This window comes from Strix uralensis, chromosome 2 (assembly GCF_047716275.1).
Source record: "Strix uralensis isolate ZFMK-TIS-50842 chromosome 2, bStrUra1, whole genome shotgun sequence".
NCBI classification, from domain to species: Eukaryota; Metazoa; Chordata; class Aves; order Strigiformes; family Strigidae; genus Strix; species Strix uralensis.
The window spans coordinates 108,072,366-108,140,946 of NC_133973.1; the positions used below are offsets into that span (position 1 = coordinate 108,072,366).

Sequence of the window (68,581 nt, forward strand, 5' to 3'; positions counted from 1 at the left end):
GCTTTTGCCTCTTCTTCTGTTTTAGCACATGTATGATCTGATGCAGTTTATCTTTCAGCTTTCCACTTTGCCCTCCTTCAGCTTGAGGCTATCGCTCACCCATACCATGTTCTCAGATACTAAGGCCGTTACGTGAGGGATAAGGAGGAGGTTCTGCTGCCTGCATTTTCTTCTGCAAGGACAGAGGTTACAGCAGCTGGATATGAGCTAAAATAGTTAATCTTGTACAGTCTGGACATATAGCACTAGGCACAGTTTCCTTTGGAAAGTAGACATCTCCTAATCAGTCACCATGTAGGACTTACCATGCTAACAGATTTGAACACAGTCATAAAAATTTGCTTTACATCCTCTTTCAAGTACCTTAAGTCCTATTTTAGATCTGGCCCTAGGCAACTAGAAGGAAGAGAACTTTCTGCAGAACTAGCATTCATTTCATGTCCTCAGTGTTTGGTTTTGACAACAGAGTGCTTTACTTTTCTTATCTTTGACGATGTCTCCTGATACTTTTGTGTCTGAGTTTTTCTGACCACTGCTATTAAATGCTATGTAATGAAAGGCTTGAAATTGGAGGAAATTTAACCTAGGAATATTTTCACTGTTATCCTTATTTTTAAACCAATATCACAGCCTCATAGTATAAGAAAGTAATTAAAACTTAACTTCTTTTTTCAATGAACCCTACAGAGGAGCTAATGTGAAGCACAGATAACAGAAAATCTAAGTAAAGGCCAGGACTTAACACCTCATTCATTAAAATCTCTGAAATGCTTGAAATTTAATGCAGAGGAGTCTCCTTTTCACCATAATTATGTGAAAGAACAGAACAAAACAGAGTTAAATGAGGCAAATATATAAATAAGAGAGCCTAGAGTTTGTGGTAGCTTTACTTTCTATCTTAATTATATATTTCCTTCGAATGTTTCTTTTTTCCCTCCCTGGGACAGATGGAATAAATTAATCTTAAATGCAGCATAAAATCTATTCCAGTCCCTCTCATATGCCAGTGTTTAAATATAACTAACTAGAATAATAAAAGTCAGAGATGGAAAAGATCTATTAGCTGGCCACCTAAAATTTTACATATAGAAATGTATCAATTTAACTAAACCTATTTCTAAATATTTAAGGAGGTTTCGTTACATCTTAAATCCACTCAACAGTGGTTAGAGTCAATTTATTTCATTTCGAAATCGCACTTAAAAGCAAATGGAAGTGACCTGCTTTTAAGCACAGTTGCACTAACTAAATAAATGCACGTGTGTAGACTAAGAATCAGAGAGACAGCAAGGTATGTCCAGTCCTAGTAACACAGACTACCGATACCTCCTTTGTGGGGGCTCAGGGTCCTCCATGACCATTGCAGTTGATGGAGAATAAATATTTACCCAAAACAGAGGCCCAAGCTGGGAATCAAGATATACTGAATAGTTGTCTCAGTTTTGCCTCTCTCTAGTCTTGGACGAATCTCTTAATGACACACTGTCTGAAAACACGTTAATGCCTCTTACCTGAATATGATGATTCAGATATTAGCAAGCTGAGAACCAGCTCATGCCGTGGTTACTTTCACAGCCATGCACAGAATTTTGGTCCTAGTCCTAAAAGAAATTGTATGCATTTAATTTTGTGAGTAAATTGGTTTGGATGGCAGTTTACCTGTCACAAAGGATAGAAGAGTTTGTTTCCATATGTTCTGAACTACTATGTAGCTACCTGTACAGGACTGTTCTGCATGAGCACTTTTTATACCATTTTGTCCAAACTAGCTTTTAGCAACTTGCTGCAGGAAAGATGGAAGAGGGATTGTAATGAAAGGGGATTATTCCATACCTAAAGCCTTATATTTATGGGAATGTTTATGCCAACATAGCCAAATATTCAAAACAGATTAGATACCAACTTTCCTGTACAATGATTTTTTCCTAATTCTTGATGAATAGTAGAGACTGAAAGTTTCTTCTAAAGATCACTGGAGACACACGGTGGCCTGACCTTCTGTGATGCTGAGAGGCTGCAGGACTGTACATGAGCCCAGTGTCTCTCCATGCTAGAGCAGTGGGAATTCATCGGTTTCATAACAAGCAGTTCTGGGTTTGGTGCCCACTAACAACATCTTGACAGTTCTTCCCAAGGTGTTCTCCTTTCATTTGATTTCACAATGGTCCTACCCACATCCAGATTATTTTAGAGAATCAGGACCATACACTATTAGAGACAACAGTGGCATAAATGACACCAATGTGAACCTGTTAAACAATGTTAGATGTTACTATTAATTTGTCCTATTATGTACAGCTTGATGGATATTGGCAAGCATGAATGTGTCTTGAAATGAAGGACATCAATGCCATGCAATATACACATAGCTAAAAAAACCACTGGTGGCAAACTAAACAAGTGTAGCACTTCTTATATCAATGTAAGATTGTCTTGTGAAGTCTATTTTTATATTCTGGTCCATTTTATCTCTCAAATGTTGAGATTTTTCACTATTTTTTTTCTTTCTTGTAAGACACAAAAAGTAAAAGCTAGAAGAAAATATTTTTTTAAACAAAAAACCCTTTTTTTTTAATTTAAGATCACTTTCTGCATGCGGCCATCTCCTGCAACTGATAGAAATACGGCAGTTGTTACAGATTTTTGAAGAGAAAGTTCCAATTCATCAAAGCTGACATTTTCCACAAAACATTAATGGAAGAGGTTTCCCAGTTCTGGGGTAGATTTATTTTTTTTAATTGTCCCACAATACCTGGACTGTGGGAAACACAGAACACCACCTGCCAGTTTTGTGTTTAAACCTGATTCAGAAGAGACATGAGGCTGAGAGAGTTGGGGTTGTTCATCCTGGAGAGCAGAAGGCTCCAGGGAGACCTTATAGCAGCCTTCCAGTACTTAAAGGGGGCTACAGGAAAGATGGGGAGGGACTCTTTATCAGGGAGTGTAGTGATAGGATGAGGGGTAATGGTTTTAAGCTGAAAGAGGGTAGACTTAGAGTAGATATAAGGAAGAAATTCTTTACTGTGAGGGTGGTGAGACACTGGCACAGGTTGCCCAGAGAAGCTGTGGCTGCCCCCTCCCTGGCAGTGTTCAAGGCCAGGTTGGACGGGGCTTTGAGCAACCTGGACTAGTGGAAGGTGTCCCTGCCCATGGCAGGGGGGTTGGAACTAGATGATCTTTAAGGTTGCTTCCAGACCAGACCATTCTATGAGTGCTGGTCTTGCAGTTGGAGATACAAGCTAACAGATCAACTCTGTCCCCTCCTCTTGTAATCTGCTACAGTCTGAATGGCAAGTGAATTAAGCGAAGACTGCTTTTTTTTTCGGCTGAGTGAGATCTTGGTTTACACCTACATGGGTGAATATTTGTATTTATTTTAAGTGATGGAGAAACAGTCAGGCATGCATGACATGCACAGAATACAGGAGCTCAACTTTTCCCTGCACTCTCACGTTATTGAATGTGACTGCCCTGCTACCGGTAGGTTTTCCTACATCAGCATTTCTTCACAGGCAGCATTCAAAATGCTCCTTTTGCCTCACATCATTTTTTTGTCATCATTACAGAAATTCTCACGGGGTTGGAAAAAACCATCCCCTGCCCAATTCTGAGTGTAATTTCAAAGTGATTGTATTCAATGTAATGAGCAAGTGCCAGGCAGCACTAAGGGGAGTGGAGAAAGCTCAGCACAGCGAAAGACTTCAAATAAAAGGCTGTTAACAGCGGATACTCCAAAACCAGATGGCTAGTAAGGACGTCCATCCAACAGGCTCTCTTAACTTTCACTGGATATGGGGCGCCGCACCTTTCAGCCCTTCTTCCAACTGGAAAAACAAAAGTGATACAATGAAGGTGCCGAAGTAGTTTCTAAAATACGAGCCCCTTAAGCACGGTGGCCTGTCGGCAGGCGCGGATGAAAGGTTTTCTCTGCGGGACGAAGGGGTGTGGAAGGGAGCGGGCGAGGCAGGCGGTCCCCTTCCCCTCCAAGCGGGGTCCCCCGCGGCAGGCGGGAGAGGGGAAGGGGGGCCCGGCGCCCGCCACGGGCGGGGAGGGGGAGGCCGGGCCGGAGGAGCGGCTCCGACCCCCGGGGCAGGCGGGCCGGGGCGGGCCGGGCGGCGGCAGCCGCTGCTGCTGCTTCTCGCGCACACGGCGGAGCGGCGGCAGAGGCAGGGGCAGGGGCAGGGGCAGAGGCAGAGGCAGGGGCAGGGGCAGGAGCAGGAGCAGGTCGCGGCAGCCGCCGCTCCCCCGCCGGAGGGCGGGCGTGGAGCCGCCGCCGCCATGGAGAAGCAGCCCGGCGGCGAGGACGACTGCGTGGACTCGGGAGCCGAGACGGGCGGGTGAGTGGCTGGCGACGGGAGGAGGGCTCTTACCTTCCCCCCCCTGCCCGGGCCGGGCCGTGGCGGCGGAGCTCCCTCCCGGGCCGGCGGCTGCACTTGTTGCCGGTGGCCGCCGCCGAGCGCGTCCCGGCAGCGGCGGGGCTGGGGCGGCGGGAGCGGCTTCGTGTCCTGGGCAGAGCCCCCCTCCGACTGCCGGGACGGCACCCCGGGCAGCGCCCCGCTCGGCGCCGTGTTCCCTTTCCTCCTCCCAGCCCGGGGCTGGCGGGGGCCCTGCCTGACCCCCTGGGGAGGCGCGGAGCGCTTCGGCCGCGGGGCATCGCCGTGCTTGGAAAGCCCCGGGGAGTTCGCCCCTCCTCCTTCAACTGAGTAGGGGAAAACTCCCCATCATCCTCCTTCTACACACGGGGTGGAAGATACTAAGAGATCGTGGCCGTGGGCTTTAAGTTTAAGCTCCAGAGCACGTTGTGCTGCCTCAGCGGAGGGGCCCAGCGCTAAGCTTTATGGGCTGTAGACGCTGGTCAGGGCTTGGTGCCACACCATCCCTGTATCCCAGGATAACCTGTGTTGAGGATAGTCTGGAAGCGTGCCCAGCGACCTGTGCTGTCCTTGTGGCAGTGACGACCGGACAACATCAGGGAGACAGAGCTGACTCCTCAGAAGGACCATCAGAGAGCCACCCACAAAAGCAGGTTAGACTTGTAGGTACCCTGAAATTGGGTTGCTGATGTCGTGATACTCATCACGCTGAACTGTGAAGTGCTGTGAACTTTGTCCACCGTATAAGTGTCATATCAGAGTCAACGAGAATGACTTTTTTTCCTGACTTCATGACCCCACTGCCAGAGGTATGCTGAGTTTGTTGGATGACTTCTCCTAAGATCATGGAGCTGCAAGGATGATCCATGGGATCCCCCATTCAGCTCCCACCCTCAGCCCATCTCTGTGGGAGAGAGGGAACTGCTCCTCAGCCCATCCTACATGCTACTGCTGTGTCATCTTGTTGAGAACAGCTGTGAGCCTTAGCTCCTTCTCTGACTCCAGAAGGACAAAAGGAGGTTGCCCACTCCTATTTAACACTGTTCCTCCCTAGATCTTCATTCTCCTCCTCCTTGCTTTCCCAATTCTTTTTCTCCCAGCTCCTTGTCTGGTGTATCTCCTTTGATCTCTAGTCTGGCTGTTGCAAAACTGTAAAGCTAATTCTTCTTTGCAAAGTGGTATCAGGTGCATGGTATCAAAATTGAAGTAGCAATATTACATTTTTTTTAAAAAAGGTGGAAATGGAATATGGTAATCTTTTTCATACATCGAGCTATTAATTCAAAGCAATTTTTTTATCTCTTCTGTCATCTGAGAGTTAAGGACTTTTTCCATCACTTTGTATTGTAGGCACACCTAACAGTGAAAGTTTTAAAGTATTTTATGTGACATGAGCTTAAAGGAAAAAATCCAGGCCTCCTTTCCAGACATTGAAACACCAGGATTTTAGTTCATCTTTGGGGAACGTGGGTAAAAGGAAAACAAAATAACTGGTGGATTCACGGCTGGTTCAAAGCTCAAAAAATCCTTGATGGGCCAAGTCACTCTGAATTTACTGTGTTTATCTGGAATAGAAAAACCTGGGTTTCCTTGGGAGGAGGACTTGGAAGGATTTGACCCAGCTGGTGACATTAGCCTTTAGACCTCAGTGATCATCATGACAGCTGCTTGTGTCTGGTGTTGATGAGGTGCTAGAGCTGATGATATTATGAAGCATCCCTGTCCCAGGCTTGACACTGGAAAGTGTAGGTTAGCGGAAGAGTCTGTCTGAGAATTTAAACAATGACATATGGCAATTAATAACTGCAGTGCTTCGCACTGAAGTTTATTTTGAAAAGCAATGCGTCTCTGCATTTCAATTATTATTTCTAGTTCTGTTTAGCATCTATTTTAGTCTGATAAACATGTTGCGTATGTCTCTTTCACAATGTTTATATTTCAGTTTTCTCACCAAACCAACTGTTCACAGCACTTGCTTTTCCCTCTTACCAGAAGATCTACTTTTTGCTTTGTTTCAGTCCCATCACAGCTACTGCTAAATTGAGATGTTTTCCTTTCTGTCCAATTACTCAATGTTAAAAATAAATAATTAACTATTTTGAAGTTCAGCCATCATCCTCTGAAAGTATAAGGAGAGACAACTGTCAGAGTAATTCAGTAACAGTTTTACATCAAGTGGTCCCTTTCTGTTACTCAGGGAACAATAGTGGATAGTGACTGTAGTAAATCCAGGCGCTGCAAGCCCTTGTCATCTTGATGATCATATGTAATGATGTGTGAGCTCTTATACAGAGCCTGTACCGCTGAAGCTGCTTATAGCAGCTAACCAATCAAATACATCAAGCACTCTATGGGGCGTGTGTTCCTTAAGGTTTTGATGCGGCTTCCAGCTACAAGAGCAAGCAAAACTCTGTGCTACAGGCAAGGTCAGTTATAGTTTGAAGCCTTCATTTTCCTAATCTCTTGGAAAATACGTTTCTCTTACTGCATTTACCTCGGTAAATAGGGTTGGCAAAGAAGCTGCCGAACAAAAATAGTGTATTTTGAGTTCCCGAATCCAATAAGAATGTCTTGAGCTGGTGTTGTCAAGTACCTAAATAAAGGGAGTAGAACATAGAATCCAATTAGTTTATACTGGCTGTTTATTAATGAGATTTGAAAGAGTTTGGCCATCCTTGGTCTGAGAGACTTTGCCCATACAAATTGTATCTTCTTGGGAAATGTATTTTGGGGCTTTTTTTGTATAAAAACATTATTTCATCTGCTACTGATATCTTTTAGTCCAGAAGTATGGGAAACAGAGACCTTTATCTGGTAATAATTTTAGTAGTGGATTTGTCCTATAAAACTTGACATTTTAGGAAAAAGAAAATGATCTTTCTTTGGTCTTTGATTAGAAAGCAAACAGAGGGAAAAACAAATGGAAGAAAGAAATGGGAGAAGAAATATGTGTGTTTAAAGAACTGTAGATAAATTGTAAAGAAAAAAACAAAAACAAACGTAAAAAGCTAGAAATATTAATACTAAGCTACTTAAAGTGAGCTGTAGATATGTTCATTTTCAAATTTTCTTGGTTTTACAAGTCATGCAAATGCTGTTATTTCACTAGCATTAAATAGCAGAGCAAAGGTTTTGGGGGCTAAAATACCCAAAATGACAAACTAAGACAATTTTAGAAGTTGTTAGGCATGTAACTTTGAAGCAATGAGACAGATTCTTGCTACCACTGATGTCAAGGGCAAAGTGTCAGCTGAATCTTTGTATTCAGGACTGATATCCCAAGTGACGCATAGTGAATGTAGAAAATAAGTAGTTTCTTGGACCTAAAGTCTTAAATTTTTTATTCCTAAACTTTTATTTGGTCATGTTAGCTGTGTTCAAGCTTTACATCTATAGGAATGCTCTCTCCTATTTATCAAACGTATATGCCCTAACTGAGCATAACACTTCAAGTGAGATAGCTGACATTAATGGAGATTTCAATATATGTGATAATTCGCAGCAGAACTTCACTGTTCCCTTAAACATCCGTAAGAGCCCATGTCTTAAAGGGTTCACACTTTAATCATTGGCTTATTAATAGTATCAAAGTTTGTCTAAACCCTTAGTTTTCTCCTTCCTCACTTAGAAGTCATTTAAAGTTTTGAGAAGTTATAACTTTTAACTTAAATTACTTGAATTTGCAAGTTTTCCACAGAGAAAGTGGGGAGATATTATTGAAGTACAGGGGTTTTTTTACTGTGTAAGCTTGCAACCTAAATATTGATGATGTAAGCTGAATTAATTAGTAGACAATTGCTAAGTATTTGACGAATTTTAGGAAGAAGGAAAATTACACTGTTTCTTTGGTAGCAGTCAACTGCAAAGGAACAGTTCAATATAGAGAGAAATCTATTGCAAAACAGATAAAAGACGTTTGAGGCTTAGGACACTCACACGCAGCAGCTATTTTTAACATATATTTAGCAAAATCCATTACTGTTGGGTTACAGTTATTATTCAGGGGGGTTGTTCCCTCCTTTTCATTTTCTCCTGTGGTTCTATCCCTTCAGTTACTTTTGCAGAGATTATGTTAAGTTTTTGACTCTGCTATACTTGTTTGGTGATTTTCCTTGTGGCTCTCACTAGCTGCATGTGTGATCCTGGTGAAATGACAAATTATTTGAGCCTCTGTTAACTTATCTGTTAGGCAGATAAAATAATCCTTATGTGTTGCAGTTTTGTAAAATATGTGAGACTCTAAAGCAGAAAATACAATTGTTAATAGGAGACAAGGCAGCCTATAAAAAAGAGGGTGTATCCTACTTAAAGGTAAAAGTATTAAGAGTATTGTAATTCATGTGTGTCCTCAGTCAGAATGGATTGCTTAAATTATCAAATGAATAGTTGAATGGTTTATTGGGGTGAGAGGTTACTTTCATGACACATGTTTCTAGCTTAAAGGGATTCAACACTTACGACTTTGTCATCTGTATGATAGTCCTTCAATATGACATGTCAGTCTCTTGTCACATATTTCATCCATCTATAATAAACTCTCAGGAATACAAATCACTGCTGCTGAAAGCTATTTTAGGGCCTATTTTTACCTTGGGGTTTCTTTTTTTTTTTTTTCTGAGACTTTCACTTCCTATACAGCCATCATTCCAGATGTGTCAAGGTAGAAAACTTGTCTCTAATTTGACAGTTGGATAATATAAAGTTGAGCTATTTGTCACAAATTTAGGTTGAGGCACCATTTCTAACCAGATTTACTCGGTGGAGTGAAGCTGCTTCGTTGAACCTCAGGGCAGGCAGACCTGCTAGTGCATGTCACTGGGGCTAGGCACTGAAAGTGAGGTTGAAACAGACTTTAAATCACATTCTGGTGGCCAGGAGGTCTGTGCTGATACCCGTGATGGCTAGATCCCAGCAGGCAACGAGGTTCACCTCAGCTAACTGTAGCTGTGTGAAGGTTAGACGTTTGGTATAAACTAGGCTTCTTCTGTTGTTAGTTAAGCGCACCAGGACCTCGGGAGGGTGACTTGCCCCCTGGCTTTGGATGGGTAGGTACATGTCACCTGAGTTCTGATGCGTCCCTCTGGGGAGTGTGCTCTGTGAATGCGTGATGAGCAGGGTGCACAGGAAGATGTGCTCCTTAAAGCACAGCGTGGTCCTGCCGCATCAGATGCTTTTTGGAAGTTTACAAACAACCTTTCATCCTTATATGAAGATGATGATGATGTCTCACGTGGAGCCTCAAACACTACTGTTAGTAATAAGCTCCTGGGTGTAGTAGTTAGAGCTGAAGGATGGGAATCCATCATCTGACTTCATCACTCTACTAGAAATCCAGAGCAAGGAGTTTTGAGACAAGTGGCTCTGAGTTATTCCACTGCAGTCATCTTGATTACACAAGTAGAAGTACTGTGAAGGTAACAGATTTGCATTGAATTGATACCAGTGAAGCAGATTGTAATCTGACCCACAGGAATTTGGTGAGAAGAAACCCAAGACAGAGCTACAAAGCTAAATCTTCTGACACACGCATTGTGCTTTCACTGCTATAAAATCCTTCCATGTGGCCCGTGGAGCGCTTTCTTGGGGCGGGAAGGCAAAGAAGCTGTTAAATACAGCTCTTAATATGAAACAGTGAAATCTGAAACAACTCTGGGTAGAGAAGGCAAGGGAAATGTGAATCCAGCAGGTGCTATTCCATCAGTCCTAGGCAAGAAAAGGATGCAGACAGCAGACGAGCTAGTAAACTTTCCACGATTTTGTTTGGGGCGGGGGGATTAGTCCTGGCAATGGAGACCTTGGGCATATCATGGTGTACTACTGTGTTAAAATAACTTGAGAGATGTGTGTTCGTTTTATACCATAGACTGCCTTGTGAAGATGCTGCCTGGCTCAGAAACCCTAGTTACAGCCATGCCAGTGCATTAAAGAGCATGTGGGGATGTCCCTGAGCACTGGGGCAGAGTTGTCCATATTGTTGAATACTTAAGTAGGTTGATGGCATCAGTTTGGATGGGGCCATCTAGCTCTCTCCCATGTGATTCTTGGGTGTGTTTTACTGTGGGCCAGGGACTTGTTCTACCACGTTACCGTGGCCCAGGGACTGTTCCCAGCAGACCACTTGGCAGTCTGTTTTGGAAGGCAAGAGGTTTTAATGGTACAGGTGCAGACTGTTTCATGGCAGTTGGCCTTGGTCCCAGACAGTTCTCTTGAGCGTATTTGTTTATTGCCGTAGATGTCACTGCTGTAGCTGTGTTAATGTGATGCTGTGCCACAGCTGATCAGCATGCCAAAGTAACACAAGCACAGTGCAACACTGGTGTAGCTACATTCCTTGTATAATTCAGAAATGTAACATAGCCATGCTTCTTACCCAAAGAAACAGATTTAGAGTGTTTTTATACACTGTACTCAGTAACTGCCAGTTGCGCTAGCAGCTGCTTACTGGTATTCAGTGGGCTATTTCCCTTTTTGGGGTATTTGAGGCTCTGTATCACTAATCAGCAATGAGTAGTGCATGCTGATCTCAGAGGATTGATTGCTCGGGATCTTTTGTGCTCCTGATGGTCTTACACTGTGATAATGCACAGTCCTGATCCTTCAATGGTGCTAATGGAAATCAAGGTCCAACATTTATTTCAAGTTTCTACATTCCTATTTTAATGTCTCTTGACATCTTCACAGCTCCTCTTTGCTGGTGGGCTGACCGTTGAGTACAAATTCTTTGCAGACTGATGTGTCTTTTGACTGAGCGATGAGCCCTCCTTTTCAGTACCTCCCACTGCTTCAATACCCTTTTTGATCATTTTTTTCCTCATTATGTGCCTATAAAGGGAACAGCCCTCCATTTGTTCAGTTTCTGTCCTGAATGTCTCCTTCCTTTTATCTATAATGTAGTATCTATCAGAGGAAATAGCTTGCTGCAAGACCATGTAATTGGCCTGGAACCTCTGAGCCCAGTAAGGCCCCAGTCTGACACCATTAAAGCCCATGAGTGCTTTACTCTTGAGTTATCCTAATGGGAAAATCCCCTTCCAAGGGAACTGGTGGAAGCTGATACTCAAGGTGTTTAAAACAGTGATGGAAAGAATGGGAAGGAACAAAGTTGCTTCATGTCCAGAGAGTCTACATAACCTAGGAGTTGTTTATTTCAGTGCTTAATTTTTCTAATGCATGATCTTGTCAAAGGGAATGTTCATTGTGTATACTAGTCTAAAAAGCTTAAAAGACTTACAGGAACTTCAGAATTTAGTATCCTAAATAGCTGACTTTAAGGAAAAAAAAAATTACTTTGTAAGCCACTTACCAGCGCATGTCATGAATCTAAATAGTTTGTGATAATGTTTTGAAAATATTAAGGATTTTACTAACACTGTTATTTTTGTTCTTAAGGACTAGATTCAAGACAAAGAAATTCTAAGAAAGGAGTCAGAGGGAGGACAAAAGGTGATTCAGGCTAGCCCTGAGAGCACATAGAGAGACTCATATTCATCCCATTTGCTTTTAGACATGTAGCTGAGAGTCCTACATTATAGGATTGTGGTTTCTGTAGGCTTCATCTCTAGACAACAGCTAGGGAGACACACTTCAGACTTCTCTTTTTATTGACTATAGAGGGAGCTTAGGGAGGGTACAGGCCTCATTTCAGCATCTGAGGTTGACATAAGCCTTTGAGCTTAATTATTCTTTTTTTTAAATTCTGTGCATGTCAGTTATGCAACAAACATGAATTAAATATTAACTTGAACCATATTAGAATTACAAAAAAAACCCAATACAATTCTAAGCCTATTAAAATGTGTCTGTGCAATTAGTCTCCAAGCACACTGTTGTCTCCTCCTTTCTCACTCCCCATCTTTTTATTTTTCCTCCTGTCTCATTTTTCATGTCCTGCCTGTACGTAGACTGCCATTTCCTCGGTTCAGCACTCATTAATTCTCCATGTCCTATAATGTGCCTGCAGCACTTTGGGATAATAAAATAACAGTGTGAAGTAATAGAAAGATGCTTCTACTTGCAGTAAGCAAAAGGCAAAATGTTTTCTCTCTTCTGTCTGAAATACAAGCAGTGCAGATTCATATTGAATTAGCTGCCAACTGCTGAACACAGATACATTGAGGGACAGCCTCAGGCTGTTTTCAAACAGAAGTGCAGACTAAATGGATCCTTGCTTGGGATGCTTGAAGGCAGCTGGATGTATGTTGCTTGCCTCTGGGCTTGTGAAGAGTACCGTGTTACACAGTTTTCACACCCTTCCAAATATACATGGTGCCAAATGATACCAACATGACTTGCTACCAAAAATACCATGCAGCTTTATGGCCCACACAGCACTTCTTAGCCAGCCCCTGGGATCGCTTCCCCTTAGGCCCTGCCCAGAGCTGAACCGGTGGTGTTTACATGGCCCAGCAGCAGGAAGAAGGAGGTCTCCTTCTCTGCTTATGTCGTTACTGCCTCTGCCTTTCCCAGCTACACAAGGGTCTGGGGGAGGCTGGCTGAGGGATAACATTTTATTCATGTAGGACGTGCTATGTAGCAGGTATATATGGGGCAACTGAGAGGGGCTACTAATGACCTAATCCTGTGGTCTCTGCCGTGTGTGACAAAGGCTGGGGGTGCAGGATTTAGTAGAGGAGAGCAAGAGGAAGACAGCTGCAAGCCTTATCAGCAACTCTCTCCCCAGCATTGCACAGACCTTTTTCAAAATCTGTGATAACCTCATGGTACTTGATGGTATTGTGGATTTTTTTTCATGAGTATTGTGAAAAATTTAGATTGTGTCACCTTTCACTCATGCAACAGGATTGGCAAGAAGAGTTGAGGGTAGTTCCTCATGGTCTTTCTCACCTAAACCAGCAATGTTAGCATCTGATCTGCAGAATACTGAGTGCTAAGCACAGGGCTATGAAATATGGGGATGACTTTGTTTCTTCTGCAGAGATATGTCCATATTAAAATTGAAAGCATCCACTATGGTTATGTAGGGTTGATGTCCTTTACTCCCTTGGATGCCTGAGAGCCTAGAGTATGAAGGTGCCCTGAGAATATGCTTCGATGGTATCCATTTCCAGACAAATATCTTGTGTCAAGGCTCCCATGTTTTTGGTTTTTTTTTTTTTTAATTTAAAGCAATATTGCAGACTTGTTTCAATTACTTATATAAAATATAAAACAAGCATTTAGGTTTGGATCCAAGAACGGTGTTACGGCTCCCTGAACAGTTGGCCTGTTATGTTCAGGGCACTGCAGGGCATACATGCAAGACATTCATTGTGGCAGAGAGCTTGGGTGAGTGGGGTCTGTTTTGGGGACCCAGGGAGTGAGGGAGTGGAGGCTGTGTGACTGTGAACTCCGAAACCAAACACTCATAAGTGATAGGTAGGGCCTCAGAAGTGGAAATTAATTTTTTTTTTTTTTAATATCCAGTGATGGCATATTTGTTTTATCTTACTATTTCTGAATCTTTAGCACATCAATGGGCCATGTTTTAATCAGCCCAGAATGGGGTTTTCAGGAGTTTGGGGTTATATGCAGCTACAAAATTAATTGCACTGTTGCTCAAAATACTTAACTGCTCTGACTTTCTCACGGGTAATCCAGTATGCATTGAAGTAGAACCAATGGTGTATGGTTTTACTGAGAGGTGTCTCGAAGGGGAAAAGGGTTTCCTAAAGCAAAAAACTTTGTCATCTAAATGTTTATATTTTGGTACTCTTTTTGTGTCTTCCCTGCCAGTTGTGACCAAAGAACAGTAAAAGTTCTGCTATTTGAACAGAATTCTCTTAAGAAAAAAAAATCTGCAAAGCAACATTCAAAGGGCATAAGGTGAGGAAGATGAGGAGCAGAGTCAAAATCTAGTAGACTTCTGGTCTTAACCTGTGTCTGAAGCAGCCTATTTTTTCCTTATAGAGAGCCTTCTGGGCTTTAATTTTTACACCTAAAATTGGGTGGCATAAATTGCACCTAGATAAAACCCTAGTTCCTTTACTCACTCTACATAGGTGTTTTCAAAAGTCATGCAAGATGTCAGTTTTTCTGAGGCCATGTTCAAAACCTGTTCCAGTTATTATCTTAGCACAAAAATGTTAACAGGAATTAAACTATTTTAATATGCAATTTGAGTTAGATTTGGTATATTTTTCATTATCACTTTTAGTTTTAATATGGTCTAACTAAAATCTTTGTCTTGCAGGTCTGAGTACAGCCGTATGTCCTCAACCAGCAGTGAGTATAACTGAGAATATTTTTGAAATGGATTCTCATATTTTCTTTTTTCTGGTTGCTAGTATTTATTAACATCAACTTAGTATTATGATGGAGTTCACTCTGACACAGTAAAGCCCCCATTCCTTCTCTTCTTGGATCTATGTCTAGAAACAGTATAGAAAATTATAGATTGGATGTTTAAAATACAAGCAATGTGTAAAGTCGTAAATATTGGAGCTCACAAGAATGCTAGGCAAAATGAGGACAAAATCTGTAGACATGGTGTGGCTAGTGCAACTGGGTCCTCCAGCCAAATAAGTTTGCAGTGATGAATGTCATTAGAGCTGGGAAATGCAGGAATAATTGAGTGCTTATTGTAACCTGATGCCAACGAAGCACATGAGAGCAAATTCTGTGAAGCATTTCTTTGATTTCAAAGATGATAGATGCTCTAGTAAGTGTCACAGTCTCCTAGATATTTATGGCAGCCAGTTGAATTTCAGGTTATCCAACTGATAAAAGATGAATCCTGGTGTCTGGATTATTTTTTCTTTTTCACCAATGCAAAATGGCAATTTTTTAAGGAACAAGGAGCACTTTTTCAGTCCTCTAGCTACCCACTCCAACCATTTTTAGTTATACTGTATCCACAACACTTTGAAATGCAATAATGCTTATTCATGCACAGCTACCAGTATCTCTCTCTTGTCAAAGTGCAAGGTGATGCCTGTCTCCCTGATTCACACATAGACGTGAGCTTCATTTATGCCAAGCAAGCAGATCAAAAATTCACAGATGACAAACTGTGTTTTATAATCTGGATCTTTAAGCACCATGAAAATCAGAGGGGAAGAAAGCTGTCAGTTTTTTCTCATTCACACATTCTGGCTGAAGCGTGGAGAGGGTTATTTTCCATCTCCCATGGTCTTCAGCGGAGGGCTTTTATTGATTTCAACAAGAGCTGGATCAGACAGTGTTCGTAATGTCTGGCTCCTGAGCTGATGTGACTAGCAGGGAGCTTGCTGTCTTTCCTCCATCTGTTCAGTGTGAGTGTGTGTCTGAGAGAGAATTTAGTGTGGCTTTCCCTAAATTCTGTTGTTTAAATAGATTTCTGGATTTCTCCTGTCAGACAATTTTTGAAATGATTGGGAGGCAAAATTCAGGCAATCAAATTTTCTGTGATAGTAAAAACATGTTAGATTTGACTGGTTACACCAGATGTGTGCCCCACCACCCCCTCAGCTTACAATTTTGGGTGATGACTTGGGGAATATGCTGCCAGCTTCCTCCACTTTTTGGGTGGTGACTAGTAATTATTTGCCTAGTAGAAGTGCTTATTTGGCAGGTAAGTTAAAAAGACAAGGTGTAAGTAAAGTAGTTCTCATTTAAAAATTTGGTTTTGATCCCTTACCAACTTTGCACGACTGCTGCACATTTTACAAACAAAGGTAACTAATTACATTTGTAAGTGTTTTTATTAAATAAGCTGTTTGTAAGAGTAATTTTTGGTTGTGCGGCAGCTACAGTGTGTCATGTTAACTGTAGTCACCTCAGTGTCTTGCTGGCCACTGCTGTCCAGAATAGGTGGGGATTACAGTTCTCTTTCAATACCAGTAATTTGTCATGACAAGACGGTATTATCATTCTAGCAAAGACACAAAAGTTCAGGAGACAGGAGAGTCCCCTTTCTCTTTTCTGCTTCCAAGAAAAAATTACATTGATACAGCTTCACAAGTAGCAGTATTTAACTTTGCATTTTGTGGGGTTTGTGTGGTCAGTTTGGTCAGACAGTGCTAGAGTAACAAAAACAACTACATAAAAGAATTTCAGTAAAATAGAAATGCTTTCATGTTGGAGGCTGGCAGAGGGTGCATAATGCATTTGAGGAAAAGATTAATGGGGATGAGATATTAGAAAAAAAAAAAAAAGGTGATTTGGCTATTTTAATTTCTTTGGGGAAAAGATTCAGCAAGTGGTATCATTCATAGTACAGAAAGCAATCTAATCAATGATGCTCTTAGGCCCTAACGTAATACAAGGTAAGCTGTTGTAAATTAAAAAACAAAGAATCTCTCTTACCTACAGCTGCTTCATCTGAAGCTCCTGTTCTAATGAAGTGGAGTTTATCTAAACCAGAAGGATTACAGGCTAATTTGGTTTTACAGGAGTCTTATTTGGTGGTACTGATGAGGCTCCAGTTTCAGTGTTTAATAATTGAATAATCTTCTAAATTTCTGGATGAACTCCACTCTACAGTGGTTTTCCACAGACATGCCAAGAAAAGCATAAGAAAGATTTAGCAGGTGAATTAACTACAGCTGCCTGTATCACTGGCTGTGATGACAGCAGCTGAACAAACTGCAGGACTTTGCACCAATGCAAAAGTATACGGGAACCCTAGACCCTCCCGGGTCAGAAGTAAAATCTCATCGGCTGCTGTATGACAATGGAAGGATCATTCTGTACATGCGTTATTTTTAGTACTTTTTTTCCCCGAAGCATATGGCAGCAGTTACCGTGGGCGATGTACTACTACAGCAGTTCAAAGCTCTGCCTGGTGGGTGGGTTGGACTTTGAGTCTTATGCAGCATCTCAATTCTTTTCTTCTTTGCCCTTGTGTCCCGGCTTTGGGTAACACAAAAATGCTTTTTACTGGCAGCATTCATCTAACATTTGTGGGTTTGTACAGCAAGTACTCTGCGAAAGAGTATCAAAGTTTGCAGTGTGTTTATTCCTGCAAGAAAATGCAGCAGCTATCTGCCATGCAGGCTCTGGCTGTTGTCAGGGTGACTGTGTGCCGCTTTGCCTTTTCTTATTGAGCAGAGTAAATAGGCCATGCAAACCTGTCTGCTGGATGCTGGGGTCTGAGGTATTACAGCTTTGAAAGGTTCAGCAGTGTGATTTCAGGAAGAGAAGTGCTAAATTAATTTTGACTTTCTTTTTCCTGAATTCTGGTGTATATAGCCACTTTTTCTGCTTTAGCAGGATGTGTGCTTTGCCTTATTAGGATGTTTTGCCCATTGGTGTGCCCTTCATTAATCTAGGAAATGTATTAAGCTTCTTTTTGCTCATATTTTCAATTACCTTTTCCATTACTGTTTTCAATTACTATTAGGGATCCCTAATCATATACAAGAGGGAATTGTGATAGTCACTTTACACACACAGAAGAGTCCAAAGTACATAATACCAAAATATAAAGACCATAGGTGGCATATGGGTACAGACAGTTGGAATCACAAAGAAATAATTAATTAGTGTTGGTCAGCACAATAAGCAACAGTCTCTGCACATCAACATTTTAATTATCTTCAAATTGCTTTGAGCTATGTGCTTCAGGGATGATTATTAACCAGGGAGGGGGAGTTTTGATGGAGGCTGCTTATTTCCTCCTCTGCATTATCTTTGCATTTATGATAATGGTTCTTCAGAAAAACTCAAACCAAAAGTGGGCATTTTGAAGCAAGATTTGTGTGATTTGTAACATTTGAAATATTCCATACCTATTCAGCTCTGGAGCCAGTTTAACCAGGTTGTCTTATAAATAACTGTGGAAGTGAATGAATTTTTTTTTTTCCTCCTGACATTTTTCAGCCAGGCAATCAGTAGGGAGCTGCCTGGATACACATTTGTACTATTCCAGCTAAGCTGGTAAATGAAACATAAAACTGGCCCTATGGGATGCCATAGGGCATAGATGCAAGTCTGGGGCAGATTTTAGAGCATTTCAAATAGTAAAACCCCGTAGCATGTGGTGGTTCATGTTGTGCTTCTCAGTGAGGTAAAGGGCTTGTCACTCACCTGCTTTGCAGTTGCAAAATTGGTAATTCGCCTTCCCTGGCTTCCCTGCCTTTCGTTTAGCAGCTGGAAAATGACTGAGTTCTTCTGGGGTGTTTTTAGGTTGTTCGTATTCTTCCATGGTAAATCTGAGAGATGGGATATAAAAATTCTATTTCCATGTTGTGCATACTTCCTAGCCCATGAAATTTCACCCACTTTCTGGTTCTAAAAATTAAGCACAAGACAATTTCTTTTAGCAGATTTACAAATATATAGGCTACTGAGTATGTTTCTTTTTAATAATTTTTTTTCTGTTTGGTATTCTGTTCCTACACTAGTATAAATTCAGATCTTTTTTTGGGATTTGGTCAATATTTTGTCAGTGTCATCTGCATCAGCTCCCTGGGCTGGTTTTAGACTGTGTTTCCTCTACAAGTGACAAGAGTCCTCATGTGCAAAATTTGTAATCTTTATGGAGGGCTCGTAAGGCCAAGGTTTCTTATTCTTGATTCCAGAGGCAGGGTGAGGTTCTGAGGCTGTATCTTACCTCCATGCACCAGCTGTGTGTTGAAATAGGCTGCCCTAATGGCACTTTGGATAGTAGATTTTATTTCCTGAGTGGTGGTTGCTCTTTGTGCTGAATCTGGCCATGGGGAATGGGAAATCACTAGCACTACAGTACTGGTTTATGTACAGCACAGTTTATGAAAAGCCCCTTGAAACCTTGTGTTTGTCCAAGACAACATACCCTAATAGATGTCCTTTTTCTTTCAGATTTATTCCCAGTCTTTTTTAGACACTTAGCAATTCTTATTAAAGACAATTAGGTTGGCATGTAGTCAAGTGGCAATATTCAAATAAGAAAAAAAATGGTTGCCCAAAAGATAGTGCTGTCCTGAATTTAAGGTAAACCTTTGTTTTTCTGAAGCTGTGATTGCTTTCTTTGCTGCATTTATCCGCGCTCATTTTGAATAACTGTGTTTATTTTGAAGCCAGCTGTGAGGTTAGGGCCTCATTAAAAGTAGAAATTACGTATTTGCATGCACTGTCATTCTGAGGACCCATCAAAAGCTACTCAGGTGCCGATTGTAATCCACCAGGTAGGTTGTGAGGGATCAGCATAAGGCCATGTGTCCCATCCATGCTCAGAGCTTGCCAAGCCACAGTTACATGACACTTTTCACACCACTTCCATACCGAGTGCATGTAACAATATGCTGCCTCGCTCTTTCTCTCTTTGTGTTTTGTCTATTTTTCTCTTTTTTTTTTTTTCCCCGCCATGGCGTCTGCTTCTTGATGTTACCTGACAAGAACCTTCCTCTTCCCTCTATTTGAGTTATTAGATTGTAAGCATTGTTGGAAGGAAACATGAAGAGGAAAATGTATCCCTGAATAAAAGAGAGAGTCAAATCCAGGCTGAGCACTAGGTCCTTCATGGAGGAGAGCAAAGTCAGTGTCTCCAGAAGCTCTCCCATTTCTACTTCTTAAGAATTTTTGTTACCAAACGCTCCAGAGACAGAGAGATGGCGTCTGTCAAAATGGGCACTAATGGAGCTTTTGACAAAAACCAAAAGATGTAACATTTCTGGTTGCAGAGATAACGGCAGCTACAGGAGCGTAAGGATCTATAGTATTATGCAGGTGCATAATGTATATGGGCCTTGTATCAATATCATATGGAGAAATGGCTTCCCATTACTTGTGTATCATTTCAAAATCTGGCTGCCTTCACTTAAATGTTAAAGGTGATGAAAACAAACTGGGAGCAGGAAGGGGACTGGGTTTGATTTGGGCTTTTAAAAATCTATCACAAAGCTAAAATTTCATGATATAGTTGCCTACTTTAAGTTAGGTTAGTTCAAACTGGTTCTGACCCAGGCACTGCTGGACTGGGTATCTTCTAAGTATATTTCTCCAAACAGTGTAATTTAATAAGTGTAAGGATATAATTATATTCTTTTACTGCAATACGAAGATAATATTGTAGTATATTGTTTCTTATTTCCATAGAGAACTGAAATGCTTTTACAATGGCTGGCAATGAGCTGTATTAAATACAATTGTAAAAACAATTTACAGTAGACCTGCCAGCATCATGCTGCATTTCCAGAAGGTGTTATTATAAAAGGAAGACTAATTAAAGTATGAGGAAAAATGGAAGAGGAAATTGGACCCAAATCATGTAGAGCTCTTAGCCTGCAGCATCTGTCAATTTTACAATTTTAGGTGTTTTACATAGTAGTGAAATCTGTGTCAGATATTGTGGAAAATGCAGTGAGCATCTTCTGCATATCTTGTCTGGCATGTGTTATGCCACTAGAGGTAAAGAGCAATGCTGTTTCCCACTGTGGCTGTGTGAAGAAGGAAAATGTCATTGCTACATGCCACGTACCAGTCTCTGGCTGTGCAAAACATGTTTATGTAGCTGCTTGTCATCAAATTCCACTGTGATGAAGGAGCAAATGCTTGCGTACAGGATAGAAAAGTACAGTACTGAACCACAGAAAGTTGAGGTTGGAAGGCACCTCTGGAGATTGTCTAGTCCAAGCCCTCTGATGAAAGCAGGGACAGTGAGAGTGGGTTGCTCAGAGCAATGTCCCATCATGGTTTGAATATCCCCACAGCCTCTCTGGGCAACCTCTTCCAGTGAGTGACCACCCTCACAGTAAAAAATTTTTTTCTTATGTTTAAATAGAATTTCCTGTATTTCTGTTTGAATCATCAGCCCAGAGCAACATCACCAGGCCCTGTTGCTCTCCAATGCCTAATTTTCCCTTTCAGTTGCATAATTATTTTAACTTCTTCCTGTTTTGAATGGTATTTGATCACACAGCACTATCCCCCTTCCCAGCCCCCCCAGCATCCCAGTCTCATCCACAAGCAAGCATCCACAGATGATGCATCCTGATTTCCAGGAACTGCAAATGGACCCTTGCCTATCTCAGGAACGGCACAGAGTTATCATTGCTGCCGAGCACTGCTGCCTGGAAACCATGCTGGAGATGTTGATATTGAGTTAACATTGTTATTTGCTCTTTTACCTTTTGAGAAGTTGAGGTTAGGATGCTGTTCTAGTAGGGAGATAGCATGTTGAGGTTGGTCTTACTGCACGTGGTTATTTAGAAGCATAAGGAGTAGAGAGGAAACTTGCCCTTAAAGACATAAATAAAGATGGCCAGTGGCCAGAAAGAGAAGATAAAAAATAAATGAGGCCCAGTCATGTGTAAGGACATGCACAAACGAATGTGTAACTGTGTTTGAAATCAAATCTAGATTTGATTTTTGCATGCCAAGTGTGTGGCATTAACCACAAACATGCCCTTCCCCTTCTAAAGACTGAAGTTCCTGTTTAAATGTACTTAGCTTGGAGTAACCCTTGTATCTCTGTTCTTTGTTAATATCAGAGTTTCACTCTTCGGGATCATTTAAAATGCACCCCATGGTGTGTCCCACAGTTAAATTATTTCCTACTGGCTTAGTGCTATCTTGGGATTTCTGTGTCAAGGGGGCATAAGAGTACCCTAAACAGTTACTGGACAAGAGCTATCAAAACTGTTTTTGTTGTTTTGTATATAGTTTTCTGACCACATCCAGTCAGGTTTTTTTCCTGTCATATAGATACATAAGATAAAAGCTAGGCTAGTTATTAAAAAATAATAATTCATGTATGAATGACAATCTGAATGTTTTTCTAATGCCCTTTTTAAGCACACATAGTCATAACCAAAACCACATAAGCAAATATTTCCTCTTTCTCATTACCAAGAATGATTCAGAAGCATAGGAAGTCTTTGATAGACACTGAGCTATTGAGTGCCACACAATTCTAGTAAAAATTTACAGGAAAGATTTCAGAGAAAGTTAAATCAGGTTATTAGGTGATGTGGGTTGAATTTCCCTCTGTGGAAGTGTTACTGCTGCTGTCCCAGAAAACCACAAGGAGCTAGGCAGCCATTTAGTGGGTCTTTTACCCTGAACAACGGGCTGTAAGGAAAAATCTTGGCATTCCAAGTTCAGGTGGTAGAGTGATGAGAATGATCTGGAAAATGTTGAGACAGTCTGTCTGAATTGTTAAAGCCCAAAAAGGGAAGCTAAAAAAAAAAAAATTCTGTCCCATGGCAACTCCTGACTCAAAGGAACTAGTTGTGGTAGAATGGGAAAAGCCATCTGACTCACTGAGTCAAATGATGAAACACTTGTGAAAGCTGAAGCTATTAAAGCAGTTTCTACTAAATGCGTGCTGTTTTGACAATGCCAACAGTTAGTTTCCTAATTTTATGACTGCAGTACATTATCATGGTGTATTTTCTTTAATTTGAGCTTTTAAAAAGAAATTAATAAAATCTATTTATGCAACTCTGTGGGGAACTGGGACATTTGATTATTGGTGCATGCCACATTCTAGAGTAGTAGATGCCCACTGCCTGCCTCGTTTTTCTTAGAACCACGTATTTGTTGATTAATAGTTTAGGAAAAAATCTTGTATCTGTAACTTCTCAAAGGTTCATGAAACGTTTACCAGTTGACTCCTGACTGCCACCATATGGAATCAGGATGAAGCACTGACAAAAACCCATGCTTTCTATTACTGCTTTCCCTTTTCCATCAACCAGTTGGGGGTAGGTCTTTTGAACCACACGCTGCTGTCAGCTGAAAGGATTATGAGATTCAGAATAGTTTTCCACTACTGTCAAGTCCAGATGGCTCCTTTGCTGTGATGCTACAGAGACATAAACATGGCAATGCTTGACCATGCCTCAGAGTCTGATCCTGTATTTTCTTTAGATGTGTCTTGAGTGTAGATGCTTTGTTGTGGCTTCTGCCTTCTCTCTAGCTGGGTTTTCCTACCACCTCTTTGTCATGCCAGGAAGGTTTGTGCAAAAGCACAAACTGATTAAAAGAAGAGGTCTGCCTGAAAATTAATGGGTTTAGCCAGAGCAGTTCTCTGTTATCAGAAGGCACATTCCTGATTACTCCTTTTCTGAGGGCTTCTTTTCAGTCTGTTCAGCAAGCTGTTTCAACTTGCATCTAGACCTGACACATGAGAAGCACTGGAAACACTTAGCTGGGAATAGTAGGGGGAAGAGTGCCAGCAGTGAAGCCTTAAATTGTCTTAAGCCCATCATAAAATCACACTCTCAGTTAACTAGAGTACATTGTGTGAGGTATGGAGCTCATTGTTGGACCAACTTCGTCAGCTGCTCAAGTGTACAGTGTTTCTTGAGTTTTTATAAGGCAATGTTCTGCCCTTTTATAAAAACCATATTTTTGAGAATCTCAGCTTTACATAGGAGTTGGATTTTAAGAAAATACAATGCTTCCAATCAAAAGACTTTGAACAGTATGTTGTTGGAATGCTGGCATACATTGTACAGCTTTTGATTTACTGGTGATTGTTGATGGAAGTTCTACTGAATTACTACCCATTGCAACTCTGTACAGAACCTGATATTAATACCAAGGATTGGTGTCTGGGTTCTTGCCAAATACAACGATCCATATCTGTCTTTAGAAGAATTTTATGATTGGGAGACATGCATCTTTGCAAAGCTTAACTCTTCTAGAGTGGAACTCTGCAGTCATTTAGAATACTGTTCTCTGTGTTTCAATTTCAGGCCCTCTTCCCTTCCCTACTCCCCCTAAAAAGTGAGGTGACTTTTTTTTAATTCTACATACAATATAAAATAACAATAAAACAAATTAATGTAATAGTTGAGCATTAATAATTAATGCACTTTCCCTGTATTTCTCCACTGGATCGAATTTAGCAGCAATATAGGCTGTTACATAAGGTCCCATGTCTTACCCTCATGGCCCAGGCTCATTCATGCCAGTAGCATCACCAAACTCACAGGGACAAATCCTGCTAGCAGCAGCTCACCACTGTGCTTCAGTTCCCCACTCAAGGGTTTCTGATTACTGTGTACTTCTCGTGTTTTTCTGAAAGACACAGAATGACAATTGCCAGCTGTTTTCCACAGATCAGGAATACTTTTCAGTGTATTAAAAAAAAATTCCTTACTGTTTCTCTTATAGGTATTGGGTCTCCTGTGAGAATTAGTCTCTGTGTGATTAAGCCATTTGAGCCCCTAGATGGGCAAATAGAGATAGACTGTGGCTTTTGAGCGAAGACAGCTAAGACAGTGAAGACAGTTTGAAGATGCCAAATCATGTGAATCTGTTCTGTGGCATGAACACACGTGCAGACTCAGACACCAAGACAGCTCTCAAATTGTGGTGAACTGTGTGTGAGGGAAGAGGGGAAATGACAACAGTTGACATCCAGGAGAATATCTCTGAAGGTGTATGAGTACACCAACATTTTGCAGTTCTTTCTTTTCAGCAAGTTAGTACCTAAATCTGTGGTTAAGAGGAGTATTGAAGTAAGACTTGAGTGCTCTCCAGAGGATAAGTAGATGATAAGGATTTTTTTTAAAATTGAAATTCTGATTATTTCTAAAACTGCTGTTGACAATGTTAGCAGATGGTGTTAGCAGCGTATTTTGAGGGAGGAGAACACCAGGTTGCAAGAGCACCATGCAGCAAGAGTAAAGAGCACACGGAGAAGACCACAGCATTGGCGGAAAAATCCTTATCTTGGGGGGTGTTTGTGAGGAATTGCCAAGCAGTTTGCTTGCTTTTAAAAGTGAAAGCACCCACTGTGGGTTCCTACAGTTTGTCTGCATGAAGATCCCATACACCTTCTCAGAGTTGGGGGTCTTTCTTTGCTGTGTGCAAAAGCACAGCCTCTGCTTTGACATGCCTACAGGCTCCATAAAGCCTGGGTAGAGCACACACACAGAGCAAGGAGAAGGCTGCAGTGTCAGGGACATGGGATTACACAGCCAGAAACACAATGTCACACTCCTGTCCCTCTCTTTTTACCCTGTTTTTGAAGGGAAACATGCTGTGAACTTGTGCCATCTTTCTTCAGAGACACTAACTTCCCACAGGTTTCATTGGAACTGGATGAAAGGCAGTGGGACAAACTTTTGTCTCTGTGGAGAAAAAAGGCTGTAATGTGAGTTCAAGTTACCTTTCTTCCTAACCTACAGCTGCCCACAGGCAACACACGCATACCTTTATACAAAGTGTGAACTGCTTCTTGTCTGCCAGGTAGTCAGGGGATAAGTGAGAGAGTTGCAGTACTGTGAATGAGGAGATGAGGGAAATAGGGACTGAGAGTCTATCTGTGACCTAAGGAGTCCCTGACACTTTGCCTTGGTATAAGCAGTCAGCAGCCTGACTAAAGGAGTCAGTTTTGAGGGAGGTAATGGAAGACATGACATTCACATAGTTTAAGAGCATTTCTTCCATAACACTCATCACAAAAACATATCTTATTTGTTGACAAAATGGTACAGAAACATAAGATACTAGGACAAGAATGATCTTCAGGATAAGCATGTAGGCCCACAAACTTTCCCTCCAATTTAGTTGCATAGCTGAGGTGCCTAAGATGGAAGTCGAGTTCCTTGGTCCCCACTATACCTATGGACAGTGGAGAGTGGTGGGCCTTAACTGAGGTTTGATTCTGTCTCTCACCATGGACCACAAAAGGATCCCGGGACAGCCAGCCTCCTTCCAGAGGGACATCTATCAGGTACCTAACCTTCCATGGGATGACTCTGGGCCGCAATGGTTGTGTTTTCTATGAAGAAGATGAGGGTTATATGGTTTGGAAGGCAAGCCAAGATGGCGATCTTGGCACCATAGACCATATGACTGCAAACAGGAGGGCAAGTGTCAGGGTGCATTTACATGATCAGCTTAAGATGTGTGGCTACACAAGTACCCAAGCCAACATAAGGGAGTTTCCTGGTTGCAGCTGGTATGGAGTTAATTTTTCTGCTTAGAAACTAGAATAGTGCTGTGTTTTGGATTCATTATGGGATTTGGTATGAGAAGAATATTGATAATATACTGATGTTTTCAGTTGTTGCTAAGAAATCAAGGACTTTCCAGCTTCCCATGTCCTGCCATTATGCAGGTACACAAGAAGCTGGGAGGGAGCATGGCCAGAGCACTGGATCCAAACTGGTCAATGAAATATTTTGTATCATGTAACATCATGCTCAGTATATAAAAGAGAGTCAGCTGGGAAGTGGGGGCGGTCTCTCGCTTCCAGGATTGTAGTGTCAGGATCTTGGCTTCTCTGGGATCACTAGCCAGGACTGGGCTGGGTATTGGTCGGTGGATGGTGAGAAATTACATTGTGCATTACCCATTTGTACTTTCTATTATTGTTATTATTGTTTTATTTTATTTCAATTATTAAACTATTTTTATCTCAACCTATGAGTCTCCCTACCTTTACCCCTCCAATTCTCTCCCACATCCCTGGGGTGGGGAGGGTGAGTGAGTGGCGGTGTGGTGTTTGGCTGCTGGCCAGGTTTAAACCATGACAGGGAGTGGGCAGCAGTGCATGGAGAGGTGAAGAATGTGAGATGAAATGAGAAGACCCCTTTCAACAGCAGCTCAGGTTGATCATGAAACATTATCCTTAGGCAGGTCAGGGGAATGTAGCTAGTGGGAGAGGGGTAAGAATTCAGTGGGGGCTGTAGCACAGTGGGGAGTTTCAGCAATTGCTGCACCAGCGAACAGCAAAGGTACCACATGTTGAGATCTGCCATTGCCTTTGCTTGATTATGCAGGGCCTCTGCGGGCACTAAGTATCACTTTTTGATAAGATTCATTCCCTCAGGGTTGGTTTCATGCTGTACACTAAGGGCAATGACACCTCGTAAGACTGTTCATATTAATGTACCAGAGAAAGCTTTTTATCTCCATCAGGCAGATAATGGGCTTAATTTTCCAGCTTTATTTTTGCTCAGTACATATTTTTGTTTGTTTGTTTGTTTCTACAGCAACTGGATAACAGCACAGAGAGTCTATATCATGTGCCTATCTGGAGGGGCAGATTGACCATTTCGCCATGCTTGTCAGTATGCTGATCTGCCGTGCATTGTCTATACTACCTTAGTACAGGTGGAGGAGTGAGCATCCTGGCACCATTATCTCCATTAGAGAGCATTCAGCTGCAGCTCTGCAGGAAAATGCTGCTCTGATGGGAGCGTGAAAGAGATTTCTCCTCATGTCACTGTGCTGTGCAGAATATCCCCTTTCTTATTCCTTCTGAACATCCTTCCTGAGTTTGAGGTAGTGTGCAAAGCAGGGCATGCTGAGAAGCACATTATCCTGCAGCCCAGCATTTGTCAGATGCTATTAAACAGCAGGGAAAGAGAATGGAGGAGCTGGTGAATCTGTCACATCTTGCTTGTTCAAAAGATTATTGATGCTGCATAATTCATCAAAGCATGACCTAACAGTGGGTTCTCCTGCCAGAGGTGTTCAGTAACTGCTTCTGTTGCAACTGCCCATAAAGTGATGCTCCTTGTTTATGAAAATAGCCTCTGTCTTTGTGTCTGCTCATGAGCCTTTCAATTAACACACCTAAAACAGTCAGTCTTGCCTTGGATTCAAATAAAATGTGAAGATCCTGTTCAGTGAGAAGTGCTACCATTTTGAGATTTCTTTGTGTTTTGGAATAGGATTGAAATAGGGAAATATTGACATTTTCTGTGCAACAGAAATCCTGGGAAGTTTCAATTAGAAAATATTATAGTGCTTTTTTTCTGGCATTATTTATACAGTGATTTTTTTTTTTTTACATTCCCATGGTTAAAATATTTTGATTTATTAACAATGAACAAAATATGCTGATCTGTAATGTTCAGTTTTGAATTATTTCATTACCTCCTGATGGCAGTTATTTCCTGATAATGAAGTACTGCTCAATGGGAGTTGCAGAAGATTGGCACATTCACTCTGACCCTCTCCCATTGACTGATTTACATCTCCTGTAGTCCATCATGCAATTTGGTCAGAATGAAATGTGAAATCTTACTGCCTGATGTAGTAATAAAGGAATCTAGTCTGCATGGTCGGTGTAAGAGAGTTTCAGATGTTGGTTCCCATGAAGCAGCATGCCGCTGGGAAAATGGAAGCTCGTGTTTCGGTGCTCAGATTCTCAACGCAATATTGTGGATCAGCTAAAAAAAAATATTTGTTTCAAGTATTTATAGGTTGAATACTTCCTCTGAGTTTCCTGAACAGAAGATTCAAAATGTAGGTGGCTACAAAATTGAAAATATCTGCCAGTTTTGAAATGAACTTTCCTATACACAAACTGGGGCTGGGATCCAGTCTGCCTAAAATCTCTCTTTGCTGTAGACTCCATCCTTGCTCACGTACTTACCAGCTTTGCCTAACCCTGTAGGTAACTCTTCATTAAATATCTCCAGGTGAGTCTGAGACATCTTTAGGTCCATATCTTCATTCACCAGCACAGGGTTAGGAGAGACATTTCAGGGAGACAGGTACTTATCTCCTTAAGCTCTGCTATGGGCTGGTTTTAGGCAGTCACTGGATTTCCAGCCAAGTCCACTGGAGAAGCTTGGAAAATCAGATGTCATTAAGACTGATGAAGGTGGTGACTTCTCCTGAAATAAAAAAGTGGTTGGAGCACTGCGCTGAGAAAGGACAGATCTTTGTGCAGGGCAGCTGCAGGGAGAATGCAACCTGGGCCTCTCACAACATAAAAGAGGGACCAGACTGCCAGGCCAGATAACCTAGTAACCATTCTGCTGGAGCCAGGTGTGCAAGAGTCCTGGGACCAAAAAGCAAATGCAAGAGGGAGACTTCTCTAACCTAGGGTTATTTAGATAGCATGGGAAAAAACTCCATTCGTTTCTTTTAGGGACATTTTGCTTCTTGTGTGGTTTAATGTAAAATGCATACATACTCCAGGGAGAAGGAGTTGTAGCTCCAGTTCCCTATACTTCCAGATGAGCCTAGCTGCTTCCCAGCTGCTAGGGTTGCTGACCTGAAGTTATACCTGCTTGTGCCTGCTTTGGGCCAGGAGCCCTGCCTTCCTGGCCGGCTGCAGCAAGGATCATATTAACAGATACCAGACTGAGTCTTTATGGCAACCCTCAGGGGTGGTGGCTGCCCCCACCACCGTCCAACCTAAGGGAGCAGAGCACTTAACCCATTGCTTCCCACTTCACCCATGGGTGTTTGTGTCACTAGGTTGCCACTGTTGTCATAGCCATCCCGCAAGGCATCTCTGGCCAGGCGAGGGCTGGGCAGCTCTGGGTGCCAAGAGGGTTGTCATCTGTAGGCACCACTGCTCCCTGCAGAGGAAGGAGGGAGGAAAGGAATTAGGAAGGCAAGATCATCCTCCTCAGGTTATTCAGAGGCAGCAGTCTCTCTCCATGCATTCAGCAGGGGATGTAGGCAGCTGGGCTAGACAGACAGGTACCTATCCTGTCTGTCCCCAAGACAAGGCAGCTTGAATTTCAGTGAAATCATACCGAAATGAGGCAGCTGGCACAGACAGACTTGATAACACCCACTGCTTTCTGTTAGATTATCTTTCTGATTAAAAGATCCTGGTTTCTGGGCGAGTGAAGAAGGGGAGGAAGAACCACAGGGCAAGACTGCCATTCTGCTTTGCAGGACTTTCTTTTTTCTCTGCTCAGCAATACTGCATCAGCAACAAAATAGAAATAGTATGTAGAGAAGGACCCATCCAAAGCTCAGTCATAAAATATCAGGCCACCTTCAGCTCCCAGCTTTAAGACATCAAGTGTGACAGCCCTGCAACATTTGGTCTGACTGTTTGCTTTAACCTCTCATGGGTGGTTAATACTACCTAACAGAGGAGTAAAAAGTTTAGAGTTCTAAAACACTCTTTCAATCCTGGTAATAATTATCTCTTAGCAATGCTAGTGTTTTACTAACTCGGAGAGAACTAATCCTTTTCTGTCATAGGAAAGAAAAAAATGTAAAGCTGTGAGAACTGTGGAGCTTATTTTCAGATAGATGCCTCAGCATTTTGATATTTTCTGTGGGATTAACTAGTAACACAGGAAGGCTAATACATATGCAGAGCTTTCATTTGCTTCTGTGACAATTTGCCGGGGGCAAATTGAACTGTGTCATGAAAAACGGTGTCGTTTCCGCCGCGCCCCGCGCCCCCCCCCCCCGTCAGTTGAAGCAAAAAGACTTCTTAGTAACATAGAAACTATTTGCAATTTATCGTCAGTTCAGGGAAAGTTTCTCTTAGCTCTTTGCCTCGTATTTCTGCTTTTCTTATGTTTCTCTTTTTCTTACCAAAACAGAAAGGGCTGCCATTCTATAAGCACAGAAGCCACATAATGAAAGGTGTAAAAGTGATGTTGTAAAAGCATCTTTGCTAACATAAAACAGATACTGAAGCTCTTTCTGTACTGATTTGTTACACCTTTCCCCCTTCAACATAGTTACTTCTAGCTCAAAAAAAGATGATTTGCTCTGCTGTACGTATAACCCTAGCTCCTAACAGTGGCTTTGTGCCGTGCTTTGGTGGTCTTCTGAGGCTGGCTCTGCAAGCATCTGGTGCTGATGGGCACAGGCAGCGATGGCTGCAGAATACTAATGCTGGGGCTGGCTCCCACAAGGCTCCACTTTTGAAAAATGCTTTAGCCATTCAGTGTCCATGCACCATGCTGAGCAACAGGAGGGCAGAAAAGCCATGCTCAGGGATTTTTTTTTTCAATGCAGAGCAAGAAGCCGACAGGAACGATGGCTCTGCTTCACATTGTTGTGCCCAGGCTTCTTTCAGAGCTGCAGTCATTTATATGCATAAATATCAAGCCTGTCACTTGTTGCAGGCTTTGATAGCATTTGTGTAACAAAGGAAATGGAGGGAGAAAAGAGCTGAACATCTTCTATTCCAGTCTTAGAAAATGAATGACTGCGTAGCTATGGTGATTACTTTCTTTCTGGTTTTATTAGATCACTGTCCTCTGCAATTTGTTTTCCTTCCTGTCCTGCTGTCCCGTGTAAAGGACCATGAGCGGACCTGCCCCCACACCCCTTTGTCTTTTTCCCATACTGTGATCCACAGGGGATATCTCAAAGAATTAGCTACTAGTAACGACTACTACAGCAAAGCCTCTTGCCACGTACTGACACAGATATTTTTTTTTCTTTAATATTTTTCTTCCTTTAACCATCTGACAAAGTCACTCCACATCACCCGTTTCAGAGATATGAGAACTCTCCTGTAATTGTATTTTTGATTATTTGCTTGCTTTTTCTATATGTCCCCTAGGCAAAATGCATGGTTGCTATTTGCTCTGCATACCATATCTTTCTGCAGCTTCTGAATTGAAGCTGATGGTATGTTTACTGGTCACCTCTGGAAAGCTGTGAAGTTGCATCTAGCTTTTCTCTGGGTCTTGCAGCCATTCTGTATTGAAAGACAACTCAAATACACTACTCGTATAATACTGCTTTTCCATTAAAGCAGTTGCTGAAGTATCACAGGAATGTTATTCTGATGCCAGGAGGGAGGAGGAAGAGGTTCATACTGGTTGCCAATAGGAGGGAAAACAGCCCATGAGACAATCGCCCTATTAAATGTGGTCTGCTCATTGAAAAGCTTGGGAAGCCTTTCTAAGGCTTCACACATTTAGACTTCATGCCTAGGCTCAGGGTCTCAGACATGGAGGTGGTTTCAGAACACCACAGAGAGGGAACCATTTCAGCAAAAATACCCAGATTACCTGCATAATTAATTAAACTGTCTTGGATCTCCATTCACGTGCATCTTTATTGGCATGCAGCTCCAGCAGAACAGAAGTGACAATTTTTCCCCTGCCCTCCAACCAGCCATTGCTCTGCTTCTGAGCTATCAAAGAGCTTTCAGGGACAACAACAGATCAAGCCCCTGTGGCTAACTAGAGGTTTCTTTTTTCCCCTGAGTAAGTGTAATTTTTGTGCTTCCTGCTTTTACCAGTCTTCCCTAACCTTATAAAAGCCTTTAAGCAGTAGTATTATAGTCTTGATCGTCTGAAGATATAAACAGTGCAGGATTTGTAGGGACAAGTAATATCTTTTCCTGAGGAAGGACTTGTGTGCCTGAAGGCCTGTCTGGTTTTTTTCCCAACTGTATCAGTTGGTCTAATAAAAGATATCACCTCTCCCTACAGACTTTGCCTTACTTATTAAAACAGTTGCCTCCAAGACACAGAACACTCTTAACTGGGTGGAAAACTCCAATGTCAAGGTGATAGAGTAGAGTTCAGTGGTGTGATTTCCATGCCCCAAGCCAACTGGCACAAATTAAAATGGTGGGAGGAACACTGTCCACCCTGATCATTCTGCACATCATTAGTGTCCCTTTCACCCCCACTCTGTGTCAGTATTTTTGTCTTTCCTACCTCTCAGCTATATGGGGCAGCTCTTTTCTAACACAGAAATGCACATTGGATAACGTCTTTTGGATGTTACCTCAGTAGAAACAATAATGCTTACGGTATACTTGATGAAAATTCTCTGTTTCTGATTATTTTCTTGGTTGCTATATCTCTGTACGTTATTTTTAGTTTACTGCAGGTGAGCCTGAGAGATGAAAAAAAAGCCTAGTGTGACTGAGTAGACTGTTTCTCCTTTAAGGATCACCTAAATGTTGACAGCTTGGTTACAAATCTTAAAGGATATTTTTCTTTTTATGCTCTCAGGTGAACTTTCTCTGGAAGGCATACAAGATCCATTCCTTGTTAGTGTACACATTATCACAGACCCAGGTGAATCCAAGACTCTTCAGCAAGCCATCGATAAGATTCTAGCCTGGATCCATCCAGACCTCCAGCTATTTCGAGTCTCAGAAAGACGTGCACCCAAGAAGCGCAGGAAGCCAGGTAAGGCTGGTGTTTCTCAGCCAGCCCTTGCCATCATTCTGTTTCTGCAGGAGGAATACGGAGAAGAACCTATCTTGCAGCTCCACAAAACCTTTCAGCGGCCACCTTGGCATTACCACCACACAGAGCAAGTACATGGGAAGTTCCTCCCTTACATGCCATGCAGCCAGGACTTTTACACTTTGGCTCCAGAGACTCCTCTGTGGGCCATTCGCCCAGTGCACTATGGGAAAGAAATTATCCGCTTCACTATATACTGCAGGAGTGAAAACTTTGTTGACATTTTGAAATTGTACGAGTTAATACTGAAAAGACCAGTATGTCAGAAAAAAGCAGACTTTTGTGTTTTTCCTGTCTATTCTAACATGGAAATAGACATTCAGTTTTCTTTAAAAAAACTTCCAAAGGGCCAGGTGCCAATGCCAACAGATTCAGCAGTGCTGGAATTCAGAGTAAAAGATGTGGGGAAGCTTGTGCCTCTCTTGCCCAACCCTTGCAGCCCCATCAGTGAAGGCAGGTGGCAGACAGAAGACCATGATGGAAATAGGATCCTTTTGCAGGTAAGTTCAGTACTCAGGGAAACACAAACATGTTTATTGGGTTTGTGCAGGAAAGCTTAACCTGCAATGGCAGCCAGAAGAGAAGGCTTTTATTTTTTCTCTACCCTATGAGAAAGAGCCAGGACAGTAACACTAAAGAAAGAACTTGAAACCCCTTGCTGTGTGTTTAAGTAATCAGGAAAGTAGTGGATCATACTATCCAGATATCAGTCAACCTCAGTTTATGCAAAGAGTGATGTGAGATGAGGTAGCTGTTTAAAAGAATGTGGAGAGAAGGAATTATGAGCCCGAGTGGAGAAATGATGGCTGATGGGTGTAGTTTTATAAGAAATCTAGGCACAGAACTGACAGGAGTTTATAAAATAGCTCTCAGTTATGAGATTTTTATGGAAGACAAGCAGAATTCCTGATGGTACTCATTATTTTCTAGCATCACAGGGTGACAAACTGCATCTCTCTTTTGCACAGTGATTATCAGGATGGGGAGAGAGGTGGTGAAGGAAAAGAACTCCACCCTGAAGAGCAGCCAGCCTGAGAGACATTCCCACAAACTCTCTTTTTGTACTAATCTCAAGTGCTCGTAACCAAGTCCTGAAAGACAGTTTATTTGTTAGGACATCTGTAGGCACCATATCTGGGCAATATATCAGCATGCTTTGCTTGGCTACACCACATTCGAGAGAGATAAAGGGGATAACAAGCAGCAAACTTTTAATAGCTGCCTGCCCTGCAGAGGGTGAATCTGTGGCAATCCAGAGCCAGGTTAATGTGCATTCCTGCACTGCAGAGGTATTTATTGCTGCTTAGCATTCGAATCAAGGAGCACAAACTCTCACCTTTAGAAGACTGTTGTTCAGATTTCAAAGAGGGGTAATTTTTTAGAGTGAATTGCATTCATGTTGCTTGTCAAATTGTTCGACTTTGTTTCTGTGGAAGAGTCATTGTGGGTGCCATCCTTCCACTGTACGAACCTCCCAGCATGCAGAGAGGTGTGTACAGCCCCCTGCAGCACAGTGCCTCTGGGTCTGTAGCTCCTGGGAACTGAAAATCCAGGTGCACGGGGCATCTGTTCTCTGGTGAGTCACATTCAGGTGGTGGTGAAACCTTTTGATGCCACTTTGCAGATGCTGCCCAGAGACATGCTCCATGCCAGAGCTGAACAGCACACATGTAGGGCTCAGGAGGCAGGTCGGCTTCTCTGCCCATCGGCCAAGACAGTCACCAATTTGTCAGGGTTACTGCTTGCACTGTAGGCATATGTGTGTTAGCCTGAGATAACTTGTAAACTTAAGCTTACAAGAGCCATCACTTACCTTTTACACAGCAACCAGACTCACATCCCATTTTCCCTGTTCTTTTTCAGGAGGTTTCTGCTGTGTGTGTGAGATCTTGTGCTGGTTTCAAGTCAATTGAAGGGAAGAGTAAAAAAAAAACCAATAAGGCTTCTAAATAAGTCGTTATGTTTCAAAACAGCAAATTTTCAAAAATAATGGGTGCTAGGTAGTACAGAGGTAAAATAAGACTTGTTGAACAGCAGACTGAGGTAAACCCTGCAAAGAAAATCAGAATAAGATTTTAGCCATATGCATCAAAAGAGAAAAGCAAAAACCTGCTAAGCATGGCCTCCAAATGCAATTAATTTTCATTTGTGTTTTCAGTGAGGAGGATGATGCTGAACAGGAGAGCAAAATGATAAATGGGAATGAAGTTACAGAAATGGAAGTTATCGCAAGGGTGGTTTAATTAAATTTAATTAAAAGAAGTTTAATATATGCAAAATGGGGGAAAAACAGGGACTTTGGATCTCACGTAAAGTCATGAAGACTAGGTCCTGGTATACAGGTTTTAAACAAGTCCATACAATCAGAAGTGGAGCTCTATAACTAGACCAAAGGGAAAATGTCCTGTTTGTACTCAGATGACTACAAGCCACCAGTGCAACACAACCATGAAAATAAAAGTTCGGTCTCTGGTGTGTACCGGAGTTAGTATCCCTAAGGAGTGTGGGAAGTGCTTGTACCATTGCACAAGGTCCCACGGGCCTCACCTGTCTCCAGCCCTGGGCTCCAGAAAGGTGACTTCAGAGAGGTGCGGGTACAGGGAAAGGCTCTCACCATTACAGAGGAATAGAGAGACTGTCTTACAAACGGAAACTGGAAGAGCAGGGTCATGTGAGCCTAGCCAAATTAAGTCTGAAGGGACCTCTCACTGCGCTCAGAAAATATACCAGAAGATAAATGGCAGGAATGGGAAAAAGCTGTTTCACTAAATGAATCTTCTGGCACAGGAACAAAAAACTGTCGATAAATAGATTTAAGTTGGCAGTTGTTCATATTGATAGCTAACTACATAACAGCCACCCAGCAGGTGAAAACACGTTAATACCCTAATTCAAGACAGAATGGTCGGTTAAGGAAAAGGGATTATATGATGGACCATGGGTTAGAGGAAACACTGGATTTGGTTGTCCATGGACTCCATATATTCCTTTAACATGTTCTGAGTTCAGAACAATTATAGTATTTACCTTTTAATGTAACAGGACTACCTTCTGACTTCTCAGCAAGTGCTGCTATTAACAACGTTATCAATGCCACAGCATTGGTAATAACTTTCACTTCTTCCCACTTATATGAACCCAAACAATGACCTCTTAGTATTTTTCAGCCTGCACATGAGTTGCTACTTAGTAATCATCGGAATATTTTTATTTGCTTCATGTGGATACTGCACCTTTTTACAGATTAAAATTACTAATTATACCCAAAATGGTAGATTAACATCCCTGTTAAATTACAGGCAGTGTTTAATGCTTGAAGTTTGAATATACCTCCATGATTAGACTAACAAGATGTGACCTCTGTGTTTTTCTTGGTGTGCTTACAGGGACTTGGATACTTGCCAGCCAGACTGATCCATGTTCTTAACCCATTTTGTAAATGCAGTTACCAAGGGGCTTAGAGAAAGTCAGTGCAGGAGAAAATAGAGAAAATGTCTGTTTAATACCACAGAAACTATTCCTTCATTTGCAAGGAAGCCCTTCAAAATTGTTTTGTCACAGTAGCTTTTCCACATTGGCAAGTTAGCTCCAAGGGTGCAACTATATACCAGCTGAGGCAAAGTGTAAGCTACAGTTGGCTTTAGCAGGAGCAAGGCTTAAGAGCATGTTTGAATCGTGTGGAAAGACACCCACACAGCTTCACCAGTGCCCAGAAGCAGGAGCTCTGGGGAGCTCTTGTCAGAGCAGTGGGAAGAATATGTAAATAATGCAGCTAAGAATATACCATATATTGGTATATTGAATATACTGCCAGTTTTATAGGTCTTGTCCAAATTCCTGGCTGCTTCTGGGCGTAATCTGCACAGAGACAGCTGAAGTGCTAATGAACTTGCACTCCTGGCAGTGCAACATGGGAAACAAGGAAGGTTAACAACTGATGGGACTGGCTTGGCCACACATGTTTGGGAAGCAGGGACAGTGAGCAGAGAGAAGAAAATGCAAAGATGGCTCCTTTAAATTATGAGAATGTCTTTGGATAAGGTAGTAAAGGTAAAATAACATTTTGGCAGAATTTCCTAGCTACTCTGCATGAGGGGGGACATGCAGGCATACTTGGGAGGAAGGTGGGCGACAGCAAATGAATATCTCACCTAGGTAGTGACTCAGCTCTTAAGCATAAGACCTACTGCTATTTTACTTGCCAATGGGTACCTGAGTCACCCAGAAAGAGGTGTCCTGGCAGATTAGACTCAGGACCTACAGGAGAGCTGCGCCCTTCTGGAATGCCAGGGAGGCACCCTAAGAGATACCAGAATGGACCAAACACCTGTGTTCAGGCACCTGATTCACCCTGTAATAACCAATTTCTTGCCGAAATCCCCTCGCTTCCACCATCTTCAGCACCAAGAAGCAAGCAACATTGCCAGAAAGCCAAGGCAAATAAAAATCTCAAGAAATGTGTGGTTTGTTACCAGTCTATGCCAATCCTGTCTGAAACAAGGTAGTCAGATCTGGCATTGTAAACTTTTATGCCAGTTATTGTGCTAATGAATCTATATTATTTGTGGGGTGGCTATTTTCTGCCTAGTGTTGCTTTATAGAGCATCCTTGAAATAACAGTGCAAATGTTAACTGATCGCAGCTTTTAGTTAGAGGGATTTTTTTAGCTGATTTGCTGAGTTAATAGGCCAACGTTCTTCTTACCTACACCAGGCAACTGTAATCCTGAGGTCAGAAGTGATATAATCATATTTAGGAAACACAGTTTATTACCTGAAGTTTTGGCTCTGAGAAAAGACAGCTTGTGGACCCAACCATTAAGAATGATTAACCTGCTGCTGTGCTACCCGCAAGCTCAGGTCTCTGCTATCACTTGGTGTACAAAATGAGTACTCTAGATCTAAGTTCAATCAGTAGTCATCCCCTAATGGTTTCATGAGGTCAGCTTCAGTCATTTATGTACAAGATCAGTATGGTACTGTTGAATATGTCCTTGGAGTTGCCAGAAGTCAATCTAGGGGTGCAGATGTCTGCCAGCTGCAACCATAAAGGCACTCTGTGCTAGGCATTTGCATGAAGGTTACATGCCTACACAGACATCGGCAATTATGTTATACAGCAAAAAGAATCAAAAGCTTATAGCTGAAAACCTCTTTGTTTATTTAGTGTATTATATACAGGTGTCTGTGAGACTCATGAACTCTTATCTGGGACCACGAGGAGAACAAAAGTGCCTTTATTTCCCTCAGCTTATTTAAAACATGTACGTATCTGCATGAAAACTATGGTTGTAGTCAAACCTCACACTCAAGATAGCTGAACGCAGAAATCAGGGAGAGAGATGTTTCCATGATGCACAACTGACCCAATGTGTTTTAGGGAGCAGACAGTGCCTTCTTGCAGAGTGCTGGAGACTGGCTGTAACTGAAGCAAGGAGCTGGGACAAGGGGACTCGGACAATGCAGAAAATACGCTGTCTTAGATATATGGGCAGCAAGGGTGGGTATTACTGAGCTGCAGAGGTCAAAATAATTACAAGATCTGAGGTTAGAACAAAGCTTTTGCTTTTCCTTTCCCAGCCCTAACTGAGACTAAAAGAAACATTTTACTCTCCTCTGCAGCAAAAGGGATGGTTTGCCGCTCGGGCTTATCTTGACCAAGGAGAGGCATATCTTGGAGGCTCAGGGTCCACTTCTGATTCTGTTGAGAGGTTTAGGACACAGATCAGTGTGGTCACAGTTGCATTTACTTCAGCTGACCCACCAAACCCTTCCAGACCTGGTTCTGCATTTCCTCTCTCCAGCACAAAGCAGTGTTCCTTCTCCTTCCCTTAGTTTCCAGTTTGGGTGCCTTGATGGTCATCCAGCATTCATATAATCTTGATAAAATGTGTAAATAGACTAGGAGCATTAGTCAATCTGCTGCCATTTTAGGGGCCTTGGGCTTTGTGGCACCTATATCTTATGCTCCTGCCTGAAGCATACAGCAATTTAGTCTCCTGAAAACTGAAATGCTCTCGTCTGCCTAAAGTGTCAGCAGGCTCAATAAAGAAATGGCTTAATGATTTGTAAAATGATGAACACAAGGTCAAACTGGATGATATAATGTATCACTGTAGTCTTAAATGCAGTTAAATCATTTCGTCCCTGTTACTCAAAGCGTTACCAACTACAAACTCTGGGAAATAAAGGAAAGAAAGCACAGTCCAACTACTACAGTCTTGAGTCACTGCAGTTAAGTACAAGTAGAAAAGAGAAAAATCATGAAGCAGAAAAGGTAAAAAGGGAAGACAAAAACAGACAAAGAGAGGCCACTTCTGCAGAGAGCAGTTTGGTCTGCAAGGAAGAAAATGGAGGTGAGAAAAGAGCTTCAAGCTTGCTCGAATTAATAGTGCAGATAGAGCAGATCTGAACACAAAGATAGAGAAAGGCAAGAAAAGCATCAGGGACAAGCAAGGATGTATACAGAGCACCTTTACAAAAATTACTTTTAGTTTCTGTTGAAACTAGTGAAAATGACAGACTTTTGGAGTAAAAATTGATTCAGTCAAGGGAGATGCCTTAAGCTGATTCAATTAATCTGTAAGTCTAATACTAGCCTCCTGTTTTTAAAAATCTTGCTCTATTTCTCCTTTCCTTTTAGTGCCGTAGATGTTTGGTTCTTCTTAGTGCTAATGATTGGTTTTGGGGGGCACACAGCGTATCAGTCACTAACTCAAATAGGAGATTTTTTTAGTTGTTTTTCTTCATCCTAAGGTACTTTCTCTCTGTCTTTTCCAACAGTGCAGTTAAGATCTCTGCTGACTATACACCCAGCAAAAACTCGAAAGTGAATATATTTAGCATTGCAAGGCACCCACCTGTTCTAGTTTTGTAAACACAGTACACGCCACTTTTCAAATAGTTCAATTTTAAATCAAATTTGTGCGTTTTGCCTTTTGGTATGCTGCTCTTCTGAATACATTTTGCCTTTCAAGTAAGACTTATTATGCTGATACGGAGGGCTAACCTTTGCCAATTTTTCTTGCGTGGATTTTTTTTTTCCTGGATCAATCCCACAGGTTTTAATACAATTAAACAAACACCATCACACCCCAGTTGAGCAAGGCAGGCAAAATCTGGGCTCAAGGTGGTGATGTCATTGCCGTGCTGGCTGTTTGGTCGGGTTCTAACCTCAGCAGAGCCTTGCTGGCAGTGCTTAATACAGATAATGTGTAATGAGATCACTATCTGCTTTCTTAAAAAGCAGATATCTTAAAATAGACTGCGGGAGCACTCATGGATTTTTTGTGTCAGGTATAGGCAGCCCAAGTGAAGTCAAAAGTGCATTTCTGTGAGGTTCACCCTCAGTTGTTTATGGCATTCCCGGATATTCGTCATGAAATTCTTCTGTAGCCCATTATAATACACAAAGACTCTAAATCCCTCCAGGCTTCACAAAGATTTGTGCAGAGATTATAAATGAGCAGCAGATTAGCGCCAGATGAAAAAATCTGTTCTGTTAGAGAGCTAATCTGTTCAGTCAATGGCTGGGTTTGTTGTGCATCTGTGTGGCGAGGTCTGACAAATCTCTCTCCCTGTATTTGGAATTTCACTCAAAATCAACATGTTGGTTTGGATCGAGTCTTTGTCCTCTCAGATGTCTGACCCCCTCTCCAGCATCTCTGCCATACTTGTGCCTGATGCAGGCATCGTGGCTGTACCAGGCAGGGCTCTGCCAGGCCGCAGTGGGATAACAGGCAATGCAGAAAGCAAGCTGTGAGAAGGCTGAAGATAAGGACATAAAAAAGAAAATAATTCAGAAAACTAAAGCAGATATAACTGCTTCCAAATCCAAGGGCAGAATTGAGGAGGCAGGAGAAGGCTATTCTGCTAAAAAGAGTAGCTGCATGTGCATCACACTGTCCTCAAGGTACAAAAATAGGTCTTGGTGTTTTCAGCATCCCATGGCACAAAGGGCAGTGGAAGATCAGCATCTCCCACTTGCTTGTCATGGTTTCTCCCATGAGCAGTCACACCTGGAAAGCCAGTCTGAACTTTGTGGGACTGTCAGGCACTGTAAGGTTAAAACAAAGAGGAGCAATCACACAAACACACAGGCTGCATGCAGCTCTCCATATGCCATGCCAGGGTGGTACAAGGGAGCACAGTCAACGGCCTTGGCACAGGACTAGAAGCTAGTTTTGCCTGAATTTCAATCCTTGCTAAATCATTGAATCCTCTCTGTGATCTCTGACAAGCTACAGAATATAGATATAGAAAAGTCTTAATCAGTCCACATAATCCAGTTCTCTGCAATATAGGATTAGCCTGTAATCTTTGTTCACTACTATTTCATGAGATGGAGCTTCTGACACTCTGCCTGTAGTACAGTTGCGCAGTCTGGTATTCTCACAGTCAGGAAAGTCTTCAGTTATGTTGTTTTAAGATGAAAGTATTAAAAAAATCTCCCCCTATTATTTCCCCTTTCTGCCCATATCTTGAAGAGCAGCATTGAAAAATAGGTCTTCTAAATCAAAACACATCTAAACAAAAAAGGATTGAGCTGTTCAGAAATAAACTGTGTTAGTGATGTCTCTTGGCCTGCCCTGCAGGCAGCCATCCTGAGGGCAGGCTGTACTTGTCCCCTTCTCCTTGCTGATCCACCATTGCCTCCTGCCAGGCCTTGACTAGAAGCTGTGACCCAGTAGCAGGAATAAAAGCAAATACCTTGTATAAAATGAAATGCTCTTATTTGTCCACAGGAACATTAAAAGAGCTAGGAAAAACAGTCAAAATAACAAAACTCTAAAACTCATGTCTTACCTAAAGGAGATTTTTCTTGTTAGTGTAAGCACGATCCAGTTAGGTCAGGTACATAAAGCTATTCAGCTGCACAGGACAGGTTGGCCCTTCCAAGTGCTCCCACTTAGAAGTTCATTTCCCCTTTTCCTTTGAGTCTCTACTTTTTATCTGCATTTTGATTAGAAAGTTCCTACATGAGAGCCCCCAGGGTTTCTAACAGGGGTGTTTCATCTCACTTCATCCGTTTATCCTGGTGTTGACCTCTGCTCCACACCCTTGTAGGTGATGTCTCGGGTAAGCATCCTTTTGAGTACTGGTAATTTGGTTGCACCTGTAGTCATTGTGTTGCATATCTACAATCCAAAATTGACACAAGCTGATTTAAACTGGAGTGTTTGTAAATATGAGAGAGAGCTCAAAACAGCTACTCTTGTGTCTGTGCTTTATTCCCAAAATGCTTAAGGCTTTACCTGTATATAATAAATTAAATGTGCCCAGGAACATTCCCAGGCACTGAAATCCCTGATATCAGATACACTTCATGGACTCAAGCACCATGCTTGGTGAATCAACCTCTGAGAGGTAAGAGAAGTGTTCTGGAGGTGCTTCTGTTGATTCTCACCAAGCATGGTGGAGTCCATGTAGTGTATCTGATATTAGAGCTGCTGAACAGAAAAAAATAGTAGCTTTGGTTAATACAAACAAAATATAATGAGGAGAGTTTTCTTGGACAAACCCATCAAAAGAGGGCAGTGATTTGGTTGTGTACTTTCAACATGTCATTTATTATTGCTGGGTTATCCAGAAATGTCTTTAGATACGAAACAGCTGGTATTTTCTTCATGGATACAAGCCTTTTATCTTGTTGAGTAATTTTTTAAACAAATTAATTCACGTATTGCACACATAAAATAATGTTGCATGTAGAGATCTAAAGTGATGTCTGGTTAATGTTTTGTTGACAATTTGACTCATTTTACTTGACTCTTTTGTACTCAATTTCTTATCAGTTAGTGAAACTGCTACACTACTGTGGTTAATTTCCCCATTAGCTAATTTAATTCTTTATGGCATTAAGGAAAACAGCTTATTATATTATACAGAAATAGGTTATGAATTAACATACCTCATTACAGATACATTGGTGTATATATATTCATTTACAACACCTAAGTGAATGCCCGTGGTTTGGCTGTCCTATAAGTCACCTCTAGATAGGCAATCATGAGTGAGCAAAACATTTTTTGCAGATGTGAAAATCCTTTTTTGCCTATAAAATCACTGCAATAAAAAACAGAAGAAAGTTATGACAGATCTGGGTCACTAAGACAATGTGGTGTGCACTAGCAAGACATCAGAAGCAGCAATGCATGGAGTTCTTTTAGAGACGGGATTCAAAGGACCTCCTTGGTTGCCAGGTCTCATCCCTTTCTGTCATGTCATATAATCTCTTTGATAAAGTGATCAAGCTCCATCTTTATCCATTACTTGCCTCAGAAGACTCTTCTACTTCTGTTGTGATTAGAAACCTTGTATTAGTTTGTGATTCAGGGTTTTTAATGGATAGTTCATCTTTTTTTTGTTTTTTTTTTTTTCTTTTGGCTACATCTTTTCCAGTGAGTTTTTTCTTTTTCACATAGCCATGATTTGAGTCATGTGCAGCATTATGGATGAGGCCTTAGCAGTGTTGTCCACAGCACATTAATACTTTTTTAACTCACTTTGAGACTGCCCAGAATCATGTTTGTCACAGCCTTGTCACTTTAAGAGCACATAGTGACCAAGGTACCTGGTTCATTCTCTTCTGTTGTTTCCAGCTGACAATTCCCATAGCTGAGACTACTGTTTGTTCTCAAGGGTATGATCTTGCACTTTGTTCCATTAGTTCCCATCCCTTCTGTGACAGAAATCTAGAATTTTGTATTATGTGAGAAATTCCAGTAAGAAGATTTTAAATTAAACTTTTTAAAATGCCAACTTGTAAAAGCCTTACCAAGTGGGATGATGGAAAACCTTATGATTGCTTGGACACTAGGGCCTCAGTTCAGTTGCCCACACATCAGTGTCTAATCCCATAGGAAGGCCACCTGGCCTCCAGCTGCTTCTTGAGGACATTGGCTCCCCATTTGTCACAGCTGCTATCCCTGTGCAAATGCTCAAGTATCTGGCAAGTAGACAGCTGAATCCTACCCTAGGGATGAGATTCAGGTGCCAATTCAGATCATAATCATCAGGATAGGTCTCCAATCTAGGTGTCTACAAGCAAATTACATGTTTAAAGCTGTGTTTAAAGTCATTAGGAGCTAGTTATAGAGCAAGTGGGCTCTAGAGCACACTGCTCAGCTAACCAGATGTGAAAGAGCAAATGTGAAAGAGTTGAAAGAAGTAGTAAATTCCTATTGAGATGACAGAGTATGAGGTTGCTTGCTAAAGGCTTTTTGACGTTTCAGAGGAAAAAGTAAGAACATTACACCACAGTAAGGAAGAAATGAGAAATAATAATGATTGTAACATACTTTTCCCATTTCTTCTTCATTTTTATTCTTCAGCTGTCTGCTAAGGCAGTAATGTTGGAAGACAGAATATGAATGAATCTGAACAAGTCAATAGGAAGTGAGAATTTCAAGCTAGTGTAATTCAGCCCACAAGGCAAGGCTCCTCTACCATTTATTCTTGTTGTCTTCAAGGCTTCTTATGTAAATATTTAGGATTTTGGCAGGGTGCTTTCTCTTTGTTATTGAAGTGAAACATTTGCTGCAAGCATACTGAATGAAGTCTGCTTCATAATTATTTGCAGTAACAACTCAGCAATGGAGACTTATGGTTGTAAGACTGCCAATTCTGTATTAATATGATCTTCTTTTCTCCCTCTCCTGGCTGCAGCAAACACGCAGTTGGTGTAGGAAGTCTGCAAAGCAGAACAAGCAACCATATCCATCTGCGCCAACAGATTCCCACTTCACCACTCTGCCAGACTTTCTTCCTCAGAGCCACCGATCTGTCCCTGAACAACCAAAAGAAATGGGTCAAAACAAGGTACATCACGCAAACGGCCTTGGTCATTATCTTGGTTTCTCCCAGCAGGACTTGAGACACAGTGATCGAGGAGACTTCACACGCAGATCCAGCAGTGCCTCCAGCATTTCATGGTCATTTCAACGAAGCAAGTCTCTGTTCTGCTTGCCCACAGTGAAATCCTCCTCCGCCTCAGAGACTTTTCATTTCAATGAACCATTTAAGTTTTTAAATACTGGGTCACCTGCAACCAGATTAAAAACATGGAGATGCAGCCCCAGGCTTAACATTGATGACTTGGAGGGTGCTCAGGAGACTGATGTAGACACAGGGATGAAGCTGTCCTTCTCAGACCTGTCTGTGGTCTCTGCATACTCTGCCCTTAATGGATTTTGCAATGACTTGGAAGTCTCTCTTCCCCCACAGAAACAAACTGTCAGTAAGGCTGAACAGGTGGCCACCAGTGGAAGGCCTGTATCAGCCATGTGCAATAACTTTGAGTCAGTTGATGGTTCACTGCCTTCTCTTTCTGAATGGCCTTCCATCTCATTTATGTCAACATCTGTCTCCAAGCAGCCCAAAAAGTCCTTGAGAACAGCTCCTTGTTCTCTGGATGGTCATGGCAGTGTTTGCCCAGCTTCACCAGCTAACGAAGAAGAATTTTACATCTGAGGTTTATCTTACACCTTCCAGGGCAAATGTGTTCTGCTTGCGAATGACAGCAGTGTGCCCACCTTGAGCTTGCAGAAGGTTCCTGCTGAGGAGAGGTGGTGCAGCCGAGCATGCTAAATATTTGAAGAAAGTACTTGGATCCCTCAGAGATGGGTGTCACCAAACTCTGTACAGTAAAGCAGTCTGAGCTTGTGCCCTGTACCTTTGTATCGGAGGAGATGATCAGCACAGAGGTTTGTCTGTGCAAGGTGGATGGTTTCTATGACTGACCCTTGGACTGGTGGTGAAGGAAATACCAGAAGAGACAAACAATAATCCAGTTTTCTTTGGCAGAAAATGAGGAGTAATTTGTGACACCAAACTTCTTTAACTTTCCTGAGAAATTCCCTTAAATCAGGAAAGATAGGAGGACAAAGGGGTCTTCTTTCCCTTTCACAAGTTCCAAAAGCAGCTCTAAGCACAGCAGGTCACAGTAGCACATCTCCAGTTGAGTCAGGCAAGACGTTTCCTGTGAGGACATACATGGTTCCTTCTAACCTCTGACAGTTGACATTGCTGAGGCAGGGAGAAGTTTCACTCCCTCCCCAGGGAAGAGGAAGCTCTGCTGTATCTCTCACTTTGACAGTCCAGGATGCAGAAAGTGCCAAAAGGGAAACCTTACAGAACATTTTCAACTCATCCTCTCAAAAAGCCCATCCTTTACAGTTGGAAGGGAGTCATGTGGGTTGTTGTCTGAACTGCTTGTGTAGACAGTGGTAACCCAAGTAAACAACGTCTGCTACTTCTAACTCAGGCAATGCAGAGCTTACTGTTATGGAATACAAAACAAGGAAGGCAACCCAGCATTTTTATTTATTACTACACCACTAGTCCCAAATATATGGCAGCTCCCTATTTTTTAAGGCGGTATTTTTCTGTTAAAAATAATAAATGAAGAAACTTATTCTCCACATTTCCAGTGCAAGCTTACTTCTAAGTAAAACACTTTCTTCTCAAATACCTCTCTCCAAAGGGAGAACAAGTGAAATTTTACTGGCTTTTCAAGTGATGTTTTTAAAATACACATTCTTGATAATTTGTTTTGCTCCAATTCATTCGGTATTCAAAAAAAAAAAGTAAAAAGCTGTTAATATGACAGCTAAGTACCTTCACCAGGATTTAAGTTGTATATACAGATTTCATCATGCATGTTCTGAGAAGTTGCATTTTTGGCAGAGAGACGGTACTGATTGCAGCTCTGGCCTAGCTAGTGAGAAAATGACCATGTTAAAAGATGTATGTATAATGCAGTATGTAACCCATATACAGATAGAGATGCTGAAGATCTACCATAATGGCGTTGTGGTGGATGGAATAAAAACTCATTTGTGGAAACAAATGTTTGCTGTATTACCAGGTAGTTTTACTCAGAAGAATTGCTGCTTTGAAAAAAAAAAAATAAAACCAAACCAAAAACAAAAAGCGCACACATATTCTAAATAATTGTTACAAAAAGTAGAACAGCTCCCTTGGCCCATTTAAGTAAATGCACAGTTTGTACAAACAATTCTGGAAGAAAGCCTGGGGGAAATTGAGTACAGGTTTAGAGGAGAGGAAGGGGAATTCCATTAAACCTGCACCCCCAATACAGAAAAGGCCAGAGGGATAGTCAAGAGTCAGGATGCTACTCCTCGAGGTGTTTTCCTTTTGCTGTCATTTTCTCCACAAAGGGAAAGAGGCAACAGGCTGAAGTCCAAGTCTCCACTTTGTGAGATGCTATCATAGCATGTACCAGAGGTAGACCTTGTCTTTTGTGCTAAATGCAAGGTATAAATAGGAAAATCTATTCAAGATCTAAAAGCACAGGAGATTATCAGCCTCCTCCTGCCCTCAAAACTGTTTAGGCTTACTGCAGTTTTGGGTAAACTGTTCTCTTAAGAAATGTCTGGGACCAGACAAATGAAGGATTTGTCATGGTGTGCATGTGTTTACCTGCTCTATACCTCTTCAGAGTCCACGCAGTCTTTCCTCAGACTTTTGTGGCCTTTAGATCAAACCCCCTCTGAACACAGCAGACCCGTTCTATCCAAAGTTGCTCTATGTTATTGTTTGTACCACGTCAAAATATGTGTAAAACACTGTGAGGTCAGACCGGCAGTTTTATCCATCAGCTTGCAATTCACCCTATGAGTAGCAATGCCTAGGACAGTCAGGTTTAAACTTACAATTCATTATTTTCTGTCATATTCATGATAGTAAAAAAATAAATTATGAAATATCATTGTATATTTATGGGACAGCCATTTTATCAACATTAGCCACTTCCAGATATAACAAGCAACAGGATACATTTGGTTCAAATCTGTTAAAAATTTTAGTATTCGTTATTTGGAACAGGGGGAGAAAAAAAAAAGCCTGTTCACAATATTTTAATAATATAGATAACATTTGATCTGAACATGAAATTAAAAACTGGTTTGAGCTGATGTGTCTGTCTTATCCTGGAATCACACCAACAGCCAAGCTCCTGACAAAAGCTGACTGCGGTTTTTAACAAAGAGGAGGCTTTGAAATATCTTTCTGCCTAGGGTGTGCCTCTGCAGGAAGGAGTTCAGCACATCTGGGGGTCGTCTCCTGATGCGGCAGGAAACACTGGTACTGGAAGTCTATAGACAAGCACAGGATAGCTCAAGTGTCAAACATGAAGCTCATGTGTGGCATTAACCAGCATCTCCACAAACATCTCAGCTCCAGATTTTACCATGTTAATCCTAATGGGAAGAAAGCCAAATGATCTTCCACGGACTCTGAATTTATGCTGTCTCCGCTGGTTCTGTCTGCAAGTATTTCTGTTCTGTTTACTGATACTTAACTAGAAATGAAAGTTTTAATTGTTTACATTCATGGTACTTATAACCAAATTTTGGAATAACTCAGTGTCCTACTGTCAGGAAAAACAGAGATGATAGTGTACAGAAAACTTTTTGTCTATAATAAAGCAAGCCAGATTTTGAAGAGTCTTTCACTGAAGGTAGGCTTCATTAATTCTCGTCCCATTATTTAAGAAGGGACTAATCTCTTCAGAGTTGAATATGCACAGGTTTCATGGCATTTACTTATGTATTATATTGTTTTGGTTAAATTATGAACAATGTCCTCTGAGAACTGCAGGTTTTCCCTAAACTTTCTCTCCCTCTCAACCCCTGAAATGCATTGCTTCTTTGAAATAAAATAGAGATGAAGAGTCAGTTGTGCTTAACCTTCTGCGTGTTCATTTATGAAGTATTGCAGATGCACTGTCTATTTTAACTAGGCTCCAAAATAAATGCAGTGACACAGCTCTCCAACTCTTGGCAGTCCATGTCAGTGGGATAATTACAAAATAAACATAGCAAAAATATTTTTATGTTGGACTCAGCTTTGCCTCTGCAGACCGGATCTTTTGATTTTCACTGTGGTGTTGTAAATCATTTGCTCCAGTAAAGCTGAATGATAAAATAGGAGCTGTGACACATATTGGTAATCCTGCATGCTTAAATCCCATCTTGGTTTGTTTCATGTACACTGGTCTTCATAATAGTGCTTCCCTATTGTTTTCATCAGTGTGTGGTGTTATCTATTACATGTTTTTTTATTCCCCTCATGGGATGTGTCTGCATGTCAACATTATATTGTATAAGCAAAGCTATGTAGGTTTGGCTTTGTTTAGTTTTTATGGTTTTATGGTTTAGCGAAGTGGATTTTATATATATTTATATGGCAGTTACAGACTCTCAGAAACATCAGGAGTTGGAAGACGCCTCTGGAGTTTGTCTAGTCCAAAGTGTCTGGTGAAAGCAGGCACAAAGCTGCTCAAACCTCAAAGCTTTGAAGTTAAATCAGGTTGTTCAGGATCTTGACTGGTCAGGTTTGAAAATATCCAAAGGTGGCAATTTCACAGTGTCTGTGGGCAACCTGTGCCAGTGCTTAACCACTGTCATGGTGAAAAATTACTTCCTAATCCGCAGTCAGAATTTCCCATGTTCAGACTTGAGTTCTTTCCCTCTTGTTTTGCTGTGTACCTCTGAGAAACTCTGGCTCTGTCTTCTCTATAATCTCCCTTTAGGTGGTAGAAGACTGCTATTACTCCCACAACTTCTCCTTGCACATCATATACTCTGACTCCCTGATCATCTCAATGGCTCCAGCCTCTCTGAACTCTCTCCACTTTGTCAATATCTCTCTTGTACTGGAGAGCCCAAAATTGTACACAGCACTCTGGATGTGGTTTGAAGAGTGCTGAGTAGACAGGAAGGATTATTTCCATCAACCTGATGGCAACTCCCTTGCTTATACCACACAGTATGCTGCTGGCCTTATCATTGCAAGGATGCACTGCTTACTCATGTTCAACTTGCTCTTCACTGGGACCCCAAGATCCTTTTTTACAGAGCTGCTCCTTAGCAGTAGGTACCCAACCTGTGCTGCTAATTAACAAGATTAATCCACATGAGGTGCAGGATTTGCATTTTTCTTTGTTGAACTTTGTGAGGTTCTCGCTGGCACCTTCCTCCAGCTAGTGAAGGTATCTGTGAATGGCAGGCCTGCTTTTCAGTATATCAGTCACTCGCTCCAGTTGGGGGTCACCCACAAACTTGCTGGGGGTGCATTTAATCCCCTTATGCAAGACAGACAAGAGCATTGAACAACACAGGCTCCAGTGCTGACCTCAGAAGAATTCCACTTGCAGCTGGCTGCCAGTTAGACTTTAAACTGTTGTCCAGTACCCTTCAAGCCTGACAGTCCAGTCAGTTATTCACCCACATTGTAGTCCACCCACAGAGTCCATGTTTCCTTGATTTGGCTGCAAGGATACTGGGGAACACTGCTGAAAGCCCAGCTGAAGTCAATCAAAATGACATCCGCTGTTCTTTCTCCACCCACCAAGGAAGTCATCTCATCAAAGGTGACGGTCAGGTTAGTCAGTCATGATTTACTGTTGGTAACTATATGCTGGCTGTTCCAAATCACCTTCTTGTCCATCTTGTGCCTGGAAATGGCTTTGAGGAGACTTTCTTGATAATCTTCCAGGGGCCTGAGATTAGACTGCTCAGCCTGTAGTTCCCCAGATTGTACTTTTTGCCCTTCTTGAAGTGGAATATGACATTTTACAGGCCTGTCAGCTTGACTTCGGTGCCCGAGAAGCTGATGGAGCAACTCATCCTGAGTACCATCACACAACACATGCAGAACAAGCAGATGATCAGGCCCAGTCAGCATGGGTTTATAAAAGGCAGGTCCTGCTTGACAAAACTGATCTTCTACAGCAGGGTGACCTGCTTATTGGATGAGGGAAAGGCTGTGGATGTTGTCTACCTTGACTTTAGTAAGGCCTTTGACACCTTTTCCCACAGCATTCTCCTGGCAAAACTGGCTGCTCGAGACTTGGATGGGCACACTCTTCACTAGGTGAAAAACTGGCTGGATGGCCGGGCCCAAAGAGTTGTGGTGAATGGAGTTAAATCCAGTTGGCAGCCAGTCATGAGTGGTGTCCCCCAGGGCTCGGTTTTGGGGCCAGTCCTGTTTAACATCTTTATTGATGACCTAGACGAGGGGATCGAGTGCACCCTCAGTAAGTTTGCAGACGACACCAAGTTGGGTGGGAGTGTTGATCTGCTCGAGGGTAGGGAGGCTCTGCAGAGAGACCTGGACAGGCTGGAGCGATGGGCTAAGGCCAACTGTAGGAGTTTCAATAAGGCCAAATGCCGGGTGCTGCACTTGGGCCACAACAACCCCCAGCAGCGCTACAGGCTTGGGGAGGAGTGGCTGGAGAGCTGCCAGTCAGAGAGGGACCTGGGGGTGTTGATTGACAGCTGCTGAACATGAGCCAGCTGTGTGCCCAGGTGGCCAAGAAGGCCAATGGTATCCTGGCTTGTATCAGAAATAGCGTGGCCAGCAGGGACAGGGAAGTGATCTTACCCCTGTACTCGGCACTGGTGAGGCCGCACCTCGATGACTGTGTTCAGTTTTGGGCCCCTCACTACAACAAGGACATTGAATTACTCAAGCGTGTCCAGAGAAGGGCAACAAAGCTGGTGAAGGGTCTGGAGCACATGTTGTACGAGGAGCGGCTGAGGGAACTGGGGTTGTTTAGTCTGGAGAAGAGGAGGCTGAGGGGAGACCTCATCACCCTCTACAACTACCTGAAAGGAGGTTGCAGAGAGCTGGGGATGAGTCTCTTTAACCCAGTAACAAGCGATAGGACAAGAGGGAATGGCCTCAAGTTGCGCCAGGGAAGGTTTAGACTGGATATTAGGAAGCATTTCTTTACAGAATGGGTTGTTAGCCCATGGGAATGGGCTGCCCAGGGCAGTGGTGGAGTCCCCATCCCTGGAGGTGTTTAAGAGTCGAGTAGACATAGCACTTAGGGATAGGGTGTAGTTGAGAACAGTCAGTGTTAGGTTAATGGTTGGACTAGATGATCTTCAAGGTCTTTTCCAACCTAGATGATTCTGTGATTTTCTTTCTTCCAGCCATCTGGGACTTCACCAATCACCACAATCTTTCAAAATCGGTAGAAAGCAGTCTCACAATGACATTGGAGAGTTCCTTCAGCACTGTCAGGTGTAGCTAATCCAGCCCCATGGACCTGTGTGTGTCCATCTTATTGCATCCCTGACTTGGTCCTCCTCTAGGGTTCCTTTATCCTCTAAACTTTGTTACTAGACACAGACACCTGGCAGGCCTGACAGCAGACTGATCTTGTGACTGAAGATGGAGGTTTTTGCAGTTGACAGGTTTTTCCAGTTAGAGAAGATGGGAACTGCTCTAGTCTGTTCTGAACCAGTTTCCAGTTGTTCAAAGAAGGATTTATCTTTTTCTATTTCTTGATTGAGTTGTAGGAGATGCCCACAACAATATCGCTTTTGTTAGCTACTCCTGACATGTGAGCTCTTGACTGTCTCATTGTCTGTTTTCTTGCAAATGTGCATGCATTCATGCCACTCAGTTGCCCAGAGCACACCCCATCACCATCTGCCATCCTTTCCTAAAGAACTTGTATCTAACCATGGCAGTTCTAGTTACACAACTGTCCCATTATATCTCTAATCGTCTGTTTTTACATCCTGAGAGTGCTGAGGTCTTTCGGGAGTGATTTTCAGGAAGAATGGAACTACCCTGGTCTTGAGAAGACAGTCCCATCTCACAAAGGGCTTTGAAAGCAGAGTAAAACCGTGGATGCATTAACTATTGACAAAACCAGAATACTGGTGTTTTCAGTGGCTGATATTAGCAAGGAGATGAGCTCTTGTGATTCTGTACAGAAGCTTTTTGAGGCATGCAGTTTCATGCCTAGGTAGCAAGCACTGCAGTGGCCGAGCTTGGACACCTGAGCTGCCTCCATAAGAACATATGGAAAAGCTATATGAATGATTGTGTGGCTCAGGAAGGTCTGAGGTGCCATAGATGGCACTTTTGTAAATGGTTTTCCTCTCTTGAATTTGTTCAGTTTCTTTCTGAGACCATTTATCACCTGCAGCATCCTGTGGCTACATGTGGAAGTACTACATGTTGTACAGGAAGGGTTGTCTCCAAAACCTGCCACCTGCTAACATTTGATACCCCCTAGGTTTGCTCTATGGAGAGACAGTCAATAATCATTTCTTGTTCACCTTTCCAGACCACTCAATGGTTTTATAGATTTCTATAAAACATCCCTCTGATCTGTTTTCTCCTTTCAAGCTGAGAAGTTCTAATCTAGTCAGTTAGTCTTCACAGGAAAACCATTCCATGCCTTTGTTCATCCTTGTTACCCTTCTGTATTTTTTTTCTATTCTGCTATGTGCTTTTTGAGCTAGGGGTTCTGTAACCACACACAGTTTGGGAGCTGTAGACGCAGTGTGGATTTACAGAATGTCTTGAAGATATTTTCCACTTTATTCTCTGTTCCTTTCCTAGTAATGTGACTTGCTGCTTTGATTGCAGTTGACTACTGAGCTATCCTTTTCATAGATCTTTATATAGCCCCAAGGTCCAATTTCCAAGCAGTAAAAGTCAGTTCAGAGCTGTATGTAAAATTAGATTTATTTTTTAATGTAATTAATTTTAGAATTACCTACATTGAATTTCATCTGCCCTTTTGCTGTGTATTGTGAGACTCTTCTGCAACTTCCCCAGTTGTCCATCATCTTTACTATCTTGAGTGCTTAATAACCTCAACAAACTCCCATCTCACGAAGTGCCCCTTTTTCCAGGTTTAAGTCATGCTGAACAATATAAGCTTGAGTACAAATCCCTGCATGACTCCACTGCCAACCTCCTTCCACTGTCAGAACTGGCTATTTATTTCTACCTTCTGTTTCCTGCCTCTTAATCAGTCCTTTATTCACGTAACCTTACCTCTTAAGCCATCACAGCATGGTTTCTTCAAGAGGCTTTGATGAAGGACTTTGGAAAACCATTCTTAGCTGTACACCTATTTGTTGATGCCTTCTGAAACCTCTAATAGATTTATGAGGTGTGATTTCCCTTTATAAAACCATGTTGACTCTTCCCCAAACTAACTCAAAAATTATTTCTGTTCAGGTAACGAATTGTCTCTCATCTGAGCCTAAGTGTCATTTGAGTACAGAGCAATCCTCCCTGTGGCATCATTTCCCAGCTTCCAGGATTCAGCATAGTGTAAATTGCTAAATTTACACTGAATCCAGACTTCTTGAGCCAAAAAATGTGTTCAGATCACTGTGTGACCAACTGCTACATTGTGCTACCAATGGAATTATCCTCCATCAATTTGTCAAATTTGCTGTTGAATGTCTTTTCATTCCTTGAGTTTCCACAGCAGTTCATGTCAATAAATGGCACTGAATTCATGCCCTACATGAGAAAATAGTCATGTTTATTTGCAGCCTTCACCCAGATAATTTCACTGAGCGCTGCCTGTTCCAGGAGAAGTCAATGAAGAGTGCTGGGCAATGTTACTTCAGTACCTGGGAAGGATTCTGTCACCCTGAGCCCAGAAATGAATGGGTTGTGAGATAACTGGGAGGAAACATCCTACACATATGCATATGGGGGAGGAATCCAACTGCTCGATGTGGAAAGTCTTGCAAGTCCTTGTAAATCCTGTGATGGGAAATGTCTACAATAGCAAATGGAAGAGGGACAGGGAGAAGGTTCAGACACTGGATCATTTGTTTGCTTGTTGACTATGTTTTGAACCTCCTCAAGCAACTTTCTCCAAGACACTCCCTGAGGCCCTTCACCCTAAGGACTGTTCCCACTATGGAAGAGGCTACATGGAGCCAGGACCCATCTGTCTCCAACACAGTCCCATCAGACTTTGCATCCTCCTGTGTGTCCGCATGCCCTTGGGCATCCCACCAGGCATGAAACACAGCCCCTCAGGGTCATGCTGTAAAAACACCTCTCAGCTGGACTGCAATACAGTCCTCACTTTATTTCAGACAACGTCCCCTGCAAAACGGGATAATTGTGTCCTAGAGCTGTCAGGATCCCGCAGCAGTCCGGGAGGGAAGCCAAGCCAGCTGCTCTGTGGTATGCCTGTGACCAATGGGACAGCTCTGAAGGGTGTGGACATGAGTCAAACAGTGCTGGGCAGGCCTTGGAGCTGAGATCAGCTTACTTTTATTTAGCAATTTACAGATAGAGAGTGTTGCTTCAATCTGGCCACAAGAAAGGGCATGAGGAGTCTCAGAAAGCTTCACAACTGAACAGGCGCACCCTGTCTCTGCTTTGACTCAACCTTTTGGATTAAGTATGGTTCACTTTATAATCATTTGTCCTTCTTAATCACTTTTCTCCTGAGTATATGAGACATAGAATGCAAAATAGGTTGGTAGGTGGAGGCCATTAATCCAATCTGCCCACTGTAAATGAAAACTGCTGACCATTAATACGTAATGAAATGGCAATGGAAAAGGATTTAGTCAAAGATGACCGTCAGTAAAAGAATTATCTCCTTCACATCTCCATGACTGCGGAGTACCTGTATTTTGTGACAGGATCACAGCAATGCAGTATGCTTTTTTTTTTTTCTTTTGTGTACCTTGCTGGGAAGCCACCAGCCTGCAAAAGTTGCTAGTGCCATCTCGTGGTTTCCATGCACACGCGTGTCAGCGCAAGGAGCTTGCAGCCCAGGAGGGTGACACCGGCAGAGCACCAGCGGGGGACCCTGCAGGCCCTGGCACCGTGCCCTCCGCACCCCGCAGCGCTGCCTGGCACGGCTTGAGACGTGTCCCCGTCCCCAGGGTCCGCCAGGCACTTTGCAGCAAGCGCCCCCAAAGAGCATGGGGTGAAGGTGGTGGCATTCGCTTCACAGCACAATAGAAAGCAAGCCTTGCTCCAGCCATCTCCGCCAACGAGACCTCATGCCCTCTGTGCCCTGCATTTCATTATCTGTGCCTGAGCTGGGATTCCAGCCCGCCGCTGAGCCTTACCCACCTCCCTTCCATCACAAAGCTGGGGAGCAGAATAACCCAGCATCTTGATGACCCAAACAGCTCTGCCGTGTCATTTAGCTGCACCGGAGCTGCAGGCAACCACACAGGACTGCACTCAGGATGGAGCTGAGCATCTGCTACGAACAAGCCCCTGAGCACGACATGGTAAGCCGGCTGGCTGTCACAAATTCCACTGTTTACTTTGATGAAAATTTTAGCCCTCCTGGTACGGAGATAATCTGCTAAGTATGACCTAACTCCTGCCAAGACAATGCTTCTTGTGAGGTTAGCAGTGCCACCAGAGCACTCCTGCTCCTTAGGTGTAATGAATTCATTGACGGGGCCTCCTGGAACAGATACAGTTTAAGAATGCAACACATAATACCAATTTTACAATTCCTCCTACTTCAGTGAATTAACAGTCATCTTTTTGTAGTGCACCTGTGCTATTGCATGGACAGATTTTTTTTTTCACTGGATTGTGATTACGAGCAGGTGAGTTTTTTACATGGTTTGCCATGACATGGCTATGACTCCCACTTTTTCCTACTCTGGGTTGGGGTTTTTTGGGTCACAAGAAAGCAAATCTTTAATTAATTAGTCAGTGACTCTGCTCGTGGATTTTGACTAGTTGCCAGCATTCCCTTGTGCCATGTAAATCCACAGAAATGCAGTTTCTGTCCTTAAGTTTCTCTCCAAGCACTTTGCTGCCTTGGTTTCTTTTAAGAGCTGGTTGCTCTGTGGTTTACCCACAGGAGGTGTGAGGATGCTCATTCCCACCTTGCCACATTTGTAAAGACTGCAGAAATTTTGAAGAAAGAAATTTCGGGGCTGCCTATGGCAGCAATAGGCACAGCTACTGCTAGGGCTGCTGCTGCCACACACCTGGGTAGGAGATAGACAGAGGTGAGAGCTGGCAATGAGGCCAGCGGAGTGTGAGGACAAGCCAAATGGCAGGAGAAGAGCTGAAAGATAGGATCCAGCAGTGACCTTCCTCCCTGTCTCTAGTCACAGATGGCACATCAGCTCCAGACATGCAGGGCCACACAAGACCCTGCTCTTCAAGGAATCAGAGTGAGATATGGCGATGGTGGAGGGGAGCCATCAGCCCTGGGAACTAAGGATGCTGAAACTGTCAGTTTGCCAAAAGAGCCCGAGCACACACAGTGTTTTCCAGGTTTCCAGGACAACCTTTGCTCTGAGCTGACAGGCTGGTTTGCTGTTTCAAGCCCTTCCTTCACAGATGAGTTCCCTTGGATTCATACTGACTATCCCCACAGACCCTCCTTTTCCCTGTCCTTCCCTTAATCTTCCCTTTCCTTTTCTTTCTCTTTCCAGCCAGCTCATCCCTCTCCTTCACAAAACCCCAATCCCATAAAATTCACACTCAGTACAGCACTAACCCTTCCTTGGCCAACATGAGCCTGGAAGCACTCCCACTCTTCCTATGCCCCGGTTCCCTGACTCTTCCCCTGTCTCATAGAATCATAGAATAGTTTGGGTTGGAAGGGACCTTAAAGATCATCTAGTTCCAATCCCTCTGACCCCTCTTCACACAGGACCCAAGTTCAGGGCTGCGTCTGCAGGTCTGTGTCCAGAACGGAGCAGAACAGGACCCTGGCTCCTTTCCTTCTGCCCACTCCTCTCCTTAGCACCTCCTTATTGAATCAATGGGATTCAGTACCTTATATCTAGCACGCTGCAGTGTACAAAACTCTGCTTTCAGCACCACTGGGCATCATTCAGTGACACCGCAAGCATGCAGCTGCAGGTTACCCTGCTTTTCTCTGTGCATGGAGGCTTCTATTCTGTTAGACATACCAGGTCACCAGAACGTGCCTTTTCTGATGCTGCAAGTTTTGGTAGATGGTCCAGAGAGAACCTGGTTGCTCTCTTGAGTGACAGCTAGCTTGCAGCCTGACACAAAATGAATAGCATAGCAAGATGGAACAGATTTTTGCCCCAGGCCTTCTCTGCTGATGTGTTAAGTTTGGCAGCATCATTTGGAGAAGAAGTGAATTAGTCTTATTGGAGTTGTGTACAAAAGAGACTGAGGGGAGAAAAAAAAAGATGTGTGAATCCATGTTGATTATTTTGAAGCCATAAACAAGTGGCATCAGAAAAGAATTTGACAACCATATGGACTTTCAGAAGTGTGAAATCTTCTGAAAATGATATGCAATCATGTAAAGACTGGCATGAAAAAAAAGACAAGATTGGATGGATGAGAAATATAGACAGAGGACTGCAATCTGTGATACAGGAGTTAAGATTCTGGGCACATGAAAAGAATGCTATATAGAAAAAAGTATATAAATTAAATTAAATTAAATTGAAGTTACATAAGAGAATTCTCCCAAAGGTGATAGGAATAACAGTCAGTCCTATTTCTTACTGCTGGTTCTTAGAACTAGACTCTTTAGGGAACTGCAGTCTCAGGGACTGAGCAACAACTATTCCATTAAAATAATTGTTTTCCTGGGAAGCTTCACTAAAGATGCCACATGCAATCTGGATTTTGCACAGGGCAAAAACTACAGGTACAAGAGAGCATGTCCTGCTGAAGACCATCAGGCTGTTTCCACTGAGTTCAGTAACTAATGTGATAGCGCTAGGTTTTTCCCTTGATGTTGACCAAGAGAGTGAACATCATCACTTCTTATCCCAGAGCTTGGGAGGTGCTGACGTTGCCCCTGAGAGGCAAGTGGGAGGACAAGAGAACAGATTTGCAAATTTTGTAACTTTGGTGTAGCACATCTCCATATACATTATATGTGCACATGGTGGGTACATCTCCATGGGCCACAGAGCCTGAAAAATGAAGGTGCAAGATATGAAGTCACCCACACACCAGGAAAGGAGTAAATTGCTGCTCTGCTGTCTTGGGGAAACGGGGGCTATTGGCAGGGGCAACTCACCAGGTCTGGACAAGGGTCACCACTCTGTGTGAGGTCTTACCTGCCAGGAGGAGAGAAACTTGAGAAGTCTGGACTCTGTCTAGGGGACTCAGTGCCACTCTGATCCTCTTTACACCCTGAGTGTTTGATGCCTTTCCCCTTCAAGTTATCATAGTGCACAATCCTGTGAGACACAAACTGCAGCAAAAATCTATTCAGGTTTGATTTATAAATGGCTCTGATTTGCCTCTGATTTCAGCTTCCCCTTTTGCAGCAGTTCAGGTCCAGATACTGGTTTGTAATGCTCATCACACCATGAAAGAATGGGAAAAGTGGATGAAAGATAAAAAACTGAAAGTGGAAAACAAATCCACTGTGCCATCGTAAAGAAGCAGGAACAGAAGTAGGTTGAATGCTCAGAGAAGAAATGATCTGTCATGAGAAAACAGATCAGGGCAAAAGCTGGCTTTCATGCATCAATAGAGATGTATGATGGAATGAAATGGATGCTATACATGAAATGCATCTATTGGCATAGTTTGGACATTGGATCTGATCCATCAGCAGAACTTTGAATGTGAATTTACTATGGTTTGGAAAGAGGAAAATTATGTTACCCATGCATACTGTAATGCACATTACTGCGGCTCACCAAAGCACTGGGGTCTTGACCTGAAGAAAGGCAAAGATGACCAATATAGGGGAGCTTAGAATCAACTGAAAGATCCTAGCTGATCTCTCAAGGGAGCGCTTGTGTGATTTTGGAAGCCCTGTAAAATGTGTGTTTGTTTAGCTCAGCAAAGGTGTGTGAAAGTTAGTAACGATCATTTCTTCCTCCTTCAAACTGACAATTGCATTTAACCTGCATGGCAGTGGCTGCTCCTTCTCCACCAGTAACATATATTCCCTGAGCCACAAAGAAAGTAAAATGCCCCTCTGAGATGTGGTGTATAACCAGACACTCATATGGCAGCTCCAGGATCTCTAAGAAGCAGTTAAAAATTTCTTACATGGTTGGTTCATTACTACAGCCACAGCTGTCTGAAAAGGGCTTGTGTGCCCAACATCTCTCAGCTACATCCATTAACAGACATCCTGCCTCCCTGCAGACTTCACTAGTCTTACACAAAATGGAAAGTTTCAGCAGGAGGACTGCAGAGCAGCTTGCCTCAGCTGCCCAGGGAAGGTGGTGGGAGACAGGGAAGGAGGAACTCCTGGGAGATCCAAGCTTTACAACTGCACAGCAAGTCAGACAGGGGAGGACCATAGAACCATAGAATAGTTTGGGTTGGAAGGGACTTTTAAAGGTCATCTAGTCCAACCCCCCTGCAATGAGCAGGGACATCTTCAACTAGATCAGATTGCTCAGAGCCCTATCCAACCTGACCTTGAATGTTTCCAGGGATGTACATGTGTGTCTCCCATAGCCCAGCTATGGTGTTCCATCACTGAGGTATCACAGGAAACCTAACTTGGAAGCAGCTGAAGGGAGGTGAGAAGGATCCCAACCTTGTTCTGTCATTGCACAGGTTCAGTGTTGAGGAGACCACGTGAGTCATGCTGAGCACTGAGAGAGCAGCTGGGACATGGTGGAGACGGACAGGTTGTTCCACACAGAGCACCAGTAATAAGGTTTCTGGGGGAATATATAATAATGAATAATTGGGAATAATGGCCCTCAAGCCATTTCCCATCTCACTCATAATGCTCAAAGGTGTTTTCTGCTTTTCTCCAGTGTGGTTTGTATCTCAGCAGGGTACATGTTACAGAATTTCCTACCTCTGTTTTGCTTTGCACCCAGAATGAAGAAAGCACAGAATCTGGGACATACACTCCTATAGTCTGATATTTTGAGTCGCTCTTTCCATTTTGCATTATTCCCATTAGACTCCCAAGAAGTCAGTACACACATAAAAAGGTTCACATGTTTCTTAAATTTTTCCATATGTGTTTTCTAAATACACCTTTTCTCTCTTTCCCCTTGTCTTTTATTAGGCCATTACAACACCCAACAGTCTTTTGTTGCTTGGTAACATTAGCGCAGTGATCAGTAAATTTAATGCCCCATGGTCTCCTTCCACCACTGAAGTTGGTACTTCAAGTTAATCTGAAGAGGGACCAGCAAGAAAGTGTCACTGATGAGAATGTAATGAACATAAGGGTCTTTTGCTATTTAAAAAGGAAACTCCTGAGAATTCTTTAAGATTCCATGATCTGTATTTTCATACTGTAGAATGACAGGCCTAAAGAAAAGCGTATCAAGACCCTCCTTATTTCTTTATTTAATGAGGTACAGGGTTTAGCTGAGGAATTTAAATGATTGACTGATAAGTATTTGGAATTCTTGAGGGTCATAAAGATCAAGGCAAATGGACCAATCCAAAATAATTAATTTTGACACTGTGACAACTGCTAGCTGTTTCTTTTTTCCTCTAAACAAACTATGAATATTTTTTCTCTTCTAGAAATGCCAAAGTAAAAGAAGAGTCTTATTTTCCAAGGAACTGCAATATTAAATGTTCCCATATTTGACAAGAGCACTTACAGACGGATGTAGCTGTTCCATCTCTAAAAGAAAGAAAACATTGAAAAACAGCAATTTCTTAATTTCACGATTCATTCATTCATCAGCTGGTCCTTTGACACTTTTTCTTAATTAATAGAGTTGTTATGAGACAAAGCAGCAAGAGAGACACATTAAGCAAGGAGAAAAAAAATCCATTGAGAAATAAATGTTTTATATTTAATTACAACAGTCATGTAGTGAGCATATGTGCTATGCTACATCTCAAGCAGAATCAGCACATCATTGTGTCCTTGAAGAAGTGACCTTCAGAAAGAGCAATTAGCTTTTCAACACTTTTTCTTTTCTATTACTAGTAACATTTCTGATAAAACAAGATAGTTTAACAGTTTAATTCTGTCTTCTTCCAGAACACAAATTTGCCACGTTTACATTTTCAAATGTACAACCTCAGGGGCTGGGAATATAACAGTGCTGAGGGTCCCAGCTTGAAAGGCATCTCGAGACAAAAGTGCACAGAGGACAACTCCGGATGAAACACCAGCAGCCATCCTGTAGTTAATGGCACATGTCTTCCACGTGGCTTCACACAAGACCCTCAGCCATGTGGTGCCTTGGTCTCCCCAGAGAAAAATTGAGAGTAACATTGTGTTACCAAACCTAGGTCTACTGTAAAGTTGCTTACTAGACAGAAACCTAAACAAAACAATATTATTTTGTTAGATGCATATTCCATCAGACTTCACTTTAAAGGAGGAGAAGGCAGTGCATATTTTCTGTAAGAGCTGAGCCCACATTTGAGCTCTGAAAGCTCAACTTGGAGGCAAGGTCTCTTCTCCTGCCAGACTCTAGCTGTATCAAAAAGAGCTCATGGCTGGATATGAAGCAGGCTGCACACTGATATGAGTGAGGACAACTTCCCAAAATCACTGCTACTCTGGATATTATTTTTACTCTCTTGATCTCCAAGAACCACTATGGCTCAGGGGTGATGCTTCAGAGTTAAGGAGGAATAAAAAGAAAGGGCATAGCAAGCAAACAAACGTCATGCTGAAAACCAGCACTTGTTCATGAGAGTATCTGCTTACCTACTTCTACGGCTTGAGCTGGGTTTTGCCTCTCCTGTTTGGGGCTGTCTGAACAAAGGTAAACCCCAGGCGGGGGATCATGCTGTGTTCACAGAATCGGAGGTGCCCTGGTCACCATGTATCTGAAGAACTACCACCTAGCTCCTTGGTGAGTTTGCCTAATGTTAGCCACTTCAGGATCAGCAAGTTACTTTTCAGGTTCCCATTTCTGGGAGATTCTTCTCTCCTGACCTTTGTTCTGCTGCTTCCTCCCTTTTTCCATCTGTTGGAACACCTGCAACAATATAGAGAAAATAATTCAATATTAAATTGTTTCCCTGAGCCATAAGGGTGACCCTATCAGCCTGCCTTGACATGATGCAGAAGTCTTGAGCAACCATCACAAATGAGGCAACATGACAGAGGCAACGATCCAACAGGGCTGAAGGCCTGTGAAGAGCCTGAAGGGAGCAGGGCAACAGGCTTCTGTTTTGTCCAGGGCCCACCTTTTTGAAAAAAGATTTATTTTAACATATTGGCTCTCTATTCAAGTGCTGGTCTGGCCACTGCCAGTCATGAAAAGCAAAAGCCAGAGCTGCTAACATCCAGCATTAACACTGGGTAGGAGTTATTTTGGCTCTGTAATAAGCTTTTCTTGCCACCTCATGTACCCAGTTTTCTCTGTTGCCTTAGCAAGTAGTAGACCAGCCTTGGCAGATCTGAGCATCATTATCTCCCGACACCAGTGGGTAGGAGGGTGAAAGTGCAAATTACCACTTGTTCCTGTGGAAAAGAAATCCATGAATCATCTCCAGCTCTAACACTGCATTACAACTTTATCCTTGCATGCTCTTTCATACCTGGGAGGAGAGAAATGCAGCTGCCATGGGTAAGACCCATGTACCAGAGCCCAGGAGAGCTGCTCAGGGCCCCATGTTATGATGGGGGTGGAAGGGAGGAGGGCTGGGGAATGACCAGTGGCCATCGTAGGGGAGGGGAAACCAGTGGCACAGGGCCAGTTGCTGGCAGGGGAATCAGGCAGATGATATCCTGAGCTCTTCCTTGAAGAGTAAAGAAATCTGCTTTGCCTCCTAGTGAGAAAAGCCCCTGGCTTATTCTTAGCAGGTAGCTCTCTCACAAGAACATCAGAGAGAAACAGGAGCCTTCTTTCCAGGAGGCTGGTACTCTCGGATAGTCCATCAGAAGAGAAAGGACACTCTAGCCACAGCTGCTGCATGTCCTTGTTCAGGAACAAATGCCAGGTCAAGGTTTGAGTTGGTAGAGACCCACTCAGACCTGTGAAGGATGTGTGCTAGGGCAGCTGCCTCGCTGAAAAAAGAAAAAAGGAACTGCTATAAATGCATAAATTTTTATAGAAAACTGTCAGCAGTTTTCTACAAAAATTCACACCAAAAACAATGGTGTATAACTGGGGGGAACACACTCACAAAGACTGTGATGGTTCATTTCTCAGTCGCATCAGCTGGACCACATTAAATTGAACACTATCAGGGGGTGCAATCCACCCACCCTGCTGTAAATCAACCCCTGAGTTTGACTAACTTCAATTACCAGAGGGGTATTTCCACTTGAAAGAGGATCCCAATGCCATTGTGAATGTATTTATTGATCTACTTTGGGATCTCCTGCTTTCCCCCTGCTCTTATCCTTATGGCTGTAAACTAACCTTGATTTTCCTCCAGCAGGATTCTTTGTCCCTGTGCATGGCTGTCCCTTCAGGTCTGCTCAGCTGTCACTCACAACAGTCACAAGGACAGGCTGAGCCCATCGCCCAGACCACTAGGTAGAGATACTGGACATCACAGTTCCTCTATGGAGACAGCAAGGCAAAGGTTTGCTCTTCCTGGTTCAGGACACTGTGGGCTACCATTGATCCTGCATCAGAAGGGAGAGGAGAGTCTGGTCTCAGGGAGGCTGTTTTGGGCTTTTGGGTTGCACCAGGACACTTGGATTGCAGCAGCCTGAGAGTTTTGCTGTGGTCTCTGTGCTTCACAGAAGTCTCCTCTGTGCCTCGAGCAGACACATCCCTCTTCTTCCAGATGTTCTTGCTGCCTGCGGTGCCACGGCAGTGCAAGTCTCCACAGCCGTTTCTCCCCACCACCTGCGTACGACTCTTCTCATACCCACCTTGCTCACTCTGCTGCGTGTTGCTTGCTTTATGGGCTACCATGAGACTGGGGAAGACCTTCAGCATTCTGCTTTCTGTGTCATGTGAGGAGGGCAGAGCTCAGCTGCTGGGTAAGGGAAGATGAGAGCCACGTTGGGCAGCATGCAATTAAAGACACACACACTCACTCACACCTTCCCGAGGCTCCATCAGACAGGAAAGAAAAAGGGAGAGGACTTGTATCCGTGAAGTCCTGCTCCTTTACTGCTAAAAAAGAGGAAGAAACTGTTCTTCTCTTTGATTTTCATGCTTTTCACTTTCTGTCCTGTTGCAGTGCAACACTGACAAATACTATCTGTAAAAAAGGTAACCTCGATAGAAAGCTGTTAGGAAGAGGCTTTCCAGTAGTGCTTTCCCCTTTCCTTACAACTTCAGCTCCGTACAGCAGTCTCCCCACTCTGTGTTTAAAGGCGTATCTGCCTGTAACTCACCCACAACATGGAGCACCAGTCCTCCCTCCACGAAGCACATGCACCAGCAGATAATCCAGATCAGTTTACCTCTGTGTACCTGGCAGCACGCTACTGTGCAGTGACCAAATATCAGAAGAGTTTGTGGTTAATTAGGATCAGATTAATCCCTGCTGACTGCCTGTCTCTGTGTAAAAAGGGCACTAGAGGTTAGAAAGTATTAAGTACCTTAAACGTCTACTTGCATAATGTTAAACCTACTGAAGACCCAGACGTTGTGCTTGAAGGTGCGGATGTGAAATTATTTACCCCTAGAGGTGTTTAAACATGCATCTTATCCTATCAAAGCAAGAAAATGCATTAAAAAATTTCCAGGAGGAAATCTAACAAATATTTGGCTATGTAAAATAATAAATCAGCAGCACAGTGGAGACATCTACAAAAAAGTCCTTAGAGATTCTGAACATTATTTCCAATGTCTAAGAACTTAGTTCAGAATATAAAGTATAATTTTTATAGCTGCAATAAAGCTTTTTTCTGGGATACAATTGCACCTAGTTTTCCATTTTATTAGTTCCTATTTATCATAAAAATACAACAGCTAATAATTAGATAGCTTCATATTTACACCTAGTCTATGGCAGTCACCATGGAACCCAGGGGGCTTCACAGAAAAAACACATTTCCTTTCTCTTATATATTCAAATTATTTACTGCATTCCTGACACTAAAATGTAGATTATATTTTGTTGAGATGCTTAGCTATCCCTAAGCATGTAAGTGGTTATTGGACGTGTCAAAATATGGAGAACTTCTGTGCTTTTCTCTTAATTTTAAATGTAATAGTATTTTTAAATGAGGAAGGATCCTGAGGTTGATTTGAAAAGCTGAGCAGCTATATAAATGGAGAGAACAGTAGAAAGATTTTTAGAGGCAAGACAGACTAATAAAGGATCTACAGGTGTGTGAGAAAATGTCAAATTTACACACATCTTCACATATACCGATAGATCATTGGGACTGTTTTCTTTCTTACTTTTTGTTACTGGCACATTTCTGTAAGTATTAGGGACATTTATATAATAACAGGATATTAGCTCCTTTTGAGGTCATCTGTTCTTGTGACTTATTCCCCATTTACAGTCATAAGCTTCTCATTGTGACATCACCTTGGTGGCCACAACAGTACCTGTGATGTCACCAAAAGGGATTATAACCTGAAGTGGGGAGTAAGCTGGAAGAGCAGATCAGCTCCTAAAGAATAAAGGTTTTGTTTAGCCCTGCTAGCAGAGGGAGAAGGGAGCAGTGCACTCACCCTTTCTCCTCCACCTGTCATGGTGGAGCAGGACCGTTTTTCCACGCAGTGCTGGCTGGTAGCACAAGGACCCCTTGATGCTGCCACTGAAACCCACCAAGGTTCTTCCACGAGCTCTGGTGGAGCAAGTCTGACAAGGGAGCTGGATCAGGCCCTCCAGACCTGGCACTCCCACCTGCACTGCTGCTCTTCAGTGCTGCCACGCCAGCATTGGGATAGCACAAATACAGAAATTTGCTTAAGACTGAATCTGTAAACTACATCTGAATTTTCCCGCAACTACTAATGTATGGGGCATTCTGGTGAAGAAGCATTGAATGCCAGGGAGGAAACTCCTCCAGGGAGGAAGATTGGGGCTGACAAGATAGGAGGGTTTGGTTAGCTTAGGTGAATTTTAATGCACCAAAATGGTTGCCTGAGAAACATGTACAAATATGTACAACCTTGCTTCTCTGCCCAGTTCAGGGGCACATCACAAGCTGGGGTGACAGGATAGGACAACAGCTCTCTGTGAAACTGCAGCAAGCACAGGCAAGCACACAGGAAAGCTGCAGTGGGATAAGTCTGCTGTGTGGGCCCAGCAGCCCCAGAAGTCATTCAAATGTTGCTCACTTGGGTCGAGTTGGTATTCTGACCTCATCCCCAGGCTGAAGGGAGACTATCTGTGGGGTGACAGGCAGGATATAAAAGTTCTACTAAGCCAGTTTGGCAATGTGACTTTCAGCACGGATCCACCTGGTCGACTCAGGCCACTGAGGAGCTAAAACCACAGGTGATGAACTGGCGTATGCAGCACTGCCCTGTAAATAACATTCTTCCACATTATTCACTCTGAAAGTTCCCATTTGATCTCACATCTCTCGCCTACTCAATCAAATCCCTCTTTCTGAAAACCAGGCTTCTTATGGGAAGTCAGCTATGCAACTTCATAAACATCATGTTTTCATCTTCTGTTTGGTTCCCTGTCATTTCAGCCAGATCAGTAGCAGAAATTGCAGTTGGCAATATGCTTATATGAAGACCTCTTTCAATGTCATTTACTTGGCATCATTTATTTGGCACTGTAGAAGACTGTGATAGTCAGTTAGATAAGCATTCAGGGGTATCTGAATTAAAACCAGCTTTTTTCATACTTTATATTCCCTGTCAAGAGTATTCAAATTGTCAGTTCATGTAGTCATCTGGGAGGAAAATGTGCTGCCACAGTGCTGCTATCCACTCCTGCTTTTGGCTCACTCACGTGTCTTGTCTGAGTATGAATTTCCACCAGGCCCCATGCAAGGTACTGACTCTCTCCCAGAAGTATTGTAAATCTGCATATACCAAAAAGGTGACCTCTGGGGGCAGAGGTGGCATTTCACAGACCAGCAAGTCAACTCTGAACATGCTGATGCAGCACCTCTGAGCTACTGCAGACAGCAAAGTAGCTGATCTGTGACAGCGGCCGCCACAGATCAGCTGTGCACTGAGGAAAGCTTTTATTATACATTCAGAGTCCACAGGGAAGAGGCTTTACTGCTAAGATCTTCATATAATACTGCAGGAAATATAAACACAGCTGAGATTATCTCTTTGGAGCTCATGCATCATTTTTCCTGGAGTCTCTTAAGCCATCTTCCTCTGTGAGACATGCATAGGAGAACAACTTTGATTACAATAAGGATGTATATGAAATCTTTACTCTCTCCTCAATCAGCTTTTCTTCCATTTTTTTCTTAAATTCAAGCAAGTTTCATCAACCTAAAAAAAAAACAAGCGATCTCGTCCTTGTGGTTTCTCACCCCATCAATTCTATGTATTGAAAAACATATAATGAGAATGGTCATGTCATTTAGAAGACTGACCTGATTTGGGGTCTCATTCAGCCTACACTTCTGCATGTGGGAACATGTGTTGCTTCATCAGTGTTATGATGTTAACCTCATTCAGTGAAAGAGGATCTCCTGTTTGCTTTTCTCTCCACCAGAGAAAGGCACCATTCTGCCCACTGCAGAAGACATCACACAACACATTAGAAATACCTACCCTGTAACTTGAAACAGGAATTGACTCCAGCACTGATAGCCCACACTGCTTGTTAACTTACTGCCTGGATAAGTTTTGGGTTGTTCCCACTACCTGTC

The 68,581-nt window shown here is 42.6% G+C and overlaps 1 protein-coding gene across 1 annotated transcript; it reads left to right on the forward strand.

Annotated features, from left to right (window-relative positions):
- Positions 1–4,223: 4,223 nt before the first annotated feature.
- On the forward strand, positions 4,224–48,871 carry FAM124A (family with sequence similarity 124 member A). The gene is made up of 4 exons (XM_074859741.1): positions 4,224–4,337; positions 14,563–14,594; positions 32,927–33,666; positions 44,833–48,871. The coding sequence occupies exons 1-4, from the start codon at positions 4,279–4,281 to the stop codon at positions 45,634–45,636; spliced, it is 1,635 nt and encodes a 544-aa protein (XP_074715842.1). The 5' UTR covers positions 4,224–4,278; the 3' UTR covers positions 45,637–48,871.
- The last annotated feature ends 19,710 nt before the right edge of the window (positions 48,872–68,581 follow it).

Bases quoted from the DNA above. Each gene is read 5' to 3' on its own strand.
- FAM124A (XM_074859741.1), top strand. From the start codon at position 4,279: ATGGAGAAGCAGCCCGGCGGCGAGGACGACTGCGTGGACTCGGGAGCC. The intron at 4,338-14,562 runs GTGAGTGGCTGG...TTTGTCTTGCAG, and splicing joins TCGGGAGCCGAGACGGGCGG to GTCTGAGTACAGCCGTATGT. The intron at 33,667-44,832 runs GTAAGTTCAGTA...TCCTGGCTGCAG, and splicing joins GAAATAGGATCCTTTTGCAG to CAAACACGCAGTTGGTGTAG.